Source organism: Primulina eburnea, chromosome 1, assembly GCF_022965805.1.
Source record: "Primulina eburnea isolate SZY01 chromosome 1, ASM2296580v1, whole genome shotgun sequence".
Classification (NCBI taxonomy): domain Eukaryota; kingdom Viridiplantae; phylum Streptophyta; class Magnoliopsida; order Lamiales; family Gesneriaceae; genus Primulina; species Primulina eburnea.
The window spans coordinates 12848405-12920493 of record NC_133101.1 but is presented as its reverse complement, the minus strand read 5'-3'; the positions used below and the strand labels follow the sequence as shown (position 1 = coordinate 12920493).

The 72089-nt window shown below is 39.8% G+C and overlaps 4 protein-coding genes and 1 long non-coding RNA gene across 6 annotated transcripts; 3 read left to right on the top strand and 2 right to left on the bottom strand.

Moving 5' to 3' along the window:
• The first annotated feature begins 1328 nt into the window (after positions 1-1328).
• LOC140811437 (uncharacterized) lies at positions 1329-2884 on the top strand. Its single transcript, XM_073169325.1, has 2 exons — positions 1329-2181; positions 2277-2884. The coding sequence occupies exons 1-2, from the start codon at positions 2073-2075 to the stop codon at positions 2882-2884; spliced, it is 717 nt and encodes a 238-aa protein (XP_073025426.1). The 5' UTR covers positions 1329-2072.
• A 4511-nt stretch (positions 2885-7395) lies between these two features.
• On the bottom strand, positions 7396-10242 carry LOC140804431 (uncharacterized). Its single transcript, XM_073160462.1, has 3 exons — positions 9479-10242; positions 9166-9434; positions 7396-7709 (listed from the first exon to the last, which is right to left on the bottom strand). The coding sequence occupies exons 1-3, from the start codon at positions 10240-10242 to the stop codon at positions 7396-7398; spliced, it is 1347 nt and encodes a 448-aa protein (XP_073016563.1).
• A 6127-nt stretch (positions 10243-16369) lies between these two features.
• Positions 16370-48569, top strand: LOC140804426 (uncharacterized). Its single transcript, XM_073160450.1, has 17 exons — positions 16370-16486; positions 16564-16672; positions 17147-17230; positions 17432-17540; positions 17638-17722; positions 18190-18276; positions 18419-18469; positions 18780-19147; positions 19313-19394; positions 22714-22902; positions 22970-23023; positions 46504-46596; positions 46676-46741; positions 47265-47311; positions 47519-47627; positions 47722-48218; positions 48350-48569. Exons 1-17 carry the CDS (start codon positions 16370-16372, stop codon positions 48567-48569), a joined length of 2367 nt encoding a protein of 788 aa, XP_073016551.1.
• LOC140827936 (uncharacterized) lies at positions 19601-22235 on the bottom strand. Of its 2 annotated transcripts, none has more exons than XR_012117068.1 (3): positions 21855-22235; positions 21567-21679; positions 19601-19805 (listed from the first exon to the last, which is right to left on the bottom strand). It is a non-coding gene; the product is annotated as an uncharacterized lncRNA (long non-coding RNA). The 2 variants fall into 2 exon arrangements; XR_012117069.1 differs by having other exon boundaries at positions 21901-22235.
• Positions 48570-55553: 6984 nt separating the features above from the next.
• On the top strand, positions 55554-61567 carry LOC140804418 (uncharacterized). The gene is made up of 12 exons (XM_073160438.1): positions 55554-55670; positions 56323-56413; positions 56616-56724; positions 56822-56913; positions 57558-57666; positions 57764-57848; positions 58816-59270; positions 59436-59517; positions 59863-59916; positions 60286-60351; positions 60875-60921; positions 61129-61567. The coding sequence occupies exons 1-12, from the start codon at positions 55554-55556 to the stop codon at positions 61565-61567; spliced, it is 1746 nt and encodes a 581-aa protein (XP_073016539.1).
• The last annotated feature ends 10522 nt before the right edge of the window (positions 61568-72089 follow it).

Below are 72089 nucleotides of genomic sequence, written 5' to 3'. Positions count from 1 at the left end.
ATTGCGTAGTTTGAAAAGGTATGTGATACTCACGGGAAATCTAGGGTCCGATCCACGCAAGCGTCACTAGTTCAGACGTGGGCTTTGAAATCACCCTGAGCCTGAAAATCACAAATAGGATCGTTAGAAGGGGGCCAGGAGGGTGTCCTGGCGTAGCCCCTCCGACGCTCAAGTCAGTGACTGAGGATATATGAGGGTAGCAGCTAAGGACGCTGCTGAAAACAATATAGTGAATGAATAAACTGAACACTCGAACCTGGTATTTATAGGAGAATACATGGGTCACCTGTGGGCCTTAACCTGTGGGCCTTAGATATGGGCCAGGAGTTTGGGTCAGATCTTGATGGGCTCATCCCTGGGGTATCACTAGCTCTTTCCCGTTTCCTAACCATCTCGTTGCCACCTTCACGCGTGCCCTGGTCACCGCGTCGCCTGAACCCAACGCATGCCCAAGCCCACGTCGAGCCCCAGCTAGCTCACGCGCACGACAACCCGGCGCGCCCCTGCCCTCCGCGCGCAAGCCACTGCCCTGCCGACAGTCCAGAGCGCAGGCTCGCCCTATCCTCCGCCTCTCCCAGCAGTTCAGTGCGCACGCTCGCCAGCGCCTCGCCGAGCGCCCCTGCCACGCTCGCCTAAGCTTCCGCTCGCCCCCGCGCCCATCCGCCTGCTCGCCCAAGCGCGAGCTCGCCCCATCCAACGCTCGCCCATCCGCAGGCTCGCCCAAGCCTGCTCGCCCATCCGCCTGCTTGCCCCAGCCAGTGCTCGCCCATCCGCCTGCTCGCCCAAGCGCGAGCTCGCCCCAGCCACCGCTCGCCCATCCGCAGGCTCGCCCATACACGCCCGCTCGCCCATCCGCCTACTCGCCCCAGCCCGTGCTCGCCCATCCGCCTGCTCGCCCAAGCGCGAACTCACCCCAGCCAGCGCTCGCCCATCCGCAGGCTCGCCCATACACGCCCGCTCGCCCAAGCCTGCTACCCCATCCGCCTGCTCACCCCAGCCAATGCTTGCCCATCCGCTTGCTCGCCCAAGCGCGAGCTCGCCCCAGCCGAGCCCTGCCCACGCTCGCCGGCTCGCCCATCCGCCTGCTCGCCCAAGCACGAGCTCTCCCCCGTGCGCATCTCCGCCCGTCGCGCCCCATCACCTCGCCACCCTCGTGCATCAGCCCGCCCATACACACGCTCGCCCCGCCGAGCCCTGCCCACGCCCGCCTGGGTCCTCCGCACGCTCGCCCATCCCTACGATTCTATTGCTTTGAGTATTATTTCCACGTCTTACCCGGGTCAGTTCTCTCGTTTACCTGTTTGATTAGCCTTAATAATTATGTCTTCTTCCGATTCCGATTCTGGTTCTTCGAGTGATTTTGAAAGATCTAGCGGGTCTAGTGAGTCTAGCCAGGGTAGGATTTCCATAACTGATCCTGAGTTTATCCCTGATTCCCATGAGGAGGAAGTCACTACTCATAGTCGTCCGGGTAAGGAAGTTCGTCACGTGACCCAACGAATGAACATATCTGAGGCAGATAACTTATGGTACGGTCATTTGTCCTCCCACATTCCTCCTGGTAGTGAGTCGAAAATTAGCACTATGTGGCACATTCCTTCCTCCCACCAGATAATCATTCCTGGCCCAGATGACCGACCTTATCTTGCCCCTAAGGGCTATTATACCTTTTTTCAGCATCATTTTGATGCAGGTCTTCGTTTCCCCTTGTGTGATTTCTTTCAAGAATTAAGCAAGTACTATCAGGTGCACTTAGGTTTACTCACGCCCAATGCCTTCCGTTTGATAAGCTGTTTCGTTGTGTTATTCAGGGCCCTAGACCTCCCTTTGAATTGCACCACTTTTCCTACTTCTTAGTTTTGTCTAGATCAAAAGATGGACCTTTCTATGTAACCTCCCGGTCTAGCCACAAACTTTTCGATGGAGCCCCCAGTCACGTGAAGGATTGGAAAAAATACTTCCTCTTTGTCCAGCCACCCAAAGAATTGACTTGCTTCACAGATTGGTATCCCACTTTTACCAAGCCCGATCTTTCCAAGGGTTATAAGAAAGATGAGGAGTACCTGAAGATAATGAGTGTACTAGGAAATCGATGCTTTAACATTCCCAAACTTCTATATGAGGATCTCCTATGTCATGCCGGGTTAAGTCCCGCTAAAATTAAGCTGAAGGAGAATGCTGGTAGATATTCTCATCTTTTCATACTTCTTGTTTTTCTTTTGTTTATTATGTTACTTAATAAACGTTCTTATCTGGTTCATTGTCTCTGCTTGCAGGTACTAGAGTCATGAACGCCCTATTTCTCCGTGAACTTTCCAAGACAAAGGCCGTGGGTTCCTCATCAGCTTCCCAGAAGTCCGTTACCCCAGTAGTCACGATGGGCCCAAAGGGAGATTGTTCTGCTGCTGAGAAAAAGAAAACAGATTCCTGCTCTACTACTGGAAAGAAGCCTGCCAGCTCCCCTTGCTCCCCTATTGCTGCGAAGAAGAAGAAGGCAGGCTCCTCTTCTTCCGCCCCAAAGCGAGCATCCTCTCCACCTCCTCGCGCCAAGTCCCCTCCTCCGTCTGGTAAGCAAAAGGCATCAACTGATCTTAGCCCGTCAGCCCCACAGCATGTCAAGCGCAAGATTTCTGAGATTTCTATCATATCGGTTTCTTCTCCAGAGGGGTCCGAGTCAGATGAGGGGCCTCCCCCTGAGCCGGGGGTACATCCTCTATATACCTCGGATACGGCCATCGTGGGGCGGGGTCCTACTCAATTGGCTCAGAAGATAATGTACCAGCTTCCCTCCAAGGCAGATGCAACGTTCATGAGTTCACTGGGGTTGTCTGCACTCCTTCGCCGGGCATGCACCAGTGTCACTGAGATATGCTTCTCCTCCTAGTCTTTAGATTGTTGTCTAATATGTGTTTGATTTTCTTGTCGTCTTTTCACCCTTATCTACTTACGCAGGGCATGATGTACGTCGGAGAGGTGGCTGAGCGTGTTAAGGCCACTCGATCTGACGCCTACCAAGAATCACGCGAGAGCGAGCCTCTCCGCGAACGGCTCCAGACTACTATTGACGAGATGAAAGTGACGCATGCTAATGGGCTTTCGGAGTCTCAAGCTCAATTGTCGGAGTCCCAGATCGAGTACGGCGAGCTCTCGAAACAGAAGCAGGAGTCTCAGCGGCTGATAGAGTATCAAGCTAAAGAGATCCAGAAGCTGAAGAAATAATTAAAGAATTCACAGGCTGAGCTTAAAGACGCCAAGGCACGACATGTTGCAGAAGCCTCCTCATTCAAAGAGGAATTTCTCAAATCCGAAGAATTTGTCGAGATCTGTGGTCCGAAAGCTTTTCACTACTTGAGAGTGGGTTTCGAGGGTGCAATCGACCTCTTCAAGACTCAGGGCTATCCTCCGCCAGACGCCCCTACTGACTTCATCGACCTGGAGGGCTTCATATCGAGTCTCCCCCCTGATTCTTAGATCGAACTCCTTTATTTATGCTATTTTCTGCATTGCTTTACTTTCCGTAGAACTATGCGAATTTTGCGACGTTTACATTTGGTTATTTCCTTTTGCACACTTTCGGCATGTACGAACTCCTTTTACGCAACATTGAGTATTTTGCATTCACATTTATGATTTATTCCGAGTTTATATCTGATATTATTAACCCGCTAGGGCAAATAAAATCCCCACCCTCTAACTCCTTTGCTAGGTGACACCTTAGCAGGAAAATAAAATTTCACGTCACTACACCCTAACTCCTCTGCTAGGTGATACCTTAGCAGGCAAATAAAATCAACATCCTCACCCTCTAACTCCTCTGCTAGGTAACACCTGAGCAGGAAAATAAAAATCAACGTCACCACGCTCTAACTCCTCTGCTAGGTGACACCTGAGCAGGAAAATAAAAATCAACACCTTCACCCTCTAACTCCTCTGCTAGGTAATACCTCAGCAGGAAAATAAAAATCAACACCTTCACCCTCTAACTCCTCTGCTAGGCAATACCTCAGCAGGAAAATAAAAATCAACGTCACCACGCTCTAACTCCTCTGCTAGGCGACACCTGAGCAGGAAAATAAAAATCAACACCTTCACCCTCTAACTCCTCTGCTAGATAATACCTCAGCAGGAAAATAAAAATTAACGTCACCACGCTCTAACTCCTCTGCTAGTCGACACCTGAGCAGGAAAATAAAAACCAACACCTTCACCCTCTAACTCCTCTGCTAGATAATACCTCAGCAGGAAAATAAAAATTCATCACCTCCACCCTCTAACTCCTCTGCCAGGTAGGACCTTAGCAGGAAATCAAAATTCAACCTCACCACCCTCTAACTCCTCTGCTAGGTGACACCAAAGCAGGAAAATAAAAATCAACATCACCACACTCTAACTCCTCTGCTTGGTGACACCTGAGCAGGAAAATAAAGTTCATCACCTCCACCCTCTAACTCCTCTGCCAGGTAGTACCTTAGCAGGAAAATAGAAATCAACGTTACCACACTCTAACTCCTCTGCTAGGTCATACCTTAGCAGGCAAATAAAAATCAACACCCTCAACCTCAAACTCCTCTGCCAGGTAGTACCTTAGCAGGAAAATAGAAATCAACGTTACCACACTCTAATTCCTCTGCTAGGTCATACCTTAGCAGGCAAATAAAATTCAACACCCTCAACCTCTAACTCCTCTGCTAGCTGATACCTTAGCAGGAAAATAAAATTTTTCTTCTTCACTCTGCTCCTCTACTAGGCGATGCCTTAGTAAGAAAATAAAAATGTTCTTCTCCTCTGCTCCTCTACTAGGCGATACCTTAGTAGGAAAATAAAATTTTTCTTCTTCACTCTGCTCCTCTACTAGGCGATGCCTTAGTAGAAAAATAAAATTATTTTATCACTCTCACAATACAACAACATTCATGAACTAAAAGGAAGAACTTGATTTTGTTGAATTCCAATGGATTACATAGGAAAATTCAGGAAATAAAATAGATCGATGACAGAATCAAGAATAATACTTCCTAAGGTGATAAGCATTCCAAGGCCTCTTCAAAGCTTTGCCTTGCGCATTCTCTAAGTAATAGGCTCCAGAGCTCAGCCTCTCGACCACCTTGAAGGGACCCTCCCACTTTGGGTCCAATTTTCCCCTCTGCTCTTCTTGCACCTTCCTCAGGACCAAATCACCCACCTGAAAGTTTCTCTGCACGACTCTCCGATTATAAGACTGTGCAATGCGGTTCTTATAAGCTTCCAGTTGAATGCTGGCAGACTCTCTCTTTCCCTCCAACAGATCAAGGTCAGTAGCGCGTCTCGCACCATTGTCCTCGTCATAAAACATCACCCTCGCCGATTCCAACCCGATCTCAGCCGGGATCACTGCTTCAGTACCATAAACCAAACCGAAAGGAGTTTCTTTGGTTCCTTCTCTTGGAGTGGTTCGGTATGCCCATAAGACACTTGGTAGCTCATCCACCCAATTGCCTTTAGCTTTGCCCAGTCGAACTTTCAGACCCTGCACCAGCGTCCGATTAGTCACCTCCACCTGGCCATTATACTGCGGGTAAGCTACAGAGGTAAAGACCTGTTGGATCTTCATTTCTTTACGCCAAGCTTCAATTTTAGCCCCTTGGAATTGTCTCCCATTATCAGATATCAGCCTCCTAGGTACCCCGTACCTGCATACTATACTCTTCCACAAGAATTTCAGGACGTCATTCTCAGTGATTCTGGCCAAAGGCTCTGCTTCCACCCATTTTGAAAAATAATCAACAGCTACCAGTAGGAATTTTTTCTGAGCAGGAGCTATAAGAAAAGGTCCCACAATATCCATTCCCCACTGGTCAAAGGGACAGGCGGCCATGACAGCCTTCATCATCGCGGCCGGTCGGTGATTCAACCGCGCATGACGTTGACAACTATCACAAGACTTCACTAACTCTTGAGCATCATGTAGCACTGAGGGCAAAGAATGACCGGCGAGGAGCACCTTCCTCGCCAATGCATAAGCTCCCAAATGATTTCCACAACACCCTCATGAACTTCTCGGAGCACATAATCAGCCTCTCAGTAACTCAAACACCGAAGGAGCGGTCCTGCAAAAGACGTTCTAAACAACACGTCCCCTACCATTACATAGTGTGAACATTTTATCTTCAACTTACGAGCCTCCCTAGGGTCAGCAGGAAGTTTTTTCTCCTTCAAGTAATCAAGTATAGCAGTTCTCCAATCCTCCTCCTCCTGTTCAACTGCAGGTGAACTCGTTTGAGGTGTGAGTTCAATTTGAAATACCACATCTCTAGTCTTCCAGCTTCCCATTGTTCAAGCCATTTTGGCTAGAGTGTCTGCTTTTTCATTTTCTTTCCTGGGGATCTGTTCAAATGTGATCTCCGTGAATTTCTCTCTGACTATGTCCACCTCTTGAGCATACTCAATAAGTTTCTCATCTTTCACATCATACGTTCCCTTCATCTGCTGTGCTACCAACTGTGAGTCAGAAAAGATAAGTACCCGGGTAGCTCCCACGTTTCTGGCTGCTCGCAGTCCTGCCAACACAGCCTCGTATTCTGCCTCATTGTTTTATGCCCGAAAATCCAACCTAACTGCCAACTTCACTTCCTCCCCAGCTGGTGAAATCAGTACCACTCCCACCCCGCTTCCCTCTCTAGAAGATGAACCATCAACATATACCTTCCAAGGGTCTTCATTTTCAAGATACACGGTCTCGGCCAGAAAATCGGCTAAGGCTTGTACTTTAATAGATGTTCTTGGCTCATACTGGATGTCATACTCCCCTAGCTCAGTAGTCCACTTGATCAAGCGGCCAGACATATCCGAATGAGTTAGGATTCTGCCCAATGGACTGTTAGTGAGCACCACAATCGGATGGGATAGGAAGTAGGGCCTCAAGCGTCTTGCTGTCATTACCAAAGCCAAAGCCAATTTTTCCAACCCTGAGTATCGGATCTCTGCCCCTTTAAGTGCATGCGAAACATAGTACACCGGCTTCTGAACTGATCCATCCAGCTTAACAAGGACTGAACTCACAGCCCCTTCAGTAGCACATAAATATACCCATAAAGGCTCACCCGTTGCCGGTTTGGCCAGGACGGGAAGCTCGGCCAGGTACTCCTTCAATTCTGTGAAAGCCTTCTCGCAATCCGGCCCCCATTCAAATTTTTTTGCTTTTCGCAAGGTCCGGAAGAAGGGTAAGCTACTGTGGGCGGACCTCGAGATAAAACGTGCCAGCGCAGCAATCCTCCCTGTCAACTGCTGAACATCTTTGGGCCCCCGAGGAGCGACCATATCTTGGATAGCTTGAACTTTCTCAGGGTTAGTCTCAATCCCCCTCTCTGTCACCATATAGCCCAGAAACTTCCCACCCCTCACTCCAAATATACACTTCTAAGGGTTCAACTTCAGCCCATAGTACTTGAGGGTGGAAAAGGTCTCCATTAAGTCAGGTATGAGCAGGGCTGAATCTTTAGACTTTACCATGATGTCATCTACATACACTTCCACATTCCTCCCCACCTGCTTAGAAAAGACTTTATCCATCAATCGCTGATACGTGGCTCCGGCATTTTTGAGTCCGAAGGGCATGACCACGTAAAAGAAAGTTCCTTCAGAGGTGATGAAACTCACTTTATCCTGGTCCTCCACAGTCAAGGGGATTTGATGGTACCCCTGATAAGCGTTGTTGCGTGTTTTCTTAATTGCTTGCAAGTGCACAACGTCAAGTTATAGTAAAATGTAATTTTGAGTATAAGTGTCGATCCCACGAGGAATGTATTTCTAAATTTATATTAATGTTTGTAATTAAAATAGTCTTGATTTTATTTAGAATAATCAAATAACAGATTTGTTCGCATCAATAACTGAATTGAAAATAAATTTAATTATAATACCAAACAGAGTTGAACAACAATGGAATAAAAGATCTAGAGGTCCGATTTCACGCAACTATCCACCATGTGTATTTTGTGTAGCTATATTATATTTGTCCTTCTTATTCATTAGCTAAGAATTCTAAAATCATCTACTCCCTCTCCCGAGTGTTAAGTAGATACTAATTATCTAACAAAAGATTGTAACGTCCCCATCAAAAATCTATAATTAAATAACACAATAAGCACTCAAGTTTTTTAATGGCTTCAATAGCACTATATGTCCTCCCGAACTATATAAATACTATCGATGTATTTTTCCCTTTCTTGTTTATAAATTCCCTTTTCCAAGTGATAATTTATAAACATAAGCATCATTCAAGATATGGCCAATAAATTGAAAGCATTAAAATTGGAAACATACAAATGAACAATAAGGAAATCTCATATAGCATAAATCATAAATCATCACACATGGTTTCTAGTTTTGATCCATCGTTCCTCTAGAAATAAAAATTAGTTCATAATAAAAATAACACAACACACAAATCTTAAACAAAACATAGTAAATAAAAATGAAAGTAAAGAAAGAAGAACTTAGAACAAGAGTTTTGGAGTTCAAATGAAGCTTTTATCCAAAGATGTGCAAGAACTTTCCCAAGGATGAACTTGATCTTTAATCTCTTTGTTGTAGCCTCCAACCTTTTCCTTTTGCTCCCAAGATGCCCTAGATGATGAATAATGGAGGCTTTTTATAGTCCTCAACAAGTATTGCACGCAAAACACCAAAGTCTTCAAGTCCCATGCGCAGCACACCATAGTTTCACAATTTCCGGAAGTTGTCTGTGCATGACCGCAGGTGCGGTGATGGTAGTACCGCGGGTGCGGTGTCTTCTCGGCAGAAATTCTCCTGTGCAATTGGTGACACCGCGGGTGCGGCGCTTGCATGACCGCGGGTGCGGTCATGCCTCGACATTTAGCGCGGGTGCGCTCTTGTAAGCAGCGCAGGTGCGCTCTTGCTTCGTGTCTCTTTGTCCTTTGCACCTTCTAATTCATCACTATATCACTCCAAACTCTCATTTCTAAGCTTCCAAACTACAATAACAAAAACAACAACATATCAAATAAAACCTGCTCAAAAATCACAAAATTCCAAGTTAAAAACAAGTAATAAAAGTACATTAAATTGCACTTATCAAGCGTCTAGCATGCACAAATACTGATGTCCGGCTGTGGAGTCCACCAACTGATCTATCCGAGGCAGAGGATAACAATCTTTAGGACATGCCTTGTTGAGATCTCTGAAGTCCACACACATCCTCCATTTTCCTGAACTTTTCGGAACAAGAACGACTTCGAGAGCCAAATGGAAATTGTACCTCTCGAATGTGTCCAGCACTGAGCAACTCTCCCACCTCCTTCTTTATAACCATGTCTTTCTCGGGCCCGAAGTGTCTTTTCTTCTGCTTCACGGGACGAGAATTCGGTAAGATGTTTAACCGATGTTCTGCTATATCTGGACTCGTCCCTGTGAGTTCTTGGGCTGACAAAGCGAACCTGTTGATATTAGCTTGTAAACAAGTAATAAGTTTTTCCCTTACCTCTGGGTCAAGGTCAGGGCTATTCTTAGCGTCTTCTTGTCGGGACCCAATGTCACGATCTCCGGCTTCTCATCCATCACCTCATGAACTTCCCTCACTACTACGGGCAACCCGCTTTGCCCCCTTCTAATCATATTAACCTCCACACATGCCCTCTTCCCCTCTTCTTTCACTATCGCTTCATAACATCGACGTGCGACCCTCTGGTCCCCGCACAAGACTCCAACCTCCTTCCCTACAGGAAACTTCAACTTCTGATGATAGGTGGACGCTACATCTCTGAAATCCTTTAAGGCTGGTCGCCCTAGAATTCCATTATAAGAGGATGGGGTGTCCACTAAAGTAAATGTCGTCATATTTGTTACCCGCCGAGGCTCATGTCCCAAAGATAGAGGAAGGACAATTTGGCCGAGCGACAGGATGGCATGTCCTGCAAATCCATATAGAGGAGTGGAGATTGACTCAAACTCAAATGCTTCCACCTTCATCTGATCCAGAGTGCTCTTAAACAGGATATTAACAAAGCTTCCATTATCAATAAAAATTCGTGCCACATCATAATTGGCAACGGTGGCTGTTACCACCAAGGCATCGTTATGAGGAGCCACAACGCCTCGGAGGTCATCCGGTCCAAAACTGATGACAGGATCCTGGGGTAAGTTTGCACTCCTCGATATTTCGAAATTCTCCAACCTCCTCCCATGCGCCTTCCGTGATCGCCCGGAATCCCCATCAGTAGCACCCCCTGAGATCATATGAATCATCCCTCTCGTGGGGTGGTTGTCCTCATTCGCTCCCCTCCTCGGTTCAGTGGGCTCCCGAGAGACATCCTGACCTCGACCCTCTCTCCTCGGCTCTTCGATCCTCGGATGTATCCATGGAGGGCCTCGACCTCGCCTAGAAGACAGGCGAGATCTCAGCTCTTCGAGCCTCGGATGTATCCTCGGATGTATCCATGGAGGGCCTCGACTCCCGGACGAGGACCCTTATTGTCTACCCCACGACGGAGGCCGAGCACTGCTTTCAACCCTCTCTGACTTCTCCCCCGACTCCCTCACTTCCATCACCTTATCCCGACTCCTATTTAGAGGAACATGTGATGAGAATTGTCCTCTACCTCTGGTTTTGTCCTCATCTCTATCCCCTGCACCCCTCTTCTTTCCACCTCTCTCGGCTCCCTCCACCCTACTTCTTCCGGGCCGGTTTTCCATCCTTCTGTACCGTTGAGCATCCTCCAAGTTTACATATTTCTCAGCTCGAGCCAACAAATCATCATAGCTTGATGGAGGCTTCTTGACCAGCGACTTAAAAAAATCTCCTCCCCTCAGTCCTTGTGTAAAGGCACTTATCATTATGTCCGGAGTAGCCACTGGTATTTCTAGCGCTGCACTGTTGAAGCGCTGGACAAATTCTCGCAAAGTTTCTGCCTCCTCCTGCTTCATCACAAACAGGCTCAGATAATTTTTCTGGTGCCTCTTGCTGCTGGCAAATCGGTGCAAGAAAGCTGTAGCAAAATCCTCGAAAGACTGTATGGAGTTGGGCTGCAGGGTATTAAACCATTGCTGTGCTGACCTCACCAACGTGCCCAGAAACACCCTGCACCTGAGTATTGATGCAACAACGCCGCATTTTCAAATCTCCCCAAGTGTTCCTCGGGGTCCGTATGTCCGTCATACTCTCCAATGTTTGACTGTCGAAAATTCGGAGGAAGCCCTTCCTCCAATATGGCTAGTGAAAAAGGGCTCCCTCTCTTGGGTACCGGCACCCTACTCCCTACCTACTCCCTCAACCTCCGTATCTCCTTCTACATCTCCCCCATCTCACTAATCTCTCCACTTTGTATGGGTTGTGTCTCCTCCACCCTACTGTGGTGGACTTCAACATTTTCCTCACGCTCCTGACGGGGGGCCTGTTCCCCAGCACCCATGGACTCTTGGTTCCTCCTCATGGCCTCATCCACTGTACGGGTGATGAATTGGCCCAACTGTTCCAAGGTCAAGTTTCCCACTTTCTCATTAGGACGGGTTTGCTCAACCCTCGTCTCGTGACGGGGCTGCTCAGTTCTTGTCTCTTGACGAGGTTGTTCCTGTCTCGTCTCCAGATGCGGTTGTTCATGTCTTGTCTAAACATGAGACTGTTCGGGTCTCCCCTGAGGACGCGATGATGCTGAGGTAGCTCTTCTACTTCCTCTCCTGCCTACCATCTCTACGTCTCAACTCAAGTATTCCCACAGACGACGCCAAGTGATACTCACGGGAAATTTAGGGTCCAATCCATGCAAGCGTCACTAGTTCAGACATGGGCTTTGAAATCACCCTGGGCCTGAAAATCACAAATAGGATCGTTAGAAGAGGGCCAGGAGGGTGTCCTGGCGTAGCCCCTCCGACGCTCAAGTCAGTGACTGAGGATATATGAGGGTAGCAGCTAAGGGCGCTGCTGAAAACAATATAGTGAATGAATAAACTGAACACTCGAACCTGGTATTTATAAGAGAATACCTGGGTCACCTGTGGGCCTTAACCTGTGGGCCTTAGATATGTGCCAGGAGTTTGGGCCAGATCTTGATGGGCTCATCCCTGGGGTATCAGTATGGCTTCAAAAACCTTTTCTTTACTTTTTTTTTTTTACTTCTTGTTTGATATATTCGGGTCTACGAATTTGTCTTGGTTTGTTCTATGTTTGTTTTGAATTATGATCTTTATCGTATTCTAAGATCATTGGCTAATCATTCCATTAGTGCCTTGTGATGGTATAGTAGAAGCAAAAATTAACTAAATATGAATTTCTTTTATTTTCCCTTGCTAAATTATCCCCACGGTAATCTGTCATTTGTTGGATAAATTTTACGTGGCCATTTTTGTGTTTTCTTGCGTCCCAATTTATATGTGTTTTTGACATGTATCATATAGTGTTATCTAGGATTAGTGTCAATCAAGGTTTTTGAGAGAGAATTCTAAATTTTGGAGAGATTTAGAAATATGGAGTTAGCCTTGCTCTTCAAAGAAAGTGAAGCAGGGCCGTCTCCATGGCTTTAACCTTGAAATCCAAGCACCTTGGGAATTTTTAAGCATTTAATGTAAGAAAAAATCAAAAGAAGAGCAAACGTGTAGGAAATAACGACGACCAGAACCCTGTATTTTTTGACAATACGTCGCCTCAACTTTAGAAAATTGAGACACACATGCGCCTCTTCTTTTGACTCTCGAGCCCTCGATCAACTCATTGATTGTATGAGAAATGCTTATAAATAGCAGTGATTGAGGTCCCTAAGCACACACCTCAGAAGAACAAAAATACACCATCTACAGAGAATTGGAGTGCTTAGAAGGCTTCAATACGAAGAAAACAAAATACTTACAAATTATTCGATAGACGGAGGTAACGCTAGATCCGCTTCTGCATATTAATGTTTCTCATGTTCATGGATGTGTGGAAATATGATTTTGTTGAGAAAAACTCTTAACATTTAATGCAGAAAAATAATTTAAAAAATATATAAAGTGGATAATGTCTTGAACCACAAAAATAATCTATTGCCCTTAAAGCCATACCTCTATAAAATTGGTATCGAGTTTTCCAATGCAAATAGGATTCTTCGTATAACAAAACTGAAAATACCACATAACATGAAAATTATATTTCAAAAATTTGATAGTTGGAGAGATTTGATATAGAAATATTTAGTTGCTTGTTATCTTATGTTTTCTTCATTATTTTTAGATACTGAAATACCTTTTCAACATTCAAAATATAATCATCGTGACATTTGAATTTTGTCACAAACTTTTGAAAGAAGACAAAAATAGAATAGAATAGTCTGTTCTCTTTTTACTATTAATTCTATTCTCTCCTCTGCTTTTTCTCTTTTTACAATTGTCTTTTGACATTTCTATTTTTAATAATTTTGAACAATTTTCAACACCCACCTCACTAATTAATCTTTCGTACACCATCCTTTTTCAGTTTTAGGGAAGATAAATAAAAAGTCAAGTGCATGAAGGATGATGATCATCGTCTTCAACTTATGGAGAATGGATTAAGTTCAACACAATGTCAAGTTTAATATTTATATTTATTTTTTAAAATTTGGAAACAAAAATATAAAATGCAATGGTAAAGAAGTATCTCAAATGATATAAATATTTTCAATATAATAATAATTTATTTAAGTTTTAATATATTCATTACGTCACATCAATAATTTTAAATAATTATTCAAACACATATACTTACTAATTCTAACAATTAATCACATAAAAATAAGTTTAAAATTGGAGTTATATTGTGGGCAATCATGCATTATTTTTATAAATGTTTTTAATTCCTAAAGAATTAACATCATCTCCTATCTTCTTTGAGTGAAATTAAGTCATAAGTATATGAAAATACGATAAATTTTTAAATTATTTTCATTGATTTTTTTTAAAAAAAATAAAATACACCTAACTTCTTCTAAATTCCTAGACTTGTATTCTATAAATAAGCATAACTTTTCTTCAAGATATAATTTTCGTCTATAAATAGTGACAGAATTTAATTGTTTGTTTACGTAGAAAATTCAAAATTTTAATTTTATACGAAATTTTGTGAAGGATTTCTTAAAATCTCCGATACTTAATGACGGATTTAGTAAAAAAATATTTTAGCATTAAATATAGATTAATTATTTTAAAATATTTTATAAAAAAATAATTAATTTAGAAAAAATTTATTAATAACGACAATTTAGTTATTAAAAAAAGCACAAAATTAGCTGACGGTTTATTAAATTTCATCTCTAATCTTGCGATGGTTTTTAATTAAAAGTTGATAAATAACGATGATTTTAATTCAAACGGTCATTAAACCTTTCACAATAGTTTAATATAAGCCGGTTTTATTTTCATAATAGTGTCGCTAATTGCGACGGTTCTTACCATGAACATCGTCGTTAGATTAACGACGATTTTTTGTATATTATCGTGAATTTGACGACTTTTTTAGTAATATCGTCGCAATAAATCAATGACGGTGGATCAATAGATTTAATGATGGAATATAAAATCATCGCTAAACCCAATGTTTTTTATGGTAAAGGATGGATCATTAATTTAATCGATATGCCATGACAAGGAAGGAACTCTTAAAGTAGCTAGCTAGCTATATAGCGACGGTTTTAAATAAAACCGTCGCTAAAATACGACGATTTTTCATAAACTGTCGCTAATATTGCGACTTTGATAAACCCGTCGTTATTTTGTGCGACAGGTTTTTTACCCGTCGCATTATGCGACAGTCTTGTATTTTACCCGTCGTTATTTTGTAGCGCCAGTTTTAGGAAACTGTCTCTTAATTTGACAAGCGACATTTTTATTAAAAAGTTCAAACCCTCGCTATAATAGCGACGGTTTTAATAAAACCGTCGCCGATCTAGATCGGCGACGGTTTTGAAAAACTGTCGCCATAATAGCGACAGTTATGCAACGGCGACAGTTTTTCAAAACCGTCGCTATTATGGCGACAGTTTTGCAAAAACTGTCGCCGTTCTAGATCGGCGACGGTTTTTATCAAAACTGTCGCTATTATAGCGACGGTTTTGGTTGAACCGTGGCTATATATAAAACCGTCGCTATAATTCTATATATTCCGAGGTTCGCAGACATTTTCTCTTAAACGATTTTTCGTCTATCTCTAGTAGTAGTTAAACTCTATCAATGTTTCGAAGTTTCGATTTTTTAATTTTGTACTAACATTTTTTCGTATTTATTTCGTAGATTTGCTCGTCGGTACGATCTTCCAGCATGACGTGGAACTGCATATCTTCGCACAAATCAGGTTTTAATTTTTTTTTCCCCGAAAATTTACTACATAATTTTAATTTTTGCGTAGTAGTTTTTTTTATGCATTTTATGGTTACAAACCGTCGCTTCTTAAATGGCGGTTTCTTAAAAAACATCACCGTTTAATATAGCGACGGCTTTTTCAATACCGTCGCGAACCTTTGGATGTTCAATTTTAAATTTTAATTTTGTTTAAATAAAATATTTTGACTTTTTATAATCATAATTTAAAATTTCAAAACTAGCTATTATAAATAGATAAATATAAGTTTTCAATAGTTCAACTTTTAGAAATAGCTTCAATGTCATCCATTATCACACTTTAAAGAAAGAAAGACATTTATCTTTTATGTTTATCCAACTTGAGTATTTGGTAAGAGTAAATTCACTCGCATCCAAGATTTCTTGCTCGAGGTTTTTAACCTTTTCCAAAAACATCATGAAGATCAATAAATACTTTTGAAGATTGAACGAGATAATGGTCAATTTTTTTTTAGCTTTATAAAATGTGCCACCAATACCAATCATCAAACTTTCATAATATCAATTATATGACATAAAATAAAATAATATGTATATAATTAAAAATATTATATATTTATAAAATAGGTTCGGTTAGGATTATTCACCAAAACTTTGAACAAAACCAATTTTTTCGTTATGATTAATTTTAAAACCAATATAAATCGATCGACTAAAAACCAAACCAACTATTTGATTTGGCTTTGGTTTCTATTCACCCCTAAATTGGGTAATGCATGTGATTGACTAATGTTTCAACTTCATTTCTTCATTGTTTGTTGCTTCCTCAATATCCATTGTTTTTGCCCTCTAAGCGAGAAATCCCTAAATCCACATAAAAATAAATATTTTTTATTTTTTTAATAATATAAAATAAAAGATTTTTTTAGTCTTCTAGTCTAGTCTAGGAAATACAAATATATGTAGGTTATATGGTGTAATTCGATTTGGACTATTCGAGCTGTTTCACAAATTAGGTTGAAGCATCGAATCCGCTTCACTCCAAAATAATCAAACGCCGCTCTGCTTTCTGTTTCAATTCTCTTCAACAATGTCTTCCCGCTTCCAAGCAGCGGTGCTCGTATCAGCGCCTTGTTATCCGAACGCTGTTGCTTGGTCCGAAGAGAATCTGGTGGCGGTCTCTTCTGGTAGCCTCGTTACGATCCTGGTAATTGTTAACTTTTCAAAGTTTGCTGATTTTAGTATTGAATTGCTTTGATGCAATTTTACTGATACAATGTATAGCATTTGAGTCTCAACATTGAAATTGCTCAAGTTCAGAAGTATCCTGGCATTCAATCTGTTCTAGCTGAGTTTTTAGTTGATCAAGAATTTTGGGCTGTCAAGTTATTCTGTTAGTGTGAGGATTATGCAGATGACATTATTAACCATGCACTGACATGAACAAGAATCAATAACCACTGATTCTGAGTCCAGTATTTTGTGATCCACCTGATGGGATCTGATCCCATGACTTAGGAAAGACAACTACTAAATCAATTGATTGCATATAATGTAATAATATTTCTGAATAGCATGCTTATTTTTTAGCCGAAGATTTTTGCATTGTTATTGAATTTTAAACGCCAAATTTATGCTTACATTTTAATCAACCTGATCTTCATTACTGGTCTGGAAGCTGTTTTATGTCAGAGTTCAATACAGGGTCTGATTTGAATTTGACAGAGAATCTTATAGTAGTTGGTCTATATAATTCATATTACCTTACTTTTTATTTGTTTTTTCAAATTAGGATTTAATTATATACTGTTTGATTTAGCCTTCGAATCACTGGTATAAGCTTGTTGTTCACTTGGTTATAATCCAGCTAAACCTTCTGGAGCTGGATGTCGAGGTGTAATTTCTGTTCTCCCAAGCAAGCCTTTTTCCATTGGTGTCATAAATGCTGGAGGTACGTAGAATCATATTAAAAAATGAATTTCATAGTTTTGAATGAGCTCATTGTATGTATGTATGTACACAATTTGGATTCCATTTGGATTTCTGGGTTTTTGGTTTACAGTGCAAATGAAAATTAATTTTGAGTTGAGGTTTCAAGTACTTTTTATTTTCTCAGGTCACTGCATTTGATTTTGTTTTCATTTTGTCACAGGGATAGATTTTCTCTCTGGGTGCTTGTTGCCGATGCATGTGTCGCGGGATACACGGCCATGTGTTAGGTCAATTTCCTGGTCTCCTGCAGGTCATGCTAGCAATGCTGGGTACTTATACCATTACCCCTTATCGAAGTTTTTGTTTGAGTATGCAACGCAAGTTGCCTCCCTGAATTAATTCTACATTTTGCTATGAATCGTGCAGTTGTTTGCTTGCTGTTTGCACAACTGGGGGACGCGTCAAACTTTACCGCTTTCCCTTCTGTGATTTTTCGGCTGAATGGAATGAGGTATTAAGTATTTTATAAATGAAGCTTTCAGGAAGTAGTGGTGGCAGGACCAGAATTATGGTTCGAGCTTGCTGTCTCTTCACTTTAATAATCTTCCTGAACTAAAAAAAATGGTGAAAATTTTAGCAATGGAATTGTTTCAATTCTTGTGTCTATAGATGCTCTTTATTATGTTCTTACTGTTGGTTCTGTGTTGGCTATGAGCCCATGAGTAGATTCATATTTGTGCTAATGTGTAAATTTGTTGTGTTAGTACTGGAGGCTTTGTTTATGTTTGGAGAGGCAATACCTAATCAACATTTCTTTCAAAAAGAATTTCATAGCCCTTCAAGTTTGTTGTATTTACGGTTTTGTTGCTTATGCATAATAAATGTCATGAATTTGGAATCTAGTATGTTATCTGTGATTCCTAAATTTAATGTTTGTTTTTCATACATTTGCTAAAGTTATAATATGAAATTTTCTAGGTTATGGACATATCAGAGATGATGTATAATTATCTTTCCAAGCTCAATTTCGGAGAGTCTCAAATTATATCTTCAGAAAGTTTAGATGTGAGTTGGTTCTATCTTTCAACTTTTTGCTGATTACCGTTTCTTGCATATCCCCATATACTTTTCTAGATGAAATATTCTTGATGACATAACAATTAATGATATGAATTTCAACTATTCTTGGGGTTTTTTCTTTATACAGGTGATAGGGAGTCGAGATAATGCAGAATATGAATGCCCTAATGAGCCACCTGTATCTAGTTTAAGAAAGGAATGAAAACGAAGGAGACAGAATGAAACTAATGTACTGCGCACTACATTCACTATCTGATTTAGTTTTATCATTTTATTCCATGACATGAACCTCCATAATTACTAAATCAGCTTCAATGCAGCTACATGATCTGCTTTCAATTTGAAAATTTGTGCATTTGATATATGCCATTACATTGAATGTGTTGCTATTTTTATTAGGTTGCTGCAAAAAAACTTGACAATGTAAAAGAAAACAATACATGGGAAATTATTCCCATATCTGTTTCTAAAGGGACACACCTCTGAAGATCAAAGAATGCAATGTTCAACTAATAACGGCACAACAATATGCTTCTCGCAATGCAATGCTGACACCCCTTATTGTGGCTTGGTCGCCGATTCTGAGGACATCTGAAGATTGGGTTTCTATTCCTCATAACTCCTCGGGCTGCTGCTCTATTCTTGCTACTGGATTGAAATGTGGTCTAATTTCATTCTGGAGAATTGATGCACCAGAGAGTTATTCCATTATTACTCCTGAACTCCCATGTAAAGCATCAAATGGTGGCTTTCTCAAGGCACATGATACATGCATCACATCTATTTGCTGGGCTTTATATGACTCTGAAATTTCAAAACCTCAACTTCTTTTAGCGACGGGAAGTTCTAATGGGAGGTGAGTAACTAATTAACCTTTTTCTGTTTTCGAAGCCAAAAGTCTAGCACATTTGCTTGACATGGGTTAGAACAACTGAATTATACACACACATACATATAAGGTTTACCTTTTATTTGATTATAACATTTAATTTTGTGACTTTCCTCTTCTTTTTGTTTATAGAGTGAAGATTTGGCAGGTGAATAATAAGGAACTGCCGAAGTCATCTGAAACTGTTCATGCTTCATTTTCTTTGCTGAGGGAGGTCAGCATATCCTGCTAAAAGTCTGCTACTTATCCTTTCAAAATTAAGACCAGCTACTTTGATCATATCTTATTTTGGAACTTGTGATTGCTCGTGTAATTAGGTTATTACTGTTGTGTGAAGCCCTGAAAATCCTTAATTTGAAAATTTGCGGAAAATTAAAAATTTTCTTTTTAAAAGAACTTAAACGGCCTCATTCATAAAATCACTGGTGAATCAAGTTCAATGTTTCCAATTATTGCAACGGAAGAAAAATAAAGTTGCCAACAATAACAATTTAAAATTTTTCCAATGACTGATAAAATTGTTAGCGGAAAAATAACAACTGTTGCGCTGAGGTCCTCGGGTGCCACTACTGCCGACCCAAGCTGGCTCACTGGTCCCCGTCCTCGGCCCTGGCCTCATCAGTACCTACAACAATCAAGTCTAGTGAGCCTAAAGACTCAGCATGCATATATCGCAGGTAACGAGTAAAATCTGAAGTAAAATATGCATGGGATAAAATATCATGTCATGAGGTATACTGAAAATAATCTGTACTCATGCTGAAAATAAACTGTACTGAGCCATTATAATACGTACATAACTGAACTGATAATCACAGTAAAAATATTTGCTCCTTGGAGCCTGTGCTGAAATAACTGGTAAAATTTTCTGTTGAGATTATGATTTACGCCTGTGGCCACTGCACTAAGCTGAACTGATCGGTAACTTACTACCGGGGAGTCTGAAACTGAACTGAGCTGGCCGGTCACTGGCGACCGGGTGGTACCAAACTGAACTGAGCGGTCACTGGCGACCGTATAAAATAATACTCCCACATAGTGAATGAACCACAAACCATATCGCATAAATCTCAAAAATAATCATTTTCTGTTTTTCATGCACGTAATATAATTAAATGGCATAATGAAAAATCTGAATTAATTTATCAACTGGATTGGATCGGATCGTCCCCCAGGCTCGCTGCAACCTAACTGTGCCATGAAAAATATGCAATAGCTTAAACTTGACCAACTATGCAATTTAGTTCAAAAGATGCGACTATGACGCCTAATGACTTCGTATTTAATCATGACTCCAAACCAACCCGAACCAACACTGAACCGACGTATAGTCATGATTAAAATACGCTGAAAATAATGAAATAATGCTCCTAAAATTATTATGGTCGAAATCTAGGTGGAATGGAGGCCAAAACAAGAAACGCTCTTTCGAGAGTCAATTTGGCACATCGCACCGTAAATTCTCGTACGACTTCAAAAATGATCCGAATGACAAACGGCCAATAACATGACCTTCCTAACTTGATTAGGCACTGTCCAGTCTAAGGCCATGAGCTAAAAGCCAACCGAGAACTCGGAGGAGCCTTCTAAACGACACAGCAACTTGCTGTAAATTTCCAGCAGCTGCGCACCCGTGCGTCTTGTGTTGGTTTCGTGTCTTTCGGCCATTGGGGTGTGAACCACCGACCCGAGACCCTTACCAACATCCTAAGTATGATTTGAACCATGGCTAAGGCCTTTTGGCCAGCCATAATTCGCACAATTCCAGCAACCAACCGAGAAGATCCACCGAGAGTACATTTGATGCGCGTGTGGTGTGATTTTCTTCGCTTGTTGTCTCGTGTCGTTCCAGTGGCCATTTCATTGACCATGGCACGATCTAGACATCTAGGGGCAAGGTGTAAACCGTGGCTAAGGGCCCTAGGCCAACCAAGATTCACATCAAACCCCACAATTCGAAATACATGTTGCTGTCAAAAGAAGGAAAACCGAGAGGGGAGGGGCTGTTCTTGCTTCGTTGGTTGTCTAGCGTCGTTCTAGTGGCCATTTCATTGACCATGGCACGATCTAGACATCTAGGGGCATGGTATGAACTGTGGCTAAGGGCCATAGGCCAACCAAGATCCATACCAAGCAACAAAAGAAACGAACCACAAGCTGTCCAACTGAAGTAGCCGAAGGGGTATAGGGGCTGTTCTTGTTGTTTATTTAAAAACCGATGAGCCATGGACCAAGCCACCAAAAGGGCGACTTAGTCACGTCTTAGACATGCTAGGGGAGTGATCCAACCATGGCTAAGAGCCCTTAGGTTAGCCAAGATCAGATCCAACCCCTTGACATAAAAACTGAAATTTTGAAACACATTTTCTGCACCTATGGGACTTACTGTCAATTCGGTTCATACAGCAAGCATGGGACTGAAACCAACGTTCTAACATGTCTCTAACATGTCCTAGTACATTTCCATAATCATCTTTGAGCCCCTGGAACGATCCATCCCTGAAAGCGAAACAAAACATACCAATCGTGAAGCATGGAAGTCGATAGAAAAATCTGTGCAGAATTTTTGTTACGTGTCTACTGAAAATTTCGGTTTTTAGCATGATGAAATCTGATCATGTACTGAAAAATACTTGCTAATATGACTTGATTGAGGTTTATAAAAAGTATATACATGCATTGGATTCGTTTGAATGAAAAACGAAAGAATGAAACGATACGGCGCGGAGGAGACGGAGTGGCTTCCTTTCCTTGCTCTCTATTTTTCTTGCCTTCTTCTCTAGCTAAGACTCACGAAATTTCTACTCTCAACTCACTGAATTTCAGTCATGGGGGAGGGGAATGATGGTTGGAAAGGTGAGGGGCAAGATCCACAAATATAGGATCTCAACTCAAGACCAAGCCCACCTCATTAAATTTGAATATGATGGTTGTTTGACAAGTCTTCTTGGGGGGGATGACCGATGGATTACAAGCCCATCTAGATTAGGATAATGTTTATTAGTTAATTAATTAAGGTTGCTCAATAATTAAAAGGTTTACATGCTAGCTTAACAAAGAATGGGTCAAAAGGTTGATGAGTTGACAAATGATAGGCTATCATCTTAAGGGGGGCCGAAGTTTTGCTTCAAAAAAATGAATGGGGAGTGTTGTTTATTTACTAAATTAATAACTCTTAAAAACCTCACTAATCCTTTAATTAATTTAGTGAGCTAACCTGTTAATTATGCGACTTAAATGGGATTAATTCTTAATCACCTCAAATAATTAAATTAAATCCTCAAACCTCCCTTTCTTACTTAAATGAACTTACTTGCTAGTTAAATAAACTCCTGGAAATATTTCTCAAATCTTAAATTATATCTCAAAACTCCAACTCCAGTCCGGCCTCACTGAAATAACTGAAATGCTAAAAAATCAACTACTGAGCAGAAATAATAAAATAATTAACTTCAAAGAAATGCATTTAAAATAATCATGCAATGAAGTCAATTAAATTTAAAAATCTAGAATTATGCATGGCTTATACGTAGACTGATTTACGGGTTCTACATGTTGATTCAGCACTTGTCTCCATACTTTCATTTACTGCCCCCCTACAAACACCACTAAATTTGTTCCTGGCTATTGGTAAGGGATCTGGATCATTTGAAGTGTGGACCATGAATATGACCAGCCATGAATTTGAAATAATTGGCTGTTATAGTGCGCATGACCACATTGTAAGTTCTCAACACCTTTTTTGGCATATGGAATGGAATATGATTTATCTTGTAAAATAACAATCAGGTCACTGGTTTAGCTTGGGCTTTTGATGGACTCTGCTTGTACAGCTGCATCCAGGTAATAAATATTGAAGGAAGTGTTTTATTGATATAAATATGAATTTTAGTATTAAGGGAGTGTTAGTTCAACATATATTAAAAATAAAAAAATCCATGTTAATTGCTTTTGTTATCAAGTAATGCCTCAAGCAGAAAGCCTTGAGGTTGAAAAGCTTGGTAGCCCTCCAGATTATTTGATCAGTTCATGTATTACAGGACAACTCTATGAAAGCCTGGAATTGAGTTGGGAAATCACTAAGGGAAATACACATTCCTTCAAATACTCCTGGTTTGAATAGCTCCCCGGATGTATGCATTAATTTTTCATGTTTACTTCTGTTTTAAATTTGCATATTTGTTTCCAATAGACTCTAGATTTTCTCTGCAGGTTCCATATGTATATGATTCTTGATTTGGTCTGGCAGTATCTCATGGGAGCTTGGCAATTGCTGTGGTATCATATTCCATCCGTCCATTCTCTTATAGTTGGAATGTCCATGAACTTATCCTGAATATTGTACTAGTTTTTCTCTCTTTTCAAATTTTAAGTCAAAATAATAAACACACTCGATGTAGCGATTCAAGATTTGAAGAAAAAGTGAATTCTATTCATAGCATTTTGAGAAAACTCTTAGATAACATACCATCCAAAAAATTGATTTTTTACTTCTCTCATATTATGTTTCAGATGAGATTGGTCAATATCTTGCTTCTTGCCCTTTACAAAAATAAGGAAAATTCACTGAAAATAAAAATAAAGAAAGAAATAGAAAGATCGAAATTTCATCTCTCCGGAACAATAGTCATATAATAATACCTAGGAAAAGGAGCTTAGTTGACTGAAATGACTCTAAGCAATGGAATCTCTTGATCCTTTTCTTGCACTTGGTCACCTTTTACCTTATGCTGAATAGATGTCATTGATACCCCTGTACTTAAATCTAGTTCTAAGAAGTTTGGTGTCTGTTATTTGCAGGCTCGAAGATTTGATTCTGATTTATTAAATCCCATGTACCAGGAAAAGTGAACTTTTAAAATTATATTTTCTGGTAACAAATTATGAAATAGCAACTGCCATGTGGATAGATGCTTGCAACAAACAAGCACCCACATTTCTTTAAAGGAAAATTTTGATGATTTAGTCAAAAGCTGAATGGAAGCAATAAGAACTAACCGTTCAAACAGTTACCTATGTTTGATTGACCAATAAATGTTATTGTAATTTTACAGAACTCAGAAAGATGCTATCGAGTTCCTTTGGATTGGAGGGCAGCAATTGGACACTTCCTTCAATATATGTTTTGATATTGATTTCGGACCATTTCCTGGTTTCCCTGAGTTAGAATTAATTTGGTGGGAAAAAAACATATTATGGTCTCTGAGTCTGTGTGGGAGTTTCAGTGGGCTTCTGAACATCTGGGATATTGTGGCAGCCCTCGTGTCTTTCAAACAGTCGATACCAAACTATGTAGAGCATATTCTGTAGAAATGGTTGACATCTTATTTTGGATCCAATTTTGGCATTTGTACTACGTTCTTGTCTACGGCATTTAAAATTTTGCCCACTCTTTCAACCCGTAAGTTGCACCTCATCAATGTAATCATCAGGCATGTTGTGCTTAAAAATGATGAGGTGAGCGAGAGTACAAAACACCAAGACTTGGAAAGATTCAGTAGTGCCATAGAGGAACAGACAAATGTATGGAAGGAGTTGCAGTTGTGCTGTGAAAATGAACTACGGAGAAGACTTGTTGGTTTATATTTTTCTGCCATTTTAGATCTTCTGTCAGATGTGCCAACAAATTTTTGCGATGTTGGCTGTTGGCGTCCTGATGAATGGCCACAACTGGAGCACTATATCTCACTTCATGAGAAAATTGTCGAGGATGATTTAAAATTTCTTGCTGCCAAAGTTGGTAAAATTAAGAAAAGGTAATTGATGATGTTCTTATCTTTGTTGAACTTCTTTTGGTTCATTCATGCACACATACATAGAATAGCATCTTAAGATACTGTATCAATCTATTAGCTGAAGGCTGATTCCATTCTTGCTTTATTAACAGGAGAGAAAGTTTTGAATATGAAGAACATTGCAGTTTTTGTTCAGCAATTGTGCCATTTGAATCAATAGAATACGCCATTTGTTCGGGAGTGAAGAATGGCAATGGAGTTGATCAAACCCATAAGCTACACCGGTGTTCTGTATCTATGCAACTTTGCCCTGCTAAATATTCCTGGTTTTGCATGTGTTGTCAAAGACGAGCTTCAAAGTTGGCACCTCTAATTTTTTTCACGATGCCTTTATACCCTTCCAATTTTAAATCTTTTTTCGAATCTTCAGCCTTCAAGAAATCTTTCTCACCATGTTGTCCCTTATGTGGGATACTTCTTCAAAGATTACAGCCTGAACATTTACTCTCGCCATCTCCAGTATAACGAAATTCCTCTTTAAAAATTGTCAATGAAAAGTCCTCCCTCTCGACTAAAATCCTCAGTCAGCAGCCCCTTACAATCTATGATTTATGACAGGCCTCTATCTCCGTCAGCAGGCCTGTGTTTCCAATTTTTCCTCCTGCGGTGCTTCTGTGAAAATCCACTTATATGTCCTATACATAATAACTACCATAAAAGAATGTTTATTCTATTAATTGGTAGGAAAAATATGGTTGGATATTTGAATTTCCTAGTATTTTGTATTTGTTAGAGTAGGTGTCCAGCGAGCCAACTTGTGGCTTGGGTTTTTATTGGCTCTAATGTAAAACGATCTTTATTTTCATAATATTTTACGGTTTTGTACAATTATGACATTTATTTTATCTGTTTACCCATGTAAGCTGCATAGATAAAGTCTTTTGGTGATTGTGTGCAAGTGACTTAAGTAAAAATGCTTCTAGAAAACTTTGAAAGAAAATGCTATATTGCTTGAAAACTTGGTAGTTTACAATAAGAGCTTCACCCTATTTATATTAATCCTATTTATACTAGTAGCTTTCTACAATGAAAGCGATACATATCAACTCTCTAGGAGGTTCTAAGATCTACACTATTCTAGTTAATTCCATTCTATACTATTCTAAATGATTATTCTATGTACAAAAGATTTCTCAGAAAACTCTTAATTGATGAAATATGGAGAATGTTTTAGAAGTGTTTGCACCTCTACAGAGCACCTATTTAGAAGTTTTTGGAATGCACAAGAAGGTTCCGGTTCGTGATATTCCGCAACATCAATGAGTTCTAATAAAAATCTATTTATGAAATATTGGTTGATCACTTTGCAAATAAAAATGCTAAAAAATCAATTTTTTTATAGTTAATTGTAATAGAATGTCATAATTGTAAAGCTTAGTTTATGTGTTTAGTTAAGAAAATTATCTTTATAGTATTGATTTTATATTGAAAATTGTGACATTGAAACAGAAAATATTGATCTTACATTGAAAATTGTTAAGTTGAACCAAAAATTTACTAACATTAAAAAGAATGCTGCTATGATGTCGAAAAAGTTAATATATTCAGCGTCGCATCAGCAATTTAACCAAAATAACCGAACACTGATAGTTAGTGTACAATGACCAAAATTTAACCTGTTAATAAACTAATATTCAAAAAAAACAATATTGGCTGATTAAAAAAGTTATTTTCCATAAATTTAAACACCAACACCTACTTAGAGATGACAATTTTTCCCACGGATTTGGAGACCCACGGGGAAAACTCGAAACGGGGATCGGGGCGGGGAATCCCTGTACCCACGCTGTGTTGCCCCATTAATATTTTTGAAATGGGAACCGAATCCGAACCCGAAAAAACGAAAATCGTGACAGATATAGGGGTAGGGATGTAATTCGAAGACTAGGATGGAGATAACAAACCCAACTCCACCCCATTGTCATCCCTCCACCTACTACACACTTTGTCACACAAAACCCCTTGTGACACCTCTACTGCCACGTGTTGTGATTTGTGACTATATAATTTAATGTTTTTACGAATTTATCAGAAGGAATCAACTTTTTCACAAAACCCCACCTCCACTGCCACGTTTTGTGTTTGTGACTGTTTAATTTAATGTTTATCCGAATCTATCAAAGAATCAACTTTTTCATCTTTAAACGACTTTTTCACATATTCCAACTGATTCATTCGTGTAAGCACACAAAATCTCCACACGCGTGCAAAAGTATCCCAATGATTTAACTTTATCTTTATACTTAAACTAGCCGACATACACATGGTGTTTATTTAATATAATATATAAATAATCTAGCTCATAAATCAAATGTATACTATATACTGATAATATATTTTTTTTCCAAATATTTAGTTTCTTTATGATTTTTTTCTAAAAAAATATTTTTAAGACTTGATTCATTAATGATTTGCAACATTATTAGTTCAGGAAAAGGTAGACAAAAATTTGACAAAAGTTGAAATCATTCATGAATCCACGGAATGAAATCTTCATATCAATATACGATGGGGTAAAAGTCAAAGGAAAAAAAAACATTTGTTTTGTACTTTTGTATGACAAGTCTTACACCTTAATTTCGTCGGGAAAAAAAACGATTATCCAATTTTGATTAAAAAATAAGGTATACATTGGTCACTCTATTTCGAGACATATATGTGATGTTATAGGTCACGTTTCATTGGTATGTGCATAGAGATATTCAATCATACAGATGTGTGATCATATGATGAGTCACTGGACAACCTTCCATCCGACTTTCCAATTGGTTATTATTTATCGAGTAGATTAGTCTGCAGTCAAGGTTTTATATCATTAGTATTTTGATCCGAGACAACATAGATGATCTACGTACTTGTAACGTACCGTACTTTTACCATTCAAAATTTGCGGAAAAATTAAAATTTTCTTAAACATAAAATAACCTTCAAAGTTTGCCATAAAATATCTCAACCAAGTCCCACATAAGACATGGTTGTTCAAAATAACTACAATAAAATTTGCTCACAAAAGGTTTTCTCAAAGTATTTCCATCAAAATATGAAATCAGAGTAATTTAACTTTTGCATAAAACTTAAACATGGCGGTCCTCGGGTTTAGCCACCCGCTCAGTCCAAGCCTGCCCCTTGGTCGCCACCTCCTGTCTCCTCATCAACATACTCACCTGCATCGATCAAGTCTAGTGAGTCTAAAGACTCAACACGTATAAACCGGAATAACGAGTATTACGTAATAAAACCACATGCAACTTTAAAATAGAGCGTACATACTAAAACTTGAACTTGCATAACGTAACTTGAACATACGTACATACATAGACGTGCCATAACTTGAAAGCTTTCATAAACATGCTTGCATAACTGAACGTACTTAAACATACATGACTTTATTTTGCGTAGAGGCATGTTTCAAAGCAAGTGACCCATAAAATAATAAATGCCTGATCAGACAAACCACAGTACTGGGCTGACAGGGACGTATCCACTGCCACATACATGAGATCCCGGTTCATAATTTAACGGGCTGGTTGGTCCCCGTTCATAATTTAACACTTTCCAACCTCGATCTAACCCGTTCATAATTTAACGGGCGGATTGGTCCCCGTTCATAATTTAACGCTTTCCAATCCTAACATAATTTGGTCACAAGACATTTAGAATACCTCCAAAAACTTAAAAATATTTTCTTTACACGTCATCATACTTACTTGGCATTGAGGGATTCGTTGGACTTCGACTGGGGCCGTTGCTGCGACATACTAACATGAAATTGCATACTTAACTTGCTTAACTTAGACGTAGAAATCATACTTACTCTCAAGCTCAATCCTTCCTTAGGACATTCTACAATTTCCCATGGCACGACCTTGATAACCCTTGCACTAAACCAAGACATCAAACCCCAAAGCAACCATAATATTTTTCCCAAAAACATGAGTAAACGGACCCCGTCCCCGGGTCCGTTTATAGGTCCGTGTAGGTACGCAAAAGAAATGTTCGGAAAGAAGACGGGACACAGACCCCGTGCTAGGGCCCGTCAAAGGGTCCGTGTAGGCTCAGACAGTTGACACTTGTGAGGAATCAAAGACACGTACCCCATGCCATGGTCTGTGTGGGGGTCCGTGTACGCACGCAAATTTGGCTACTCGAAGGAAGTAAAGGCACGGACCCCGTGTCAGGGTCCGTCAAAGGGTCCGTGTGACTTCGAATTTTCTGCACCTGCGAGAAATTTCTTACACAATGCCTATTCTCCCAATTGACACATGATGGATAGAGATTCAATACTTTGAGACCCTCCTAGGACACCATAGTTATGAGCTAAACTCGTATATACGTCCCAAAATAACGAAGCCCGTCTTAACACAATACAATCTCATAAACACGGAAATTGACAACAAGCGTTTCTTACGACTTATAACAAATTCAAGTGCCTATCGACACTAACCGGCACCCCAAATACCAACATAACAACATGCTATAAATACCTAGAAGCAGCAACGATCACCCGTCGATTCCCAACGAAGCCTGCAACAATAAAACTTCAAGAACGCATCAATAACATAATTTTCTGGAAATCACAGCTTGAGCAGTCTCACGAAAAGCGTCATAACTCACTCATTTTTCATCTAAAAATCTCGAATTTTATATCAAATCGAAGGTATCAAAAAGTTGTACATTTTTCGCGTTGAAAGTTTTCCCAAAATCTTGCCCGAAAATTCGCAGTTTTAAACAGAACAGTAAAAACGTAAATTTCAGATCTAAAAAGGGCTTCAAAAGCGATTTAAACATGTTTGCTCAAACTTCTACACAACATACACATGGTTCTACGCATAAATAAAAACGCACGCATATAATGACATGATCGATACAGGAACAAAAGGATACACATGCCTTATTGGTATTAAACGTTACCGAACCGGCGATATCGAAGCGAAACCAGTGCGAGGCTTGATCCGGGACGACCGTGGCGCTACAATCCTTGAAGAATTCACACAAGATCGCTGGAATAATAATAGGGGAGTGGGGCGGCTGCTGTTCTAATGAAGAACCCTAGTATTTCTTTTTGAAGAAAAAGATGAAAAGAATCGTGTAGTGTGTGTTATGGGTTTTAGTGTGTGTAAAAACATGTAAGTGTGTGTGAGTGCATAAAACGTGCGTGTGGTTTTAAATTTCTGTGTAATTAGTGCTAATAGTAAAAATACTAATAAAAAGGCTAACCCACCTAGCTTAAAATAAACTCTACAATTAAAATAACACACACCAAAAATGCTAATTTTAAAGTTTTAAACTCTTAAAATTACTAACTAAATGATTTAGGCTTAAAAATGATAAAACTAAACAAATCATTTAAAATGCCCCATCCTCAACTTAAAAATAAAATACCGCATTTTTAAATTGCCAACATCGTCACCGATCTTTTCCTCAATCCTGCCTCGAATGATCGCCTGAAACATGGAACTCGAAAAAAAACATTTTATCGTGCATCACAATAAACATGACTAATTTAAAATAACGCATTTTCATAAATTATGCATGGCTAAGAAAAAATCATTTTAAATTAAATAACTGATTCAACAATTAAATAATGCATTTGTTTTACGTGTACTGAATTTTAGGCTCTACAGTTCCTCCCCCACTTATAAAAATTTCGTCCTCGAAATTAAGTCTTACAGAACAACTCCGGGTAGCGAAGTCGCATATCTGTCTCTGACTCCCAAGTGGCCTCTTCCACTGATTGGTTTAGCCACCGAACCTTGACTAACTTAGTCACTTTGTTCCGGAGTCTGTGCTCTTGCTGTCTAGGATTTGAATCGGTTTCTCCTCGTAAGACAGGTCTGGAGCCAACTGCAACGGTTCATAACTCAGAATGTGCGAAGGATTAGCCAAATATTTCCTCAGCATCGAGACATGGAACACATTGTGCACCCCGGCCAGATTCGGCGGAAGGGCAACACGATAGGCTAGTGTCCCAACTCTGTCCAAAATCTCAAACCGCCCAATGAACTTCGGACTCAGTTTGCCTCTCTTCCCAAATCTCATAACACCCTTCATGGGTGCTATCTTTATAAAAACGTGATCGCCAACGGAAAACTCGAGGTCTCTCCTTCTCTTATCAGCATAGCTCTTCTGACGACTCTGGGCGGTCTTCATTCTGTCACGAATCTTGACCACCACGTCTGTAGTCTGCTGAACTATCTTCGGACCAAGTTCTGCTCTCTCACCAACCTCATCCCAATGAACTGGCGATATGCACTTTCTCCCATACAGCGCCTCATAGGGAGCCATACCAATAGATGTTTGGAAACTGTTGTTGTATGTGAACTCCACTAGAGGTAACTTAGACTCCCAATTCTCTTGAAAATCAATCATACAGGCTCTTAGTAAATCCTCCAGAATCTGAATCACTCGCTCAGACTGGCCATCTGTATGCGGGTGAAAAGCTGTACTGAAAAGCAACTTCGTCCCCATAGCTGCATGCAAGCTCTTCCAGAAGGACGAGGTGAACCTCGGGTCTCTGTCGGACACTATCGAAACTGGGAACCGATGCAAACGGACTATCTCCCAGATATAAAGCTCCGCATACTGCGTCATGGAGAAAGTCGTCTTCTCTGGCAAAAAGTGCGCAGACTTCGTGAGTCGATCCACAATAACCCAAATGACATTGAAACCTCTGACTGAATTAGGCAACCCAATCACAAAATCCATAGTAATATTCTCCCATTTCCACTCGGGAATAGGGAGTGGCTTGAGCATCCCTGCTGGCCTCTGATGTTCAGCTTTTACTTGCTGGCAAGTGAGACATTCTGATACGAAACTACGAATGTCTCGCTTAATCCCTGGCCACCTATAATGCCCAAAATCAGTATACGTAAAATCTATGCATTTATTTAATTTATGAAATTTATTATTTTAATATTTATGTTTAATTGATCTACGTTAAAATATTTTCTTGAGTTTTATGTTGTTAATTTGAGGATTTTGTAAAATATAGAAGATTAACTTTTAATAACATTTTTAACTATTAAATTAGCATATTATATTTCCCTAATTAACTAAACTCACACACACTCACACTTTCACACACACTCATACACGTATCACACACACACACATCTAAAACAACACATTTTTATATTATATCTTTGACTAAAGAAAGAAGATGGGAAGTTTTGTTAGAATTCTTTTGCATCAAATCTCCTCTCCATTATTTCCTCTCCCATTTCCTTCATCAAGCATCTTCTCTCTGAAAATCTCCAGCAATATTTTGTTGAGTTTATTTCAAGAAAATCGAGCCACGTTCGTCCCGGATCGTCTCTCGCTCCGTCTCCGCTTCGGTGTCGTCGTTTCGGTATTATTTAATCATCAAAGGCACGTATAATCTTTCTTTGCTGCGTCGATCATGTCATATTATGTGTTGCGTTGTTTTATGCATAAAATTCATGTATGATGTTCATAGTTTGAGCGTTTAATTGTTTGGATCGATTTTGAAGGAGAATTTTTAGATCTAAATCACGTTTTTACTATTCTTGTTAAAACTGCGAATTCTCGGTCGAGATTTTGAGAAAATTTTCAACTAAAAAAATGTAGAACTTTTTGATACCTTCGATTTGATATAAAATTCAAGTCATTTGGATAAAAATTGAGTGAGTTGTGATATTTTTCGTGGGACTGCTCAAACTGCGTTTCAGAAATTGTTGATGTTGATTATGTTCTTGAAGTTAATTGTTGCAGGCTTCGTTGAGCATCGAAGGGCTTGTGCTACTGCATTTAGATATGTTATGAGATGTATTTAGGTGTTATTTGGTGGTTCGTTTGGGTCGGGATTGGCTTGGGATGTAATAGAAGTCGTAGGAAGCGAAACGATGCCGAATTGCGGGTTATGGTTGTATTGAAGTTACTTGTCGATGTTTGGGAACGTTCGGTGTGTTGTATGGGTTTGAATCAATGTAATAAAATCCTAGGATGAGTCTTGAAGTGTTAGTTCGTGGTCCTTAGGCTTGGATTGAAAGGGTGAATGAATAATTTAGTGAATTTTCGTGAGTATGCAAGTCCAGTGTCTACCCGGACCCCTTCCCGGACCCCTACACGGAGTCCGTGTCCGTTTTCCTTCAAAAATTCGATTTTCTCGAGCCTACCCGGACCCGTACACGGACCCCTACACGGGGTCCGTGTACACCTTTTAAAAAAAAAATTAAAAATTAAAAAAAAAATTTATTATTATTTTTTTTTAGTATTTGTTTCGGGGTTCTATATCATGGTTTAGCACCATGGTTAAAATTTATTTATGTAAAAATATAGGATTTCTTTTTATGGTTTTATGTCATGGTTTAGTACGATAATTATACGAGGTCAAGTCCGGAGCGAACTAGAATGTCATAAGCAACTTTTTCACTTTGGTGGTGAGCTCAAGTACATACGTCTAAGACATGCAAGTTAAGTATTTTAAATTCATGTTAGTATGTGCAGCAACGGCCCCGATCGAAGTCCAACGAATCCCTCAACGCCAAGTAAGTATGATGACGTGCAAAGAAAATATTTTAAGTTTTTGGAGGTATGCTAAATGTCTTGTGACCAAATTATGTTAGGATTGGAAAGCGTTAAATTATGAACGGGGACCAATCCGCCCGTTAAATTATGAACGGGTTAGATCGAGGTTGGAAAGCGTTAAATTATGAACGGGGACCAACCAACCCGTTAAATTATGAAAGGGGATCTCATGTATGTGGCAGTGGATACGTCCATGTCAGCCCAGTACTGTGGTATGTCTGATCAGGCATTTATTATGTTATGGGTCACTTGCTTTGAAACATCCTCTACGAAAATGATGAAGTTACGTATGTTCAAGTATGTTCAAGTATGCAAGTATGTTTAAGAAAAGTTTATGATGATGGCACGTCAAAGTATGTATGTACGTATGTTCAAGTTTAGTATGCAAGTTCAAGTTTCGAGTTATGTATATTATATTTTAAAGATGTATGCGATTTTATTATGTAGTACTCGTTATTCTCAGTTTATACGTGTTGAGTCTTTAGACTCACTAGACTTGATCGATGAAGGTGAGTATGTTGATGAGGAGACAGGAGGTGGCGACCAAGGGGCAGGCTTGGACTGAGCGGAAGGCTAAACCCGAGGACCACTAAGTTTATGTTTTTATGAAAAGTTTAAAATACTCTGCTTTTATGTTGGATGTGAAATGTTTTGAACAAGTATGTTGTTGGCAAATTTTAGTTAGTGATGTTGATTTCAAATATTATTATGATGAATGATGAGTGACGACCGTATGGATTTTATGTTTATGAAAATTTTAAATTTTTCCGCAAATTTTGAAGTAGTAAAAGTACGGTACGTTACAATTGGTATCAGAGCCGTGTTCTTGAAAAGGGTTATGCCTACTGCCAGTCACAAGAAGTTCACGAAGTCCCATCTCCAGTCTATAAGTTTTAAAATTTTGAAATTATGTTATGTAGTAAGTATTTAGTCATGATTTCAGCATGGGCATATTTAAAAATTTAAGTTATGTGCATCTTATGTAATTTATATTATGTTCATGCATGTTGGGTAAATTTTAGAACAGTATGCCTCCTAGACGTTTGATTGCCCGTGGAGAAGGGATGAGGACAGAGAGACTTATGATGGAGAGAGGGCCACTCCTCCTCCACCACCAGATATGCAGGCACAGATGCTTGCAGGCATGACTCAATTCTTCGCACAGTTTGCGGGGAAACACGCTATAGCAATGGGTGCAGAGGAGAGACCCAGGCCAGAAGCAGTGTATGAAAGGTTCAGGAGGATGACTCCAAATGAGTTCTCGGGTACCACTGACCCGATGATAGCCGAAGGATGGATCAAGTCCATCGAGGTAATCTTTGATTTTATGGAGCTGACCGATGCTGATAGGGTCAGGTGTGCCACGTTCCTTCTGTCAGGGGACGCTAGGCTATGGTGGGAGAGCGCATCAGTGGCAGTGAATTTGAAGACTTTGACTTGGACGGGATTCAAGGAATTGTTTTTCGCCAAGTAATTCACTGAAGAGGTAAGATCCCGATTGACCAGAGAATTTATGACGTTGCGTCAAGGAGACAGCAGCGTGGCAGATTTCGCCAGGAAGTTTGAGAGGGGGTGTTACTTTGTACCCCTGATTTCTAATGATGTCCAGGAAAAGTTGAGACATTTTATGGATGGTTTGCGGCCTATCTTGCGCCGTGATGTGAGGGTAGCTGGCCCTACTACATATGCAGTTGCCGTTTCTAGAGCTTTGGCGGCAGAACAAGATCTGAGGGATATCGAGGCGGACAGGAAGGGCAAGAGGCCCTATCAGGCACCACAGCAACACCAGCAGCAGCAGCATCAGCGACCTCAGCATAAGAGGCCTTACCAAGGGCCGCCGGGAAAGAAGCCGTATCAGGGACCGCCGATGGGCAAAGGTCCAGTTCAACAGCAGGGGGCACCTCAGAAGCCCGTTATTTTCCCAGTGTGTCCTAAGTGCAACCATCAGCATCCAGGGCCATGTTTGTATGGATCAGGAAAATGCTTTAAGTGTGGAGCCAGTGACCACATGCTGAAAGAGTGCCCGCAGTGGAAACAGCCAACTCAGGGCAGAGTGTTCGCCATGCACGCACAGGAGGCGAATCCAGGCACTACCTTACTGATCGGTAAACTTTCTTACCTGAACTCAGTATTATTTTTCGTGAGTGTTGGAATTTTATTGAGATTATTAGTGTGCTAGTAATATTTTTGAGTGACTTAGAATATATCGATCTCTACTATGCTCAAGGATAATGTTAGTAATTTTGGGATATAAGTTTCGTGTAGTGCTAACGTCTCTCAGGAAGTATTTTCATTAAGAGAATAGCTACTCAGGCCTTGATAGACTCAGGAGCCACCCATTCATTCATCGCAGAGACGTTCGCTAGTCACTTGGATATCAAGACCATCGGCCTCGACGTGAATTATTCAGTGACAGTCCCATCAGGAAAGAGCTGTTAGCTACCAGTGTGGTCAGAGACATTGATTTGGAAATGCATGGTCACCTGGTATATGCAGATTTGATCTTATTGCCGATGCCAGAATTCGACATTATATTGGGAATGGATTGGTTGACTAAGAATAGAGTTCTGATTGATTTCTAGAAAAGATCAGTGTTGGTTAGACCACTGGGCATGGAGCAATTCCTATTCGAGCCAGCTAGATGGAGGAATTTTCCTCACATGATCTCCTGCATGCAGGCGAGGAGACTGATTTCTAAGGGGTGTCAGGCTTTCTTGACCAGTGTTGTTTCAGCACCTGATGTGCCCACTCCATCTATATCAGAGGTGACAGTAGTCAGAGAATTCCCAGACGTCTTTCCAGATGACGTTGCAGGCCTTCCACCAGATAGAGAGGTGGAGTTTGCCATTGACCTCATGCCAGACACAATGACAATCTCTAAGGCACCATACAGATTAGCTCCAGCTGAGATGTTAGAACTCAAACAGCAGATACATGAACTTCTAGACAAAGAATTCATTCGCCCTAGTTTCTCACCATGGGACGCACCAGTGCTATTTGTGAAAAAGAAGGATGAGAGCATGAGGCTTTGCATCGATTACCGTGAGTTGAACAAGGTAACGATCAAGAATAAGTACCCTCTGCCTAGAATCGAAGACTTGTTTGATCAATTGCAGGGAGCTACCGTGTTCTCTAAGATAGATCTTCGATCAGGGTATCATCAGCTGAAAGTAAAGGATGCAGATGTCCACAAGACAGCTTTCAGGACCCGGTATGGGCATTACGATTTATATTTTTTTAATATTATATTATATTTATTATTATATTATATTAATAATAATATAATATAATATAATATATACTATTTAACATTTTAACGTCGGTATATCACTTTGGACCAGTCAAACGATCCAATTTTTTCAAAACTCAAAACATGAAACTTCTATATCTTTGAGTTTTCTACGTCATATCCAAATTTCAAATCATTTGGACTTCATATGAAAAAGATATGTCAATATTTACCATTTTGCCCTTAAAATTAATTCATTATTTTTCAACTTATTTACGAAAATGCCATCAAAATAAATTGAATATTTTTCAACTTATTTACCAAAATGCCATCAAAGCTATTTTAGTCTCGGGGTCTCACATTTCTCCCCCTATTAAAAGATTTCGTCCTCGAAATCTCAAACATCTCTATAAACATAACATTGGCAAACATATAATATGTCACCAGTTATAGTACATATCAAAACTAAAATCAGTAAAATGATCAGAATACATCGAATACAATGGAACAGACGTCGTAGAATCAAACAAATGCGGATACGAATCTCGCATCTTGCTCTCCAATTCCCACGTTGATTCTTCAACACCATGTCATGTCCATTGCACTCGTACTAGAGGAATCGATTTGTTTCTCAATATCTTTTCCTTTCGATCCATAATGCGAACATGTTGTTCAACATAGGAAAGAGAAGGATCCAATTCAACCTCATCAGGTGCAAGTACATGTGATGGATCTTGTTCATATTTCCTCAACATAGAAACATGAAACACATCTTGAATGGCAGATAGAGCTGGTGGCAATGCCAATCGATACGCAAGATCACCAACTCGATCAAGAATCTCGTATGGACCAACATATCGAGGAGATAACTTCCCTCGCATGCCGAATCGAACAGTGCCTCTAAAGGGAGATATTTTCAAAAATACTCTGTCACCTTTCTGGAATTCCAAGGGTCGTCTTTGTTTATTCGCATAACTCGTTTGACGATCCTGAGCAGTTTTCATCCGCTGCCGAATCAACTGAACCTTATCGTTCATTTCCTGTATCATTTCAGGTCCAGTCAATTTTCTCTCACCAATCTCATCCCAGAATAACGGTGATTTACATCGTCTCTCACATAGAGCTTCAAACGGTGCCATACCGATACTCGTTTGAAAGCTATTATTATAAGAAAATTCAACCAATGCTAAGGCATCTTTGCCATCCCATTATGTTGAAACTTTCTCAATTCCACCGTAGAAGCATTTCGTTTGACAGAGAGGTGAGAGGGAGAGGTGAGAGATTTTCGATTTCTTTTTCAATCGTGCGACTTATCGGGTTATCCAATTGACGAACCGACTTCAGATCTGGGATCGTTGACACGAGGTCTTCGATTAAAGGTATAAATTTCATAGTTTTGGTGATGTTTGAAATTCGTCGATTTTTGGAATAAATCCGATAAATTGTTAAATCATACAGAAACTGAAAATTGTTGACTAGTGTATGATTTTAACGAAGTAGAGATGATTATAGTGATGTTATTTTAAATTTTTCCTAATTTATTATAATTAGGGAATTTTAATAGTTGGACTGAGATTGAAGAATTATGTGTCGGTTATATATGCGGTAGAATAACTGACAAGAAACTAAGTTTTGAAGTCGGAATTGAATTATGTTCCGATTTCGATTTGATATGAATTTTTGAAGTTTCAAAAGATATTTGAAACTTATATTATTGAATTTGAATGATATTATTGAATGAAATGAATGTGTTATTGATGTAGAGAGCGTATTTGTAGTATCCCGATACCTAATTTGAGTTAATTATTGGATTAATTATATTTCGGTGGGATCGGAAGGACCGAACCGGGTTCGGATCGTCCGATCAGGGTTCGGATCGTCCGAGACAGGTGGCTGAACACGTGGAAGCCATGCAGGGTTCGGATCGTCCGATCAGGGTTCGGAGCGTCCGAGACAGGTGGCTGGACACGTGGAAGACATGCAGGGTTCGGATCGTCCGATCAGGGTTCGGAAGGTCCGAAGTGTGCCGGATCGGATCGTCCGAAGTGGATCGGATCTACCGATCGTTGTCTATAAATAGAGGCACGAGGCTTCACTTTTTACTCGCCAATTCCGAGTGTTCCAGAGCGTTTTAGTCGTTTCTGATGGGTGTCTAGTCTTTTCCCGAGGTTCAGGCACTAGCGGGGAGCTACTGGTTTTGTAGCGGAGCTGTGCTCTAGTTGGGAGATAGCGGCATCAGTGGGCTGACTGCGGACGCAGGCTTGATTCTAGGGCTGATTGCTAGGATCTACTGGTTTGAGGTACGAAAGTACTATCCGAGATAGCAGGATTGAGTATGCTTTACTATGTGTTGCATGTTTATATGTTGCATTATTATCTGTCCTATGATGCATGGTTTATTATGCGGCATTTGCATAATCATATTGGGCCTGATTATCTTTGAGATAGCCTGTTGATAGGGTGCTCAGCCCTCGTTTGTTGTGGATGGTTGGACCCCGTTGGCCGACGGTGGTCAGGTCACCGGTATATCCACAGGTTTATTTTGGTAGGGGAGCCACCTCCTGGTGCGACGGCGCAGAGTGCTACATACCTTGACGTCATTTACCTGAGCAGTATTTCGTTATACCCAGATCCTGGTATCCAGTACATTTTGCATACATGCATGTCATAGTCTTGTATACTCATGCTTTCGGTGCTGAGCGTTTTATGCTCACGTCCTCGGTTTATCTCTGTTTTGGACACCCTATTCGATGGGGCAGGTCTCAGGTTGGACGGTCCAGGAGGGAGTGGACAGGGAGCTGGCAGAGGTTGACCTGTAGTTGTTGGTATTTGTTCTTGGTTTTTAGTTCGATCTGGTTGTTTAAGTATTTTGTACTTGCAGATTCGATTGGGTTGTATTACTGTTTTTCCGCTGTTTTACCTGATTCAGTTTTAAATGATTAGTTTTGCATGCTTAAGTTCTGATTAGTAGGTGATTCTGGAACGGGTCACTACATTTATGGTATTAGAGCATGCATTAAGATTTTGGGATTTGGAACTGTTCTTTTGGGTTTAATCTCTGGTAACTTTTGTAGCTAGAGATGTCTGGTTTTGACGATGATGCTAGTAGTCATGGCAGCATTGGGCGCTGGGGAGACCGCGACGATCGGGAGCGTCGCCGAGAGCATCGAGAACGTCGTCAACACCGTCGTGATGAGCCTCGGAGTTTTAGTATGCATCGGTTCTTGCAGATGGGGCCGAAACCTCTTTCGGGCGGTGAGACTCCGGATGTTGCGGAGAACTGGCTTGAGAGGATGGAGAGCTGCTTCAAGACTTTTCAGTGCTCGGCAGAGCAGCAGATTGATACCCTTGATTTCTTGCTGGAGGGTGGTGCGCGTAAGTGGTGGAGGTCTACCTCTGCACCGATAGTTCAGCGACAGGGTCGAGTTCTTTGGGCCGATTTCCGAGCCGCTTTCATGCTGCTTTACTTTCCGCCAGCTCTTCTGCAGACCAAGGCGATTGAGTTGATCAATCTGAAGCAGGGAAGTTTGTCTGTTGATGAGTATCAACAGAAGTTCTTTGAGTTGCTTCCTTATGTTCCACATGTCAGTGACAATGCTAGGGCCAAGTATAACCATTTTCTTCAGGGCCTCAATCAGGAGATTTATGATCGGGTTGTTGTCTGTGATGATCCGACATCGTATGAGGGCCTTGTGAACCGTTGTCGCCAGGCTGAGGGCAGTTTGCTGAGAGGTCGAGCCATGCAGTCTGCTCGTCCTATTAGTTCTTTGGGTCCCCGCACCCAAGCATTTAAGAAGGCTGGATCTACTTCTTCTTCCTCTGGATCTGGAGGAGTTCACCATTTTGGGAAGAAGAAGGGCCCGTGTCAGCATTGCGGGAAGGATCATCCGACGGAGCGTTGTCGCAAGGTTGCGGGTGCTTGTTACAAGTGCGGTGAGATGGGCCACATGAAGAGAGATTGCCCACAGACGGGCGGAGGATCAGGATCTGGTTCTCAGGCTTCAGTTCATCAGAGGCCACAGCAGGGACAGTCTACTCAGGGTTCTAACCTCCGACCGCATACTCAAGGGCAGGTCTTTGCTCTTAACCAGGATCAGGTTGCTGAGGAGAACGAGAGATATCGCAGGTGTTTTTCTATTATGTGGATTACCTGCTTACGTTCTCATTGATACTGGTGCATCGCATTCATTCATATCTGCGAGATTTGCTAAGCGTCATGCGTTATCTTTCACTTCTTTGGACGTTGTGGTATCTGTTTCCACACCGATGGGTCATTCGGTGCTAGCTAAACGTCTAGTTTTGGGTTGTCCTCTAGAGTTTGAGGGTAATGTTTTAACTGCTAATTTGATGATTCTTGCGATGGAGGATTTTGATTGCATTCTGGGAATAGATGTGCTGACTGTGTTTAGAGCTACTGTGGACTGTTATCAGAAGTTTGTGCAGTTTCGTCCAGTTAAGGGCGACAGTTGGTTTTTCTATGGAGAGGGAGCGCGACCCCCGATGCCTGTGGTTTCTGCTCTGAAAGCCTGTCGTGCTTTAGAGTCGGGCGGGGAAGTCTACCTTATCTATGCTATTGATTCGTCCGCAGATAGTGTCGGTATCAGTGACATTCCAGTGGTTTGCGATTTTCCGGATGTTTTTCCCGAGGAGATTCCTGGTTTTCCTCCCGTTCGGGAAGTGGATTTCGGCATTGATTTAGTGCCAGGCACGGCACCAATCTCTAGAGCTCCTTATCGTTTCGCTCCATCGGAGATGCAAGAATTGAAACAGCAGTTGCAGGACCTTCTTGACAAGGGGTATATTCGATCCAGTGTGTCCCCGTGGGGAGCACCAGTTCTTTTTGTCAAAAAGAAGGATGGTTCTATGCGGCTCTGCATAGATTATCGGCAGTTGAATCGTGCTACGATAAAGAATAAGTATCCATTGCCACGGATTGATGATTTATTTGATCAACTGCAAGGTACCTCTGTGTATTCCAAGATTGATTTAAGGTCTGGTTATCATCAGCTTCGAGTTCTTCAGGGAGATATATCGAAGACTGCATTCAGGACCCGGTATTTGCATTATGAGTTTTTGGTTATGCCTTTTGGAGTGACGAATGCACCAGCAGTTTTTATGGATCTGATGAATCGGGTATTTCGGGATTTCTTGGATAAGTTTGTTGTGGTGTTTATAGATGATATCTTAATCTATTCGCATGATCAGCAAGAACACGTACAACACTTAAGGATTATTTTACAGACACTTCGCGAGAATCAGCTTTATGCGAAGTTGAGTAAATGTGAGTTTTGGATTGACAGGGTTGTATTCCTTGGTCATGTCATTTCTAGCAAGGGAGTTTCAGTTGACCCGAGCAAGGTGCAAGCGGTATTGAACTGGTCGCGTCCGACGACAGTAGCCGAGATCCGCAGTTTTCTGGGATTGGCTGGGTATTATCGCCGTTTCATTGTCAACTTCTCTCAGATTGCTAAGCCACTCACTCAGCTCACTCGGAAAGATGTTTCATTTGAGTGGACATCAGAGTGCGAAGAGAGTTTCTTGGAACTTCGCAGACGTTTGACATCTGCGCCTGTTTTGGCTTTACCGTCTGGATCTGGTGGTTTCAGTGTTTACACCGATGCCTCTTTACAGGGACTAGGGTGTGTTCTGATGCAGAATGAGCATGTGATTGCTTATGCGTCGAGACAGTTGAAGCCTCATGAGGAAAACTATCCTGTTCATGATCTGGAATTAGCAGCGATCGTTTTTGCTTTGAAAATCTGGCGCCATTATCTGTATGGTGAGCGATTTGAGATTTTCACTGATCATAAGAGTTTGAAGTATCTGTTCACTCAGGCTGAGTTGAACATGCGTCAGCGTCGTTGGATGGATCTACTCAAGGATTATGATTGTGAGATCAAGTATCATCCAGGATCTGCGAATCTCACGGCCGATGCTCTTAGTCGCAAGGTGAGATTGTCTGCTCTTCAGACTTGTGCTGTATCTGGGATTATTCAGGATTTCTGTTCGATGGGATTCAATTGTAAGCACCGGAAGGGAACGGAGAGTATCCGTGTAGCTACTATTTTGTCTGAGCCAGTTTTGTATTCTCGGATTAGAGATGCTCAGATGTCTGATTCTAATGTTCAGAAATTAGCTCGGTTGGCTGATGGAGATAATACTTCTGGATTCCACTATCAGTCCGAGGGTCTTTTGTGCTTATCTGGTCGTGTTGTTGTACCGGAAGATGACACTTTGAGGGAGGAAATTTTGTCCCAGGCTCATCGTAGCAAGTTGAGTGTTCATCCGGGGAGCAACAAGATGTATAAGGATTTGAGGACTCGATTTTGGTGGAAAGGTATGAAACGTAATGTTTATCAGTATGTCTCCAAGTGCCTAGTCTGTCAGCAGGTGAAGGCTGAGTATCGACGACCTGGAGGTTTGTTGCAGAATCTTCCTATTCCGGAGTGGAAGTGGGAGCATATCACGATGGACTTCGTGACTCACTTGCCTATGTCTGTGAGGAATAGAGATGCTATCCGGGTGGTAGTGGATCGGCTTACTAAGTCTGCCCATTTTCTTCCGTATAACAGAGATTTCACTTTCGATCGGATGGCACGGTTGTACATTCAGGAGATTGTACGGTTTCATGGTGTGCCCGTGAGTATCGTTAGTGACAGAGATCCTCGATTTACATCTAGATTTTGGGGCAGCTTTCAGCAAGCTTTGGGCACTACCTTGAGTTTAAGTACTGCATATCACCCAGAGACTGACGGTCAGTCAGAGAGGACTATTTGTACCCTTGAGGATATGTTGAGATCTTGTGTAATGGATTTCGGGCCAGCTTGGCAGGATCATCTGCCACTGATAGAGTTTGCATACAACAACAGTTTTCATAGGAGTATTGGTATGTCTCCGTTTGAAGCATTGTATGGTCGACGTTGTCGTACTCCTCTGTTCTGGGAGGAAGTCGGAGAACGACAGGTCGAGGGTCCAGAATTGATTCAGCAGGCCATGGACAAAGTTCTTGTGATCAAACAGCGGATTAAGACTGCTCAGGATCGACAAGCGAGTTATGCGAACACCAAGCGCAGACCTCTTCATTTTGATGCAGGCGAGAAAGTGTTTCTCAAGGTATCACCTTTTCGGAGGATTCTGAGATTTGGACTCAAGGGTAAGCTATCTCCGAGATTCATTGGTCCTTTTGAGATCTTAGAATGTGTGGGAGATTTGGCCTACAGATTAGCTTTGCCGCCGTATCTGTCTAGTGTTCACAATGTGTTTCATGTGTCCTTGTTAAGACGATACGTAGCGGATGAGTCTCATGTTTTGCATCCGACAGAAGTTCAGCTGAATCCGGATTTGTCTTTTGTGGAAAGACCGGTTTCGATCTTAGACCGGAAGGATAAGGTACTGCGGAATAAGACTATTCCTCTTGTCTTAGTGCAGTGGCAGCGCCGAGGTACTGAAGAAGCTACTTGGGAACTAGAGAGTCGCATGCGGTCAGAGCATCCAGAGTTGTTCTAGTTGTAGTATCTTCAGTTATGATTGTAATTTCAGTTGTACTTTCAGTTGTAATTCATTCTTAAGTTGAATGAATTGTTGTTCAGAATTGTCATTCTTCAGACTCGATTTCGCGGACGAAATCCTTTTTAGGGGGGGAGAATGTAGTATCCCGATACCTAATTTGAGTTAATTATTGGATTAATTATATTTCGGTGGGATCGGAAGGACCGAACCGGGTTCGGATCGTCCGATCAGGGTTCGGATCGTCCGAGACAGGTGGCTGAACACGTGGAAGCCATGCAGGGTTCGGATCGTCCGATCAGGGTTCGGAGCGTCCGAGACAGGTGGCTGGACACGTGGAAGACATGCAGGGTTCGGATCGTCCGATCAGGGTTCGGAAGGTCCGAAGTGTGCCGGATCGGATCGTCCGAAGTGGATCGGATCTACCGATCGTTGTCTATAAATAGAGGCGCGAGGCTTCACTTTTTACTCGCCAATTCCGAGTGTTCCATAGCGTTTTAGTCGTTTCTGATGGGTGTCTAGTCTTTTCCCGAGGTTCAGGCACTAGCGGGGAGCTACTGGTTTTGTAGCGGAGCTGTGCTCTAGTTGGGAGCTAGCGGCATCAGTGGGCTGACTGCGGATGGTTGGACCCCGTTGGCCGACGGTGGTCAGGTCACCGGTATATCCACAGGTTTATTTTGGTATGGGAGCCACCTCCTGGTGCGACGGCGCAGAGTGCTACATACCTTGACGTCATTTACCAGAGCAGTATTTCGTTATACCCAGATCCTGGTATCCAGTACATTTTGCATACATGCATGTCATAGTCTTGTATACTCATGCTTTCGGTGCTGAGCGTTTTATGCTCACGTCCTCGGTTTATCTCTGTTTTGGACACCCTATTCGATGGGGCAGGTCTCAGGTTGGACGGTCCAGGAGGGAGTGGACAGGGAGCTGGCAGAGGTTGACCTGTAGTTGTTGGTATTTGTTCTTGGTTTTTAGTTCGATCTGGTTGTTTAAGTATTTTGTACTTGCAGATTCGATTGGGTTGCATTACTGTTTTTCCGCTGTTTTACCTGATTCAGTTTTAAATGATTAGTTTTGCATGCTTAAGTTCTGATTAGTAGGTGATTCTGGAACGGGTCACTACAGTATTATATTGATATCTTCAAAATGCATCAATTTGGAACGAAGAATTGAGGTATGTTGCGATCGGGTAACATACGACAGGTATCTGTATTATATGATATATTTTGGATTGATTGGATTGAGATTATGTGTATATATGCCTTATTTGTTGATTGATGTGGCATACATGACATTGAGTTGTATATCGATGTATAAAATAAATGTTTTGTTAACACACATCATTTTATGCATACATCGATACATGACATGCACGTTGAGCTATGATTCTTGGATACCTTGATATGATTGGATTGGATTCCGGGGTTTTGAACACAATCGCTATGCCGGTATTATATGACCCGTAAAGCATAGACAATTGTGGCCCCATATGATTGGATATGAGATGTGGGATTTGATGACGTTTTGCCGACGCTATCATACGTGTATTCCCATATTGGCCGGTGTGCCAGCTCGAGCATTGATTTGACAGCGATTTGATTGATTCTGACATGTGCTCAGTGGATGGGCATATTACCCGATACCTCCTCGACATACATGCATTGCATACCATATATCATTATTTAGATATCTGTGGTATATATGATTGGTTGTTCCATACGGAGCTTTGCTCACCCCCAAGGGAGGTTGTTGTTGTCTTTGTGTGTGGACAATGACAGGTACTCCAGGATATCAGGAGACCGAAGATGGTGCTTCTGGAGGGAGTCGCAATTTGAGTTGAGGTTTCATGTCTTGTTCCCAATATATATGTATATGTATCTATATACCGGGGCATGTCCCGAGGATATGTGATATTTGTATGTGATTGGATTTGATTACGTGTGGGCATGTTTTATGATATTAGTTGAAATACTATTTTTAGTATTCAAATAAAAAGATTTGGGCTCATTGTAAAGGAAATTTTAAACTCGTTTTCCGATGTAATTAATTAACCCTAATCAGATAGTGTGTTATAATAACGATTAGGAGCTAAGGGCCCCACAGTGTTAGTTCAACAGATATTAAAAATTAAAAAAATCCATGTTAATTGCTTTTGTTATCAAGTAATGCCTTAGCAGAAAGCCTTGAGGTTGAAAAGCTTGGTAGCCCTCCAGATTATTTGATCAGTTCATGTATTACAGGACAACTCAATGAAAGCGTGGAATTTAGTTGGGAAAGCACTAAGGGAAATACACATTCCTTCAAATACTCCTGGTTTGAATAGCTCCTCAGATGTATGCTTTTACTTTTCATGTTTACTTTTGTTTTAAATTTTCATATTTGTTTCCAATAGACTCTAGATTTTCTCTGCAGGTTCCATATGTATATGATTCTTGCTTTGGTGTGGCAGTATCTCATGGGAGCTTGGCAATTGCTGTGGTATCATATTCCATCCGTCCATTCTCTTATAATTTGAATGTCCATGAACTTATCCTGAATATTGTACTAGTTTTTCTCTCTTGTCAAATTTTAAGTCAAAAAAATAAACTCACTCGATGTAGCGATTCAAGATTTGAAGAAAAAACTGAATTCTATTCATAGCATTTTGAGAAAAATCTTAGATAACATACCATCCAAAAAATTGATTTTTTACTTCTCTCATATTATGTTTCAGATGAGATTGGTCAATATCTTGCTTCTTGCCCTTTACAAAAATAAAGAAAATTTACTGAAAATAAAAATAAAGAGGAAAATAGAAAGATCGAAATTTCATCTCTCCGGAACAAGAGTCATATAATAATACCTAGGAAAAGGAGCTTAGTTGACTGAAATGACTCTAAGCAATGGAATCTCTTGATCCTTTTCTTGCACTTGGTCACCTTTTACCTTATGCTGAATAGATGTCATTGATACCCCTATACTTAAATCTAGTTATAAGAAGTTTGGTGTCTGTTATTTTCAGGCTCGAAGATTTGATTCTGATTTATTAAATCCCATGTACCAGGAAAGGTGAACTTTTAAAATTATATTTTCTGGTAACAAATTATGAAATAGCAACTGCCATGTGGATAGATGCTTTCAACAAACAAGCACCCACATTTCTTTAAAAGAAAATTTTGATGATTTAGTCAAAAGGTGAATGGAAGCAATAAGAACTAACCGTTCAAACAGTTACCTATGTTTGATTGACCAATAAATGTTATTGTAATTTTACAGAACTCAAAAAGCTGCTATCGAGTTCCTTTGGATTGGAGGGCAGCAATTGGACACTTCCTCCAATATATGTTTTGATATTGATTTCGGTTCATTTCCTGGTTTCCCTGAGGTAGAATTAATTTGGTGGGAAAAAAACATATTATGGTCTTTGAGTCTGTGTGGGAGTTTCAGTGGGCTTCTGAACATTTGGGATATTGTGGCAGCCCTCGTGTCTTCCAAACAGTCGATACCAAACAATGCAGACATATTCTGCAGAAATGGTTGACATCTTATTTTGGATCCAATTTTGGCATTTTACTACGTTCTTGTCTACGGCATTTAAAATTTTGCCCACTCTTTCAACCCGTAAGTTGCACCTCATCAATGTAATCATCAGGCATGTTGTGCTTAAAAATGATGAGGTGAGCGAGAGTAGAAATCACCAAGACTTGGAAAGATTCAGTAGTGCCATAGAGGAACAGACAAATGTATGGAAGGAGTTGCAGTTGTGCTGTGAAAATGAACTACGGAGAAGACTTGTTGGTTTATATTTTTCTGCCATTTTAGATCTTCTGTCAGATGTTCCAACAAATTTTTGCGATGTTGGCTGTTGGCGTCCTGATGAATGGCCACAACTGGAGCACTATATCTCACTTCATGAGAAAATTGTCGAGGATTATTTAAAATTTCTTGCTGCCAAAGTTGGTAAAATTAAGAAGAGGTAATTCATGATGTTCTTATCTTTGTTGAACTTCTTTTGGTTCATCCATGCACACATACATAGAATAGCATCTTAAGATACTGTATCAATCTATTAGTTGAAGGCTGGTTCCATTCTTGCTTTATTAACAGGAGAGAGAGTTTTGAATATGAAGAACTTTGCAGTTTTTGTTCAACAATTGTGCCATTTGAATCAATAGAATACGCCATTTGTTCGGGAGTGAAGAATGGCAATGGAGTTGATCAAACCCATAAGCTACACCGGTGTTCTGTATCTATGCAACTTTGCCCTGCTAAATATTCCTGTTTTGCATGTGTTGTCAAAGACGAGCTTCAAAGTTGGCACCTCTAATTTTTTTCACGATGCCTTTATACCCTTCCAATTTTAAATCTTTTTTCGAATCTTCAACCTTCAATAAATCTTTCTCACCATGTTGTCCCTTATGTGGGATACTTCTACAAAGATTACAGCCTGAATATTTACTCTCCCCATCTCCAGTATAACGAAATTCATCTTTAAAAATTGTCAATGAAAAGTCGCCCTCTCGACTGAAATCCTCAGACAGCAGCCCCTTACAATCTATGATTTATGACAGGCTTCTATCTCCGTCAGCAGGTCTGTGTTTCCAATTTTTCCTTCTGCGGTGCTTCTGTGAAAATCCACTGATATGTCCTATACATAATAACTACCATGGAAGGATGTTTATTCTATTAATTGGTAGGAAAAATATGGTTGGATATTTGAATTTCCAAGTATTTTGTATTTGTTAGAGTAGGTGTCCGGCGAGCCAACTTGTGGCTTGGGTTTTTATTGGCTCTAATGTAAAACGATCTTTATTTTAATAATATTTTATGGTTTTGTACAATTATGACATTTACTTTATAAGTTTACTCATGTAAGCTGCATACATAAAGTCTTTTGGTGCTTGTGTGAAAGTGACTTAAGTAAAAATGCTTCTTGAAAACTTTTAAAGAAAATGATATATTGCTTGAAAACTTGGTAGTTTACAATAAGAGCTTCACCCTATTTATATTAATCCTATTTATACTAGTAGCTTTCTACAATGAAAGCGATACATATCAACTCTCTAGGAGGTTCTAAGATCTACACTATTCTAGTTAATTACATTCTATACTATTCTAAATGATTATTCTATGCACAAAAGATTTCACGGAAAACTTTTAATTGATGAAATATGGAGAATGTTTTAGAAGTGTTTGAACCTCTACAGAGCACCTATTTAGAAGTTTTTGGAATGCACTAAAAGGTTCCGGTTCGTGATATTCTGCAACATCAATGAGTTCGAATTAAAATCTATTTATGAAATATTGGTTGATCACTTTGCAAATAAAAATGCTAAAAAATCAATTTTTTATAGTTAATTGTAATAGAATGTCATTATTGTAAAGCTTAGTTTATGTGTTTAGTTAAGAAAATTATCTTTATAGTGTTGATTATATATTGAAAATTGTGACATTGAAACAAAAAATATTGATCTTACATTGAAAATTGTTAAGTTGAACAAAAATTTACTAACATTAAAAAGAATGCTGCTATGATGTCGAAAAAGTTAATATATTCAGCGTCGCATCAGTAATTTAACCAAAATAACCGAACACTGATAGTTAGTGTACAATGACCAATATTTAACCTGTTAATAAACTAAAACTCAAAATAAACAATATTGGCTGATTAAAAAAGTTATTTTCCATAAATTTAAACACCAACACCTACTCAGAGATGACAATTTTCCCACGGATTTGGAGACCCACGGGGAAAACTTGAAACGGGGATCGGGGCGGGGAATCCCTGTACCCACGCCGTGCTGCACCATTAATATTTTTGAAATGGGAACCGAACCCGAACCCGAACCCGAAAAAACGAAGATCGTGATAGGTATAGGGGTAGGGATGTAATTCAAAGACTAGGATGGAGATAACAAACCCAACTCCACCCCATTGTCATCCCTCCACCTACTACACACTTTGTCACACAAAACCCCTTGTGACACCTCTACTGCCACGTGTTGTGATTTGTGACTATATACTTTAATGTTTTTAAGAATCTATCGAAAGGAATTAACTTTTTCACAAAACCCCTTGTGACACCTCCACTGCCACGTTTTGTGTTTGTGACTGTATAATTTAATGTTTATCCGAATCTATCAAAGAATCAACTTTTTCATCTTTAAACGACTTTTTCACATATTCCAACTGATTCATTCGTGTAAGCACACAAAATCTTCACACACGTGCAAAAATATCCCAATGATTTAACCTTAACTTTACACTTAAACTAGCCGACATACACATTGTGTTTATTTAATATAATATATAAATAATTTAGCTCATAAATCATATGCATACTATATACTGATAATATTTTTTTTTCCAAATATTTAGTTTCTTTATGATTTTTTTTCTAAAACAATATTTTTAAGACTTGATTCATTAATGATTTGCAACATTATTAGTTCAGGAAAAGGTAGACAAAATTTGACAAAGTTGAAATCATTCATGAATCCATGGAATGAAATCTTCATATCAATATATGATGGGGTAAATGTAAAAAAAAACATTTGTTTTGTACTTTTGTATGACAAGTCTTACACCTTAATTTCGTCGGAAAAAAAACGATTATCCAATTTTGATTAAAAAATAAGGTATACATTGGTCACTCTATTTCGAGACATATATGTGATGTTATAGGTCACGTTTCATTGGTATGTGCATAGAGATATTCAATCATACAAATGTGTGATCATATGATGAGTCACTGGACAACCTTCCATCCGACTTTCCAACTGGTTATTATTTATCGAGTAGATTAGTCTGCAGTTAAGGTTTTATATCATTAGTATTTTGATCCGAGACAACATAGATGATCTACGTACTAGTGCTAGACTTTGACTCATTTATCGACTCCACGAGGGTCATCAGATGGCGAGGTTCAGTATGGTATCGACATACATAGGAGCAGATGCATTGTGGTTGATGATATGTATAAGCTAGAAACCGTATATAGGATCTGCTCGGATGGTATATCTTGTCGATTAATTTTCCGAAGACTGAATTATATATTCATTAATAGGTTGTGTTAAGGCCACAAAAATTTATAAATACTACAGCCCAAGAACTCGAAATTTTGGGCACATCCAATAAGTTTGAACCCATTCAATGACTTGATGACAACCTATAATGACAAATCTCAAAAATTAAGCCATGTCCGTATTCATATTGTAACACCCAATTGATGGCTACATTATAGCATTAAATAAGCTGCTTAAAAGCCTTAAAACGTTCACTAAGGCATCCGCTCAACTTCTCTCTTCCCAACTATAAGTAAGATCCAAACTATAAGTAAGAGATCAAACCAAGATAAAAGAACACCGAAAACCTCACAAAAATTCAAGAAGAAAAACTGCCAAATTCGAGGCTTTCAGCAGCAGATTTCGTGGCATTATTCTGTCCATTTTCGAGTAAAATTTCTAGTAGCAACCAAATACTATATTTGAACTACAATCTAGCAACTCATATTCACGTTTGGAATCAAGAAAGACCAAAGTAATCGGGCTTATGTATTAAAAACGTATATACACGTATGATATTCTATACACGTATGATATTCTATGTTCCATTTTTGAACAATTTCGTTTGAGCATGATTTATTCGTTTATGTCTTGTCTAAGCTTTATATGTTCCAAACATTGATATAATTCAATAAAAATTTGGAAAGCTATTATAAGATATGACCGCTATATGGTAGGATTATAACTGTTATATGACCTCTATATGATGAGATTATAATCATTGTATGGCCTCGTCACTTGAGTATTAACATATAGGGGACATATATTAGTAAAATCGTGGAAATTAGATGAAATTTCAATGCTTCATGTTCAGGATATGATTATGATACGTTATGTCTTCCGTTAAGAAATGTTACGTTTAGAAAAAATATATGTATTTGTTATATATATCCGAACAATCCCCACTTGCTGAGTGTTTCCCAATTAAGTCACCCTTACCTCTCTCCCTATACAATACCAACAAACAAGTTGATGGACAAATCATGAGACGTCTGGAGCTGGTGAAGAAGCCACTTTCCAAGAAAGATTATTTTCATATTTCAATTGTCATTTTACGTTTTAAGTTTTACTCTTCTGCACTATTTGATTTCTTTCATGTTGTAAAGACAATGACGGATTATTTTATAAACTGGTTTGGTTATATATTGTATTACGAGCATGTTATTTTAAAATTATGTGATTGTTAAAAAACGAATGTGTCTGTACACCTAGGTCTCAGGACATGACATTTAAATGATATTAAAGCCAGCATGATCATAATCTGACTGAGATCCTAATATACAAAACGTGATAAGATGTCAAATTTTGCCAAAGGACCAGTGCATTCATATCCTTGACAATTATTTTCGAGGTAGTATATTAACCATCAATCAACGACCTAAAATCTAATTTATAGGCGTAATCAGAGTCTCATCAGATTTGACATCCTCTATTTTTGGTAACAAGCTTACTTTTTGGTCTATTTATGCTCATCAATGATGCATTTAAGGGATAGAATCGTGACTAAAAACTTTTCTTCCTCACATATAAGTAACCCTCCTATTTTGCACAAAGAAGATCACACCGATTTAAGCATAAATTCTCTAAAATCTCGAGCATGTTGCAACCATTTTCGAACATAATTTTGACAAAGTTTGAGCAAGAAATGGCGACCCAATCTAAGACCATGAGTAACCTCGAACTCGAGATTTAGAAACTTAGAGGGACCTTAACTAGTTTTTTTTAGAAGTTACTATTCTAATAAAAAAATTTACCTGCTTATGTGTTGTTTGATTGTGGTGACACACATTCTTTTATATCTAAGAGGTTCACTAAGAAATTAGGAGTTAAACCTAAAATGCTTGTTAAACCTTTAGGATAGCAACACCTACTAGTAAGGCTATCGAAACCTTCGAGTTACATCGAGACTATAAAATCAGTAACAATATGCATACGTTCAATGCCGACTCTATTCAACTCTCAATGGTGGATTTTGACATCATTCTGAGAATGGATTGTATAGCCAAGACTCATGCAATGGTAAATTGTTGGGGTAGAATGTCAAATTCCAAACCGAGAAGAAATCATATACCATACGCCTCGGTCTCGGGGCGTGACATGTTGGTTTATAATGAAAGTTCAAGGAAGAAAGAAGAAAGCTATGTTTTCATTTTCTAAATCAAAAACTAGTACATCGATTAGTGAGTAGTATTCTCCAACTAATTCCGAGATCTTAAACCATGATGACCAACATCCTGCTAGGTATCAAAGAAATTTTCTTTGGAACCCACGATAATATTTTTTTTATCGGATCAGTCAGCTCAGGATCAAAAAATATTTTTGCTGGGTCTCAAAGTTTTAATGTGACAATGTACACGTCATCGTCATGTAACGTTGCGTCAACACTTCATTAACACCGTGTGAGAAAAAAACTAAAATTGCAAAAAGAAAATAAGAAGAAAGAAACTAACATAACATGCTAAGATGAAAATTTGACAATTTAGAAGACTAAAATAAAAAATAGACAAATAAATAGGATCATAATTACAATTTCCTAATTAATATTATCTATTTGATATGGGTTGTCACTACAAAAAAACGGAAAGCATAGCGACGGTTCAAGAAAAACCGTCGTTATAATAGCGATGGTTTTTCATAAACTGTCGCTAATATTGCGACTGTTTGATAAACCCGTCGTTATTTTGTGCGACGGGTTTTTTACCCATCGCATTATGCAACGGACTTTTATTATACCCGTCGTTATTTTGTAGCGACGATTTTAGGAAACCGTCTCTTAATTTGACAAGTGACGGTTTTAATAAAACAGTCGCCGATTTATAGATCGGCGACGGTTTTTGCAAAACCGTCGCCATAATAGCGACGGTTATGCAACAACTGTCGCCGATCTTATGGCGACGGTTTTGGTTGAACCGTAGGCTATATAGCGACGGTTTTATTAAAAACCGTCGCTATAATTCTATATATACCGAGGTTCGCAGACATTTTTCGTCTATCTCTAGTAGTAGTTAAACTCTATCAATTTTTCGAAGTTTCGATTTTTTAATTTTGTACTAACATTTTTTCGTATTTATTTCGTAGATTTGCTCGTCGGTACGATCTTCTAGCATTACGTGGAGCTGCATATCTTCGCGCAAATCAGGTTTTATTTTTTTTTCCCCGAAAATTTACTACATAATTTTAATTTTTGCGTAGTAGTTTTTTTTATGCATTTTATGGTTACAAACCTTCGCTTCTTAAACGACGGTTTTTTTAAAAAAATCTCCGTTTAATATAGCGACGGCTTTTTCAATTCCGTCGCTTATTATAGCGACGGCTTTTCAATACCGTCGCGAACCTTTGGATCTTCAATTTTAAATTTTAATTTTGTTCAAATAAAATATTTTGACTTTTTATAATCATAATTTAAATTTTCAAAACTAGCTATTATAAATAGATAAATATAAGTTTTCAATAGTTCAACTTTTAGAAATAGCTTCAATATCATCCATTATCACACTTTAAAGAAAGAAATAGATTTATCTTTATATATGTTTATCCAACTTGGGTATTTGGTAAGAGTAAATTCTCTCGCATCCAAGATTTCTTGCTCGAGGTTTTTAACCTTTTCCAAAAACATCATGAAGATCAATAAATACTTGTGAAGATTGAACGGGATAATGGTCAATTTTTTTTAGCTTTATAAAATGTGCCACCAATACCAATCATCAAACTTTCATAATATCAATTATATGACATAAAATAAAATAATATGTATATAATTAAAAATATTATATATTTATAAAATTGGTTCGGTTAGGATTTTTCACAAAAACTTTGAACAAAACCAATTTTTTCGATATGATTAATTTTAAAACCAATATAAATCGATCGACTAAAAACCAAACCAACTATTTGATTTGGCTTTGGTTTCTACTCACCCCTAAATTGGGTAATGCATGAGATTGACTAATGTTTCAACTTCATTTCTTCAATGCTTGTTCTTCCTCAATATCCATTGTTTTTGCCTTCTAAGCGAGAAATCCCTAAATCCACATAAAAATAAATATTTTTATTTTTTTAATAATATAAAATAGAAGATTTTTTTAGTCTTCTAGTCTAGTCTAGGAAATACAAATATATGTAGGTTATATGGTGTAATTCGATTTGGACTATTCGAGATGTTTCACAAATTAGGTCGAAGCATCTAATCCGCTTCACTCCAAAATAATAAAACGCCGCTCTGCTTTCTGTTTCAATTCTCTTCAACAATGTCTTCCCGCTTCCAAGCAGCGGTGCTCGTATCATCGCCTTGTTATCCGAACGCTGTTGCTTGGTCCGAAGAGAATCTGGTGGCGGTCGCTTCTGGTAGCCTCGTTACGATCCTGGTAATTGTTAACTTTTCAAAGTTTGCTGATTTTAGTATTGAATTGCTTTGATGCAATTTTACTGATACGATGTATAGCATTTGAGTCTCAACATTGAAATTGCTCAAGTTCAGATGTATCCTGGCATTCAATCTGTTCTAGCTGAGTTTTTAGTTGATCAAGAATTTTGGGCTGTCAAGTGATTCTGTTAGAGTGAGGATTATGCAGATGGCATTATTAACCATGCACTGACATGAACAAAAATCAATGACCACTGATTCTGAGTCCAGTATTCTATGATCCACCCGATGGTATCTGATCCCATGACTTAGGAAAGACAACTACTAAATCAATTGATTGCATATAATGTAATAATATTTCTGAATAGCATGCTTATTTTTAGCCGAAGATTTTTGCATTGTTGTTGAATTTTAAACACCAAATTTATGCTTACATTTTAATCTACCTGATCTTCATAACTGGTCTGAAAGCTGTTTTATGTTGGAGTTCAATACAGGGTCTGATTTGAATTTGATAGAGAATCTTATAGTAGTTGGTCTATATAATTCGTATTACCTTACTTTTTATTTGTTTTTTCAAATTAGGATTTAATTTTATACTGTTTGATTTAGCCTTCGAATCACTGGTATATGCTTGTTGTTCACTTGGTTAGAATCTTGCTAAACCTTCTGGAGCTGGATGTCGAGGTGTAATTTCTGTTCTCCAAAGCAAGCCTTTTTCCATTGGTGTCATAAATGCTGGAGGTACGTAGAATCATATTAAAAAATGAATTTCATAGTTTTGAATGAGCTCATTGTATGTATCTACGCACACAATTTGGATGCCATTTGGATTTCTGGGTTTGTGGTTTTACAGTGCAAATGAAAATTAATTTTGAGTTGAGGTTTCAAGTACTTTTTATTTTCTCAGGTAACTGCATTTGATTTTGTTTTCATTTTGTCACAGGGATAGATTTTCTCTCTGGGTGCTTGTTGCCAATGCATGTGTCGCGGGATACACGGCAATGTGTTAGGTCAATTTCCTGGTCTCCTGCAGGTCTTGCTAGCAATGCTGGGTACTGATACCATTACCCCTGATCGAAGTATTTGTTTGAGTATGCAACGCAAGTTGCCTCCCTGAATTAATTCTACATTTTGCTATGAATCGTGCAGTTGTTTGCTTGCTGTTTGCACCACTGGGGGACGCATCAAACTTTACCGCTTTCCCTTCTGTGATTTTTCGGCTGAATGGATTGAGGTATTAAGTATTTTATAAATGAAGCTTTCAGGAAGTAGTGGTGGCAGGACCAGAATTATGGTTCGAGCTTGCTGTCTCTTCACTTTATAATCTTCCTGAACCAAAAAAAATGGTGAAAATTTTAGCAATGGAATTGTTTCAATTCTTGTGTCAATAGATGCTCTTAATTATGTTCTTACTGTTGGTTCTGTGTTGGCTATGAGCCCATGAGTAGATTCATATTTGTGCTAATGTGTAAATTTGTTGTGTTAGTACTGGAGGCTTTGTTTATGTTTGGAGAGGCAATACCTAATCAACATTTCTTTCAAAAAGAATTTCATAGCCCTTCAAGTTTGTTGTATTTACGGTTTTGTTGCTTATGCATAATAAATGTCATGAATTTGGAATCTAGTATGTTATCTGTGATTCCTAAATTTAATGTTTGTTTTTCACTCATTTGCTAAAGTTATAATCTGAAATTTTCTAGATTATGGACATATAAGAGATGATGTATAATTATCTTTCCAAGATCAATTTCGGAGAGTCTCAAATTATATCTTCAGAAAGTTTAGATGTGAGTTAGTTCCATCTTTCAACTTTTTGCTGATTAGCGTTTCTTGCATATCCCCATATACTTTTCTAGATGAAATATTCTTTATGATTTTGTCACAGGGATAGATTTTCTCTCTGGGTGCTTGTTGCCAATGCATGTGTCGCGGGATACACGACCATGTGTTAGGTCAATTTCCTGGTCTCCTGCAGGTCTTGCTAGCAATGCTGGGTACTGATACCATTACCCCTGATCGAAGTTTTTGTTTGAGTATGCAACGCAAGTTGCCTCCCTGAATTAATTCTACATTTTTCTATGAATCGTGCAGTTGTTTGCTTGCTGTTTGCACCACTGGGGGACGCATCAAATTTTACCGCTTTCCCTTCTGTGATTTTTCGGCTGAATGGATTGAGGTATTAAGTATTTTATAAATGAAGCTTTCAGGAAGTAGTGGTGGCAGGACCAGAATTATGGTTCGAGCTTGCTGTCTCTTCACTTTAGTAATATTCCTGAACCAAAAAAAATGTGAAAATTTTAGCAATGGAATTGTTTCAATTCTTGTGTCTATAGATGCTCTTAATTATGTTCTTACTGTTGGTTCTGTGTTGGCTATGAGCCCATGAGTAGATTCATATTTGTGCTAATGTGTAAATTTGTTGTGTTAGTACTGGAGGCTTTGTTTATGTTTGGAGAGGCAATACCTAATCAACATTTCTTTCAAAAAGAATTTCATAGCCCTTCAAGTTTGTTGTATTTACGGTTTTGTTGCTTATGCATAATAAATGTCATGAATTTGGAATCTAGTATGTTATCTGTGATTCATAAATTTAATGTTTGTTTTTCACACATTTGCTAAAGTTATAATCTGAAATTTTCTAGGTTATGGACATATCGGAGATGATGTATAATTATCTTTCCAATATCAATTTCGAAGAGTCTCAAATTATATCTTCAGAAAGTTTAGATGTGAGTTGGTTCTATCTTTCAACTTTTTGCTGATTAGCGTTTCTTGCATATCCCCATATACTTTTCTAGATGAAATATTCTTGATGACATAACAATTAATGATATGAATTCCAACTATTCTTGGGGTTTTTTCTTTATACAAGTGATAGGGAGTCGAGATAATGCAGAATCTGAATGCCCTAATGAGCCACCTGTATCTAGCTTAAGAAAGGAAAGAAAACGAAGGAGACAGAATGAAACTAATGTACTGCACACTGCATTCACTATCTGATTTAGTTTTATTATTTTATTCCATGACATGAACCTCCATACTTACTAAATCAGCTTCAATGCATCTACATGATATGCTTTCAATTTGAAAAGTTGTGCATTTGATATATGTCATTACATTGAATGTGTTGCTATTTTTATTAGGTTGCTACAAAAAAACTTGACAATGTAAAAGAAAACAATACATGGGAAATTATTCCCATATCTGTTTCTGAAGGGACACCTCTGAAGATCAAAGAATGCAATGTTCAACTAATAACAGCACAACAATATGCATCTCGCAATGCAATGCTGACACCCCTTATTGTGGCTTGGTCACCGATTCTGAGGACATCTGAAGATTGGGTTTCTATTCCTCATAACTCCTCGGGCTGCTGCTCTATTCTTGCTACTAGATTGAAATGTGGTCTAATTTCATTCTGGAGAATTGATGCACCAGAGAGTTATTCCATTATTACCCCTGAACTCCCATGTAAAACATCAAATGGTGGCTTTCTCAAGGCGCATGATACATGCATCACATCTATTTGCTGGGCTTTATATGGCTCTGAAATTTCAAAACCTCAACTTCTTTTAGCGACGGGAAGTTCTAATGGGAGGTGAGTAACTAATTAACCTTTTTCTGTTTTCGAAGCCTAAAGTCTAGCAAATTTGCTTGACATGGGTTAGAACTACTGAATTATACACACACATACATATAAGGTTTACCTTTTATTTGATTATAACATTTAATTTTGTGACTTTCCTCTTCTTTTTGTTTATAGAGTGAAGATTTGGCAGGTGAATATTAAGGAACTGCTGAAGTCATTTGAAACTGTTCATGCTTCATTTTCTTTGCTGAAGGAGGTCAGCATATCTTGCTAAAAGTCTGCTACTATCCTTTCAAAATTTAGACCAGCTACTTTGATTATATCTTATTTTGGAACTTGTGATTGTTCGTGTAATTAGGTTATTACTGTTGATTCAGCACCTGTCTCCATACTTTCATTTACTGCCCCCCTGCAAAAACCACTAAATTTGTTCCTGGCTATTGGTAAGGATCCGGATCATTTGAAGTGTGGACCATGAATATGACCAGCCATGAATTTGAAATAATTGGTTGTTATAGTGCGCATGACCACATTGTAAGTTCTCAACACCTTTTTTGGCATATGGAATGGCATATGATTTATCTTGTAAAATAACAATCAGGTCACTGGTTTAGCTTGGGCTTTTGATGGACTCTGCTTGTACAGCTGCAGCCAGGTAATAAATATTGAAGGAAGTGTTTTATTGATATAAATATGAATTTTAGTATCAAGGGAGTGTTAGTTCAACAGATATTAAAAATTAAAAAATCCATGTTAATTGATTTTGTTATCAAGTAATGCCTCAAGCAGAAAGCCTTGAGGTTGAAAAGCTTGGTAGCCCTCCAGATTATTTGATCAGTTCATGTATTACAGGACAACTCTATGAAATCGTGGAATTTATTTGGGAAAGCACTAAGGGAAATACACGTTCCTTCAAATACTCCTGGTTTGAATAGCTACCCGGATGTATGCATTAATTTTTCATGTTTACTTCTGTTTTAAATTAGCATATTTGTTTCCAATAGACTCTAGATTTTCTCTGCAGGTTCCATATGTATATGATTCTTGCTTTGGTCTGGCAGTATCTCATTGGAGCTTGGCAATTGCTGTGGTATCATATTCCCTCCGTCCATTCTCTTATAGTAGGAATTTCCATGAACTTATCCTGAATATTGTACTAGTTTTTCTCTCTTATCAAATTTTAAGTCAAAATAATAAACTCACTCGATGTAGCGATTCAAGATTTGAAGAAAAAACTGAATTCTATTCATAGCATTTTGAGAAAAATATTAGATAACATACCATCCAAAAAATTGATTTTTTACTTCTCTCATATTATGTTTCAGATGAGATTGGTCAATATCTTGCTTCTTGCCCTTTACAAAAATAAAGAAAATTTACTGAAAATAAAAATAAAGAGGAAAATAGAAAGATCGAAATTTCATCTCTCCGGAACAGTAGTCATATAATAATACCTAGGAAAAAGAGCTTAGTTGACTGAAATGACTCTAAGCAATGGAATCTCTTGATCCTTTTCTTGCACTTGGTCACCTTTTACCTTATGCTGAATTGATGTCATTGATACCCCTGTACTTAAATCTAGTTCTGAGAAGTTTGGTGTCTGTTATTTTCAGGCTCGAAGATTTGATTCTGATTTATTAAATCCCATGTACCAGGAAAGGTGAACTTTTAAAATTATATTTTCTGGTAACAAATTAAGAAATAGCAAATGCCATGTGGATAGATGCTTGCAACAAACAAGCACCCACATTTCTTTAAAAGAAAATTTTGATGATTTAGTCAAAAGCTGAATGGAAGCAATAAGAACTAACCGTTCAAACAGTTACCTATGTTTGATTGACCAATGAATGTTATTGTAATTTTACAGAACTCAGAAAGCTGCTATCGAGTTCCTTTGGATTGGAGGGCAGCAATTGGACACTTCCTCCAATATATGTTTTGATATTGATTTCGGATCATTTCCTGGTTTCCCTGAGGTAGAATTAATTTTGTGGGAAAAAAACATATTATGGTCTCTGAGTCTGTGTGGGAGTTTCAGTGGGCTTCTGAACATTTGGGATATTGTGGCAGCCCTCGTGTCTTTCAAACAGTCGATACCAAACTATGTAGAGCATATTCTGCAGAAATGGTTGACATCTTATTTTGTATCCAATTTTGGCATTTGTACTACGTTCTTGTCTACGGCATTTAAAATTTTGCCCACTCTTTCAACCCGTAAGTTGCACCTCATCAATGTAATCATCAGGTATGTTGTGCTTAAAAACGATGAGGTGAGCGAGAGTAGAAAACACCAAGACTTGGAATGATTCAGTAGTGTCATAGAGGAACAGACAAATGTATGGAAGGAGTTGCAGTTGTGCTGTGAAAATGAACTACGGAGAAGACTTGTTGGTTTATATTTTTCTGCCATTTTAGATCTTCTGTCAGATGTGCCAACAAATTTTTGCGATGTTGGTTGTTGGCGTCCTGATGAATGGCCACAACTGGAGTACTATATCTCACTTCATGAGAAAATTGTCGAGGATGATTTAAAATTTCTTGCTGCCAAAGTTGGTAAAATTAAGAAGAGGTAATTCATGATGTTCTTATCTTTGTTGAACTTCTTTTGGTTCATTCATGCACACATACATAGTATAGCATCTTAAAATACTGTATCAATTTATTAGCTGAAGGCTGGTTCCATTCTTGCTTTATTAACAGGAGAGAGAGTTTTGAATATGAAGAACATTGCAGTTTTTTTTCAGCAATTGTGCCGTTTGAATCAATAGAATACACCATTTGTTCGGGAGTGAAGAATGGAAATGAAGTTGATCAAACCCATAAGCTACACTGGTGTTCTGTATCTATGCAACTTTGCCCTGCTAAATATTCCTGGTTTTGCATATGTTGTCAAAGACGAGCTTCAAAGTTGGCACCTCTAATTTTTTTCGCGATGCCTTTATACCCTTCCAATTTTAAATCTTTTTTCGAATCTTCAGCCTTCAAGAAATCTTTCTCACCAATTTTAAAAGTCCGCCCTCTCGACTGAAATCCTCAGTCAGCAGCCCTTTACAATCTATGATTTCTGACAGGCCTCTATCTCCCTCAGCAGGTCTATGTTTCCAATTTTTCCTTCTGCGGTGCTTCTGTGAAAATCCACTGATATGTCCTATACATAATAACTGCCATGGAAGGATGTTTATTCTATTAATTGGTAGGAAAAATATGGTTGGATATTTGAATTTCCAAGTATTTTGTATTTGTTAGAGTAGGTGTCCAGAGAGCCAACTTGTGGCTTAGGTTTTTATTGGCTATAATGTAAAACGATCTTTATTTTAATAATTTTTTACGGTTTTGTACAATTATGACATTTACTTTATCTGTTTACCTGTAGAGCCCAAATTTCATACACGTAAAACCCATGTATTTATTTAAGTATTATTAAATCATTTAAATTATTTTAATCTGAGTTTAGCAGTGCATGATTTAATTAAATGCATTATTTTAAATTATTTATGACTTAGTGATGCACGTTAAAATGTTTTCGAGTTTCATGTTTCAGGCGATTATTCGAGGCGGAATTGAGGAAAAGACCGGTGACGATTTTTGGCAATTTTTAAATGTGGTAATTTTATTTTAGTCGAGGATGGGGCATTTTAAATAATTTATTTAGCCTTAGCACCTTTATGCCTAAAATTATTTATTTAGTGAATTTTAGAATTTTAAGACTTTTAAAGTTGGCTTTGTGCAAGTTATTTTAAAGATAGAGATTTTATTTAATTAGTGGAGGATTAGCATTTTATTTACATGTTAATTACGCATTATAGCAATAATTTATTCTCTAATTACTATCTAAACCCACGCCACACACACACTTACACATTTTACACACTTTTTCAGACACTAATATCGGCAAAACACACACACACACTATCACAATTCAGTTTTTATTAATTTTGAAAGAAGAAAACTAGGGTTCTTCACTCATAGAGCAGCCGCCCCCTCCCCTCTCCATCTTCCAGCAATTTTCGTGTGAATTCTTCAAGGATTTTAGTGCCACGGTCGTCCCGGATCAAGCCTCGCACCGTTTCTGCTTCAATATCGCCGGTTCGGTAATGTTTATTATCAAAAGGCACGTATATTCTGTTCTTGCTGTATCGATCTTGTCATAGTATGAATTTTGATGCGTTTTGCGTGAAAACATGTGAATGATTCGTAGTAGTTTGAGCAGAAATTGTATTGGACGTATTTTGAAGTAGTTTTGAATCTCAAACAATTCGTTTTTACTGTCTTTTCAAATATTGAGATTTTTAAGTCGGGATTTTGAGAAAACGTTCAATACAAAAAATGTAGAACTTTTTGATGCCTTCGATTTGATATAAAATTCGAGATTTTTGGACGAAAAATGAGTGAGTTATGATGTTTTTCGTGAGACTGCTCAAACTGTGAAATCCAGAAAATTTTGTTATTGATGCGTTTCTTGAAGTTTTATGTTGCAGGCTTCGTTGGGGATCGACGGGCGATCGTTGCTACGTCTAGGTATGATTTTTATGATGTTGAGTTGGTATTTGGATCACCGTTCGTGTCGTTAGGCACCAGGTTGAATCAAAAGTCGTAGGGAGAATAATGGTGACGAATTTCAGGTCGTGTCGTTGTTGTTGATTGTTGCTCCTGGGAACAATTTTAATGGCTTACTTGGGTTGGTACAATGCCGTAGCGTACAAGGATGTGTCTCGGGGTATCGATCTGTGGTCATTTGGTTTGGTTGGGGAGAAGGAAACATCACACTAAGTTTTGCACGCAGGTTTCGTCGTTCAGTGTCTAGCCGGACCAGTACACGGACCCTGACACGGGGTCTGTGCCTTTGTTATTCCTTCAGTGTCGTTTTTGCGAGTCAGCACGGACCCCTACACGGATGAGGGCACGGGGTCCGTGCCTTTGTGTTTCACTCGATGTATGTTTGCAGTGCCTACACGGATGTTCACCCGGACCTCTCCACGGGGTCCGTGCCTTTGTTCCTTCAGGAGTGTCATTTTTCCGCACCTACACGGACCCTTACCCGGACCTAGAGACGGGGTCCGTGCCTTCTTCTTCTTCTTCTTCACGCACATAACTTAGCGAACCTACACGGACCCGGGGCCGGACCTGGGCACGGGGTCCGTGTACCTTCAGTTTTGGATTAAATTCTTTTATCACTTAAGGTTCGGTTTGAGGTTTTATGCTATGGTTTAATACGATGTTTTACAAGGTCGAGTCATGGGAAAATCTAGAACGTCCTAAGGGATAGAATGAGCTTGTGAGTGAGCATGATTTCGAAGTCTAAGTTATGCAAGTTAGGTATGAAATTTCATGTTATTATGTGCAGCAACGGCCCCAGTCGGAGTCCAACGAATCCCTCAACGCCAAGTAAGTATGTATGACGTGCAAGAAAATATTTTCAAGTTTTTGAGGTATGCTAAATGTCTTGTGACCAATTTATGAATGGGTTTGGAAGTCAGTGAACGTGGCCGAGGACCTCTCCACCCCGTTAAATTATGAACGGGTTAGATCGAGGTTGGAAAGCGTTAAATTATGAACGGGGACCAACCAGCCCGTTAAATTATGAACGGGGATCTCATGTATGTGTCAGTGGATACGTCTTTGTCAGCCCAGTACTGTGGTGTGTCTGATCATGCGTTTATTATGTATGGGTCACTTGCTTTGAAACATCCTCTACGCAAAATGAAATCATGTATGTCAAGTATGTTCAAGTATGCAAGCATGTTTAAGAAAATTTTCACGTTATGGCACGTCTATGTGTATGTGTATGTTCAAGTTTATTTCAAGTATGTACGCCTTATTTTAAAGTCGCTTGTGGTTTTATTATGTAGTACTCGTTATTTCCAGTTTATACGTGTTGAGTCTTTAGGCTCACTAGACTTGATCGATGCAGGTGAGTATGTTGATGAGGAGACAGGAGGTGGCGACCAAGGGACAGGCTTGGACTGAGCAAGAGGCTAGACCCGAGGACCGCCCACGTTTATTTTAAAATGTTTAGCATGTTGAATATTTTATTACTCTGTTTTGATGAAGTGGAGAACGATATTTTTGTCAACCTTTTCTTATGGGGGATTTGGTTGTGATATTTTTGTGGCAAACATTGAAAGTATTTTTACATTCAAGAAATTTTTAATTTTTCCGCAAATTTTTAAGTATGAAAAGTACGGTATGTTCAAGTCTGTAAGTTTTAAAGTTTTGAATTATGTTATGTAGTAAGCATCAAATCATGTTTTCAGCATGCTTACATGTAAAGTTCAAAGTATGTGCATCTTATGTTTTTGTATTACATTCATGCATGTTGGGTTTACGTGTTGGGTAATTTATTGGAACAGTATGCCTCCTAGACGTGTGATTAACCGGGAAGTCAGGGAGGAGGACAGAGAGCCTCGAGTTGAGGAGAGGGCCAATCCTCCACCACCACCACCTCCAGATATGCAGGCGCAGATGCTTGCGGGTATGACGCAGTTCTTCGCACAGTTTGCGGGGAACCAGGCTGCAGCAGTAGGTGCAGGGGCGAGGCCCCAACCAGAGGCAGTGTACGAACAGTTTAGGAGGATGAGCTCAAAGGAGTTTGCGGGTACCACTGACCCGATGGTAGCTGAGGGATGGATCAAGTCCATCGAGGTAATTTTCGACTTTATGGAGCTGACAGATGCTGACAGGGTCCGTTGTGCCACTTTCTTATTGACTGGAGACGCTAGACTATGGTGGGAGAGTGCGTCAGTGGCAGTCAATTTGCAGGTGCTGCCTTGGAATGGTTTCAAGGAGGTCTTCTACTCCAAGTACTTCACTGAAGAAGTACGCTCTCGTTTGACCAGAGAATTTATGACATTGAGACAGGGGGACAGTAGTGTGGCAGAGTTTGTCAGGAAGTTTGAGAGGGGATGTCACTTCGTACCCCTCATTGCGAATGATGCCCAGGCAAAGCAGAGGCATTTCATGGATGGTATGCGGCCGATCTTGCGCCGTGATGTGACGGTAGCTGGCCCTACTTCATATGCCGTCGTAGTATCTAGAGCTTTAGCGTCAGAGCAGGACCAGAGAGACATTGAGGCTGATAGGCAGGGCAAGAGGCCCTATCAAGCGCCTCAGCAGCAGCAGCATCAGAGGCCCCAGTTCAAGAAACCGTATCAGGGGCCGCCAAGGAAGAAGCCGTATCATGGACCACCAAAGGGCAAGGGTCCAATTCACCAGCAGGGGGCGCCTCAGAAGCCCGTTGCTTACCCAGTGTGTCCTAAATGCAACCGCCAGCACCTTGGGGCAGTGCTTGTATGGGTCAAGCAAATGTTTTAAATGTGGAGCTACGGATCACATGCTGAAAGAGTGCCCGCAGTGGAAGCAGCCAACCCAGGGCAGAGTATTCGCCATGCATGCACAGGAGGCGGACCCAGACACCACTTTACTGACTGGTAAACTTTTCTACCTAAGCTCAGTATTATTTTGCCTTGCATGTGGAATTTTTACTTGGGATTACTAGTGTGTGCCTTGGGATATTGAGTTCTATTATGCTTGAGGTTTATGTTAGTAATTTTGGGATATAAGTTTGTGTTGTGCTAACGCATCTCTCAGGAAACATTTTCATAAAGAGATTAGCCACAACTGCACTGATAGATTCAGGAGTCACTCACTCCTTTATCTCGGAGACTTTTGCTGATCATTTGGACCTCAAGTCCATTGGCCTAGACAGAAATTTTTCCGTGATAGTCCCATCCGGGGAAGAGCTGTTAGCTACCATGTGTAATCAGAGATATTGACTTGGAATTGCATGGTCACCTAGTGTATGCAGATTTGATCATACTGCCGATGCTGGAGTTCGATATTATTTTGGGAATGGACTGGCTGACTAAGAACAGAGTTCTGATCGATTTTCAGAAGAGATCAGTGTTGGTCAGACCGCTGGGCATGGAGCAGTTTCTATTTGAGCCAGCTAGATGGAGGAGTTTCTCTCGCAATGATTTCGTGCATGCAGGCGAGGAGACTAATTTCTAAGGGGTGTCAGGCTTTCTTGGCCAGTGTTATCTCAGCACCTGACGTGCCCACTCCTCCTAGGTCAGACGTGCCAGTAGTCAGAGATTTCCCAGACGTCTTTCCTGACGACATCACAGGCCTTCCACCAGATAGAGAGGTGGAGTTTGCTATTGATCTCATGCCAGGCACAGTGCCAATCTCGAAGGCACCGTACAGATTAGCTCCAGCAGAGATGTTAGAACTTAAGAAGCAGATTCAGGAGCTCTTAGACAAGGAGTTTATCTGCCCGAGTTTCTCACCGTGTGGCGCACCAGTACTTTTTGTGAATAAGAAAGACGGAGCATGAGACTGTGCATCGATTACCGTGAGCTGAACAAGGATAACGATCAAGAATAAGTACCCGTTGCCTAGAATCGAAGACTTGTTCGATCAGGTTGCAGAGAGCTACCGTGTTCTCTAAGATAGATCTTCGATCAGGGTACCATCAGCTGAAAGTGAAGGATGCAGATGTCCACAAGACAGCTTTCAGGACCAGATACGGGCATTACGAGTTCTTGGTGATGCCGTTTGGATTGACAAATGCTCCAGCTATTTTCATGGACCTCATGAACCGAGTATTTCAGCCGTTCCTCGACCATGTTCGTACATAGTATTCATTGACGATATTCTTATATACTCGAAGAGCCATGAGGAGCACAGCCAGCACTTGAGGACAGTTTTACAGACCTTGCAGAGCCGTAAGTTGTTTGCAAAGTTTAGTAAGTGCGAGTTTTGGTTGCAGAAAGTTGCATTTTTGGGGCATATAGTATCTAGCAGTGGTATTGAGGTGGACCCAGCGAAGGTAGCAGCCGTTAAGGAATGAGTTGAGCCAAAGAATGCATCAGAAATCCGCAGCTTTTTGGGTTTAGCAGGCTACTACCGTAAGTTCATTCAGGGATTTTCGTCCATAGCAGTGCCGCTCACATCACTGACAAAGAAAAATGCCAAGTTTGTGTGGAGCGATGAATGTCAGAAGAGCTTCGATACGTTGAAGCAAGCTCTTATTTTTGCGTCGGTGCTAGCCATGCCATCAGGGCAAGGAGATTTCGTATTATATACCGATGCATCTAAGCTCGGGTTAGGCGTAGTATTGATGCAGCAGGGTCGGGTCATAGCTTATGCTTCCAGGCAGTTGAAGGTGCACGAGAAGAATTACCCGACTCACGACCTGGAGTTAGCCGCCGTTGTCTTCGCACTGAAAATTTGGAGACACTACCTATACGGCGAGAAATGTCAGATTTTCACCGACCACAAGAGTCTCAAATATTTCTTCACGCAGAAAGAGCTGAATATGAGACAGAGACGGTGGTTAGAACTTGTGAAAGATTACGACTGCGAAATTAGCTACCATCCAGGAAAGGCTAATGTTGTCGCAGACGCTTTGAGCAGAAAATTGGCAGTTGTAGCTCAGTTATCAGTGCAGAGACCGCTTCAGTCTGAGATTCAGATATTTGGTCTAGAGATTTATCGTGAGGGCAGAGCTCCTAGGCTGTCTAATCTGACAGTCAAATCTGATTTGCTAGACCGCATCCGGGCAGGACAGTCTGCTAGATGAGCAGTTGCAGAAATGGAGACTGAGAGATGAAGCCAAGGGCAGTGTTTTGTACACAGTGACAGACGGGATGGTGAGATACAGAGGTAGAATGTGGGTGCCTAGTGTTGGTTTGATCAGACAGGATATTTTGACAGAGGCACACGCATCTCCGTATTCTATCCACCCAGGAGGTACCAAGATGTACAAAGACCTGCAGATTTTGTATTGGTGGCCAGGGATGAAGCGAGACATCCGCAGATTCGTGTCCGAATGCCTCACTTGTCAGCAGGTGAAGACAGAGCATCAGAAGGCTAGCAGGAATGCTTAAGCCACTCCCTATCCCAGAGTGGAAATGGGAGAACATTACTATGGATTTTGTGGTTGGGTTGCCGAGGTCAGTCAGAGGATCGAATTCTATTTGGGTTATAGTGGACCGACTCACTAAGTCAGCGCATTTTCTACCAGTGAAGACGACTTTCTCCATGACGCAGTATGCGGAGCTTTATATCCGGGAGATAGTCCGTTTGCATGGGTTCCCAGTCTCGATTGTGTCCGACAGGGACCCGAGGTTCACCTCGTCCTTCTGGAAGAGCTTACACGCAGCCATGGGAACGAAGTTGCTTTTCAGTACAGCTTTTCACCCGCAGACAGATGGTCAGTCTGAGCGAAGTGATTCAGATTTTAGAGGATTTGCTGAGAGCCTGCATGATTGATTTTCAAGGAACTTGGGAGTCTAGACTATCCTCTAGTGGAGTTCACATACAACAGCTTCCAAGCATCTATTGGTATGGCTCCCTATGAGGCGTTGTATGGGAGGAAGTGCAGATCACCAGTTCATTGGGATGAAGTTGGTGAGAGAGCAGAACTTGGTCCAGAGATAGTTCAGCAGACTGCAGACGTGGTGGTACAAGATTCGTGACAGAATGAAGACTGCCCAAAGCCGTCAGAAGAGCTATGCTGATAAGAGGAGGAGAGATCTCGAGTTTGCCGTTGGTGATCACGTTTTCGTTAAGATAGCACCTATGAAGGGTGTTATGAGATTTGGAAAAAGAGGCAAACTGAGTCCGAGGTTCATTGGGCCGTTTGAGATTTTGGACAGAGTTGGGACACTAGCCTATTGTGTTGCCCGTTCCGTCGAATCTGGCCGAGGGTGCACAATGTGTTCCATGTCTCGATGCTGAGGAAATATTTGGATAATCCTTCGCATATTCTGAGTTATTAGCCATTGCAGTTGGCTCCAGACCTGTCTTATGAGGAGAAACCGATCAAAATCCTAGACATGGAAGAGCGTAGACTCCGGAACAAAGTGACTAAGCTAGTCAAAGTTCGGTGGCTAAACCAATCAGTGGAAGAAGCCACATGGGAGTCAGAGGCAGATATGAGACTTCGCTACCCGGAGTTGTTCGGTAAGACTTAATTTCGAGGACGAAATTTTTATAAGTGGGGGAGGAACTGTAGAGCCCAAATTTCATACACGTAAAACCCATGCATTTATTTAAGTATTATTAAATCATTTAAATTATTTTAATCTGAGTTTAGCAGTGCATGATTTAATTAAATGCATTATTTTAAATTATTTATGACTTAGTGATGCACATTAAAATATTTTCGAGTTTCATGTTTCAGGCGATTATTCGAGGCGGAATTGAGGAAAAGACCGGTGACGATTTTTGGCAATTTTTAAATGTGGTAATTTTATTTTAGTCGAGGATGGGGCGTTTTAAATAATTTATTTAGGCTTAGCACCTTTATGCCTAAAATTATTTATTTAGTGAATTTTAGAATTTTAAGACTTTTAAAGTTGGCTTTGTGCAAGTTATTTTAAAGTTAGAGATTTTATTTAATTAGTGGAGGATTAGCATTTTATTTACATGTTAATTACGCATTATAGCAATAATTTATTCCCTAATTACTATCTAAACCCACGCCACACACACACTTACACATTTTACACACTTTTTCACACACTGATATCGGCAAAACACACACACTATCACAATTCAGTTTTTATTAATTTTGAGAGAAGAAAACTAGGGTTCTTCACTCATAGAGCAGCCGCCCCCTCCCCTCTCCATCTTCCAGCAATTTTGTGTGAATTCTTCAAGGATTTTAGTGCCACGGTCGTCCCGGATCAAGCCTCGCACCGTTTCCGCTTCGATATCGCCGGTTCGGTAACGTTTATTATCAAAAGGCACGTATATTCTGTTCTTGCTGCATCGATCTTGTCATAGTATGAATTTTGATGTGTTTTGTGTGAAAACATGTGAATGATTCGTAGTAGTTTGAGCAGAAATTGTAATTGGACGTATTTTTAAGTAGTTTTGAATCTCAAAAATTCGTTTTTACTGTCTTTTCAAATATTGCGATTTTTCAGTCGGGATTTTGAGAAATATTTCAACACAAAAAATGTAGAACTTTTCGATGCCTTCGATTTGATATAAAATTCGAGATTTTTGGACGAAAAATGAGTGAGTTATGATGTTTTTCGTGAGCCTGCTCAAACTGTGAATTCCAGAAAATTTGTTATTGATGCGTTTCTTGAAGTTTTATGTTGCAGGCTTCGTTGGGGATCGACGGGCGATCATTGCTGTGTCTAGGTATGATTTTTATGATGTTGGGTTGGTATTTGGATCACCGTTTGTGTCGTTAGGCACCAGGTTGAATCAAAAGTCGTAGGGAGAATAATGGTGACGAATTTCAGGTCGTGTCGTTGTTGTTGTTGATTGTTGCTCCTGGGAACAATTTTAATGGCTTACTTGGTTGGTACAATGCCGTAGCGTACAAGGATGTGTCTCGGGGTATCGATCCGTGGTCATTTGGTTTGGTTGGGGAGAAGGAAACATCACACTAAGTTTTGCACGCAGGTTTCGTCGTTCAGTTTCTAGCGGGACCCGTACACGGACCCTGACACGGGGTCCGTGCCTTTGTTATTCCTTCAGTGTCGTTTTTGCGAGTCAGCACGGACCCCTACACGGATGAGGGCACGGGGTCCGTGCCTTTGTGTTTCACTCGATGTATGTTTGCAGTGCCTACACGGATGTTCACCCGGACCTCTCCACGGGGTCCGTGCCTTTGTTCCTTCAGGAGTGTCATTTTTCCGCACCTACACGGACCCTTACCCGGACCTAGAGACGGGGTCCGTGCCTTCTTCTTCTTCACGCACATAACTTAGCGAACCTACACGGACCCGGGGCCGGACCTGGGCACGGGGTCCGTGTACCTTCAGTTTTGGGTTAAATTCTTTTATCACTTAAGGTTCGGTTCGAGGT

Excerpts from the sequence above, each read along its gene's own strand:
- LOC140804426 (XM_073160450.1), top strand. The coding sequence starts at position 16,370 with ATGTCTTCCCGCTTCCAAGCAGCGGTGCTCGTATCAGCGCCTTGTTAT. Across the intron at positions 18,470-18,779 it reads AATGCCCTAATGAGCCACCT|ATCAAAGAATGCAATGTTCA; the intron begins GTATCTAGTTTA and ends ACACCTCTGAAG. Across the intron at positions 23,024-46,503 it reads GCTTGTACAGCTGCATCCAG|GACAACTCAATGAAAGCGTG; the intron begins GTAATAAATATT and ends CATGTATTACAG.
- LOC140804431 (XM_073160462.1), bottom strand. The coding sequence starts at position 10,242 with ATGATTCATATGATCTCAGGGGGTGCTACTGATGGGGATTCCGGGCGA. Across the intron at positions 9,435-9,478 it reads GCCCTGACCTTGACCCAGAG|GTTCGCTTTGTCAGCCCAAG; the intron begins GTAAGGGAAAAA and ends TAATATCAACAG. Across the intron at positions 7,710-9,165 it reads ACTTCAGAGATCTCAACAAG|CAATTAAGAAAACACGCAAC; the intron begins GCATGTCCTAAA and ends TGCACTTGCAAG.
- LOC140811437 (XM_073169325.1), top strand. The coding sequence starts at position 2,073 with ATGAGTGTACTAGGAAATCGATGCTTTAACATTCCCAAACTTCTATAT. Across the intron at positions 2,182-2,276 it reads TAAGCTGAAGGAGAATGCTG|GTACTAGAGTCATGAACGCC; the intron begins GTAGATATTCTC and ends CTCTGCTTGCAG.
- LOC140804418 (XM_073160438.1), top strand. The coding sequence starts at position 55,554 with ATGTCTTCCCGCTTCCAAGCAGCGGTGCTCGTATCATCGCCTTGTTAT. Across the intron at positions 56,914-57,557 it reads TGAATGGATTGAGGTATTAA|GGATAGATTTTCTCTCTGGG; the intron begins GTATTTTATAAA and ends ATTTTGTCACAG. Across the intron at positions 57,849-58,815 it reads TTTCGGCTGAATGGATTGAG|GTTGCTACAAAAAAACTTGA; the intron begins GTATTAAGTATT and ends TATTTTTATTAG.